The sequence below is a fragment of the Vicia villosa genome, linkage group LG2 (assembly GCF_029867415.1).
Source record: "Vicia villosa cultivar HV-30 ecotype Madison, WI linkage group LG2, Vvil1.0, whole genome shotgun sequence".
Lineage (NCBI taxonomy): Eukaryota > Viridiplantae > Streptophyta > Magnoliopsida > Fabales > Fabaceae > Vicia > Vicia villosa.
This window is the reverse complement of record NC_081181.1, coordinates 108,827,687-108,899,775: the sequence shown is the minus strand read 5'-3', so window position 1 is coordinate 108,899,775 and position 72,089 is coordinate 108,827,687. Positions and strand designations below refer to the sequence as shown.

Here is a 72,089-nt window from a genome sequence, read left to right as displayed (position 1 = left end):
GAAGGTACGGTAGGCATGATTAATTTCTTGTTTGAGAAAGAGAAGTCTATTCTGTTGGTTCTTACTGAGGAGACGGGTGACAAGTTAGAGGTTTCGCAAATTGCTGTTGTTAGAGATTTTCCTGATGTTTTTCCTGAGGATGTCACTTCTCTTCCTCCGGAAAGGGAAGTGGAATTCTCTATTGACCTGATACCGGGAACGGCTCCTATATCCGTTTCTCCGTATCGGATGGCACCACTTGAATTAAGAGAATTGAAGGGGCAATTGGAGGAGCTGATGGCTAAACATTTTGTGCGACCTAGTGTCTCACCGTGGGGAGCTCCAGTGTTGTTAGTAAAGAAGAAGGATGGTGGGATGAGACTATGTATTGATTACCGTCAGTTGAACAAAGCTACTATCAAGAACAAATACCCTTTACCAAGGATAAACGACCTGTTAGATCAATTGAAAGGAGCCTGTGTGTTCTCGAAGATTGATTTGCGGTCGGGTTATCACCAAATCTGTGTGAAGAGCTCAGATGTGCCAAAGACTGCTTATAGAACCCGTTATGGTCATTATGAATTCTTGGTGATGCCTTTCGGTGTGACGAATGCTCCAGCTGTTTTCATGGATTATATGAATCGGATGTTCCAGCCTTACATAGATCAATTTGTGGTAGTCTTTATTGATGACATTCTTATTTATTCTCGTACTCCACAAGAGCACGAAGAATACCTGAGGATTGTTCTGTCGATATTGCTAGAAAATCAATTGTTTGCTAAGTTAAGCAAGTGTGAGTTTTGGATGACGGAGGTAAGATTTCTTGGTCATGTCATATCTCAAGGAGGTGTGGCGGTGGACCCGTCAAAAATTGAAGCGGTAATTAATTGGGAGAGACCGAGTAATGTCTCAGAAGTCCGAAGTTTCTTGGGCTTAGCCGGCTACTACAGAAGATTTATAAAAGGGTTTTCTCAATTGGCTTTACCAATGACTAGACTTACTCGGAAGGAGTGTCCTTATGATTGGGATTCGGGGTGTGAACAAAGTTTCATGGGCTTGAAGGAAAGATTGACGACTGCTCCTGTTTTAATCGTTCCTGATCCAAATAAGTCCTATGAAGTATTTTGCGATGCTTCCAAGAAAGGATTAGGAGGAGTATTGATGCAGGATGGTCAGGTGGTAGCATACACATCTCGACAGTTAAAGGTTCACGAAGAGAATTATCCCACTCATGATTTAGAATTGGCTGCGGTTGTTTTTACCCTAAAAGTGTGGCGTCATTACTTGTATGGAGTTCATTTTGAAATGTTCAGTGACCACAAGAGTTTAAAGTACCTATTCGATCAGAAGGAGTTGAACATGCGTCAGAGGCGGTGGATGGAATACTCAAAGGATTATGATTTTGACTTGAAGTATCATCCAGGCAAGGCAAACAAAGTGGCGGATGCCTTGAGTCGGAAGGTGTTAAAGAGGGCCGAATTGATGATGTTAGAGTATGCATTATTGGAAAAATTTCGAGATCTCAACCTTCAATTCGTTTGGACCCAAAATGGTGTATTGATGGGAAACTTGAATGTTAATTCTATTTTGAGTAATGACATTCAACAAGCACAAGTGTCAGATGCTAAGTTTCAAGAGGTGTTGGTTCAACCAGGGTTTACTCGAGCTACGGATGGAGTGATTATGTTTAATCAGAGGATTTGTGTTCCGGACGATGCGTTATTGAAAAGAAGGATTTTGGATGAAGCTCACAAGGGTGCTTTCACTATACATCCGGGTTCTTAAAAAATGTATCAAGATTTAAAAAGAGATTATTGGTGGTCCGGAATGAAAAGAGATGTCGCGGTGTACGTATCGGAGTGTGCGGTATGCCAACAAGTAAAGATTGAACATCAAAGACCAGGTGGATTGTTACAACCACTAGAGATTCCAATATGGAAGTGGGATAGTATTTCAATGGATTTTGCGGTTAGTTTACCTCGTACTCAAGGTGGATATGATTCTATTTGGGTGATTGTAGATCGGTTGACGAAATCTGCACATTTCTTAGCCGTGAAGACTACTTACAAGGCAAGTCATCTTGCACGGTTATTTGTCGCAGAAATTGTGAAGTTGCACGGTATACCCTCTAGTATTGTGTCGGATAGAGATCCAAAGTTCACTTCGAGGTTTTGGAGAGCTTTTCAACAGGCGATGGGATCTAAATTATGTTTGAGCACGTCGAACCACCCTCAAACAGATGGTCAAACGGAGCGAACGATACAAACCTTGGAAGATATGTTGAGAGCTTGTGTGCTTGAAAGTAGAGGAAATTGGAAGGAGCTTTTACCATTGATTGAAATTGCGTATAATAATAGTTATCATGCAAGTATCGGTATGGCACCTTATGAGGCATTGTATGGGAGGAAATGTAGAACACCGTTGTGTTGGTCAGAAGTTGGTGATGATAGAATTTTGGGACCCGAAATTATTCAAGAGACCACAGATAAGATTAGAATGATTCGTGAGAAGGTTAAGCAAGCACAAGATCGTCAGAAGAGTTATGCGGATAACCGTAGGAGGCCTTTGGAGTTTATGGAAGGTGACCATGTATTCTTGAAGGTTACTCCGAGATTGAGGTTGAAAGGACCGTTTAAGTCGAGGAAGTTAAGTCCGAGATACGTGGGACCGTATGAGATTCTAGAAAGGATTGGTGAAGTAGCTTACCGTTTAGCCTTACCACCTTCTCTATCAGAAATGCATGATGTTTTTCACGTGTCTAAACTACGGAAGTTTATCCCCGATCCTCTTCAGCCGGTATTACCAGATGCAATTGAGGTAGAATCAGATTTGACTTTTGAACCATTACCGAGCCGCATCGTGGGAAGAGAGACTAAAGTGTTACGAAACAAGGAGATTCCTCTTGTCAAGGTTCAGTGGGATGTGACACATCCGGGTGATGCTACATGGGAGCTTGAATCAGAAATGCGGGATGCTTACCCTCACCTTTTCAGGTAATTCTTAAATTTGAGGACGAATTTCTATTTAAGGGGGGAGGATGTAATACCCCGTATTAAATTAAGTGCTCTAATGTTATCAGCTGACACTGAGGTTTTATTAATTGGTACATTAGAGATACTTTTGGACATTTGAGTTAGTAGTGTAACTTAAGATATTTTCTTATATCTTTTCCTTTTGCTTTTCTTCTTCATTTTTAAACAAGAAGAGAAAGATAGAGAGAAGAAGTAGAGAGAAGGAAGAGCAAGAGGAGAAAAGAGGAAAAAGCTTGGATCTTCATCAATTCTCCGTCGAATCGACTCATCTTCGACATCAACGACTCATAATCGAGGTGGGTTCTAGTTAGAAACTTATAGAATTGTTTATGGATGAGAAATCATAAGTTTGAGATTTGGGGGTTTTGGTAGAAATCTTAGGGTTTTAGTTCAAACTATGAAATAGATGCTTGTGGCTAATGATGGATCCTGAATATATATCGTATATGTTGTTCTATGCTTTAGTATGGATCTGGAACAGGTTTGAGTATGGAGATGGTTGGTTTTAGTCCTTGTTGAATCAAAAACCAGAGCTGAGAATTCTGTTCTCGCGCGCTTCGCAGCGCGAACAAGGCTGCGCGGCACGAACTATGCAGGTTTTTAAGAGGTTTTGATTCTTCTATCAGTACGCGGCGCGTACAAGGGTTCGCGACGCGAATACCATGAGATTTTGGTGAGGTTTGCTACTGCCAGGGGTTGGCGGCGCGAACATCTGTTAGCGGCGCGAACACTGTTGAAGATTATGAGAGTTGGCTACTGCCAGACGGTTCGCGGCGCGACCTAGCTATTGCGCGGCGCGAACTGAAGCTTTCTTAACAATTATTTAGTGTAATAACATAAAACTGTTTCGACCATAACTTTTGAACCGTAACTCGGTTTTAATCACCGTTCGAAGTGGTAGGAAGCTAGAAGTGTGTACTTTCTAGTAGTGTAGGTTTTGGGATCAAAGGAGAATTATTTAATCGAGAGTCGATTTGCTTGATTACTTTGGTTATTTATCGTTCGGAACCATGTGGACGGTATGCCTTTGGTATGACGAATATGTACTCTATAATTGTGATAAATTGCCATTTGTTATAGAAATAGTGTTAATCGTTTGGTTGAGTCCTATTGCAGGTGTATTGGTATGCCTTTGTTATATATATATATATATATATATATATATATATATATATATATATATATATATATATATATATATATATATATATATATATATATATATATATATATATATATATATATATATATATATATATATATATATATATATATATATATATATATATATATATATATATATATATATATATATATAATATCAAAGAGGGTTGAATAACTGCATTGTATATGAATAACGGATAAGTGAGGAAAACTAGGATTTGTTAGGTATATGTAACTTAACAAGGAAAACCTAGGATGAGACATTATATGGAACATACGTGTACTTGAATTTTCTGAGGAAAGGCTAATAAGCCTAGTGGTTTGCGTGAGCGATCACCATTGTATGATGTACTAATCGGAACCATTGTTTTTGTTTATTTCTTTTCTTTTGAATGCTAATAGGCATTCCATGTGCAGAGAGGCACTGTGCAGAGAGGCACTAATAATCTTGGCAGGTTTGATTCCCGCTTTTGTGTACGAATGGAACCTAAGGGTAGAGACTTGTGATGGTGTACGGGCCATGTGAAGTGACGATTCATGGGGGAAGGCTCATGAATCTGAATCCATTTCGTATGTCAAGATTTCCCAAAGGATCCATGACTCGTGCCACCTCCTAGACGTAGAAGGGGACGGGAATAGAGGGATACCTTAGTAACGGTTTTCCGATTAGTAATATTGTGTTTGAGTTGTTGAACTCTATGTATGATTCCATATAATGTTAGTGTGTGAACTCAAGGTCTAGTTCCCTTTATGACTTGAGACTTATAGGCTAGAACCTTGTAAAGCCGAGAGGATCCATAGGATAGGGAACTCACTGAGATTTTGAATCTCACCCCATTATATATTGATTTCAGGTACTACAGGTTCCGCGAAGGGTAAGGAGAAAGCAGTTTGATTTCCTTATTCCTTATGCTTCTTTTGGATATGGCGAAGCTTCCGTTGTGGAGTTCTTTTGAGATCATTGTTTGATCTAGTTCTTAGTATTTTCATTTTGAACATCTTGTATGTATTATGCCATTGTGTAGAATATTTGTACTAGGGCATTAATATGTATAATGTGTTGACTAGGAACTTATTGGTATTTCAGTACCAAATACTTGGATTCATATATAATTATATGCTTTGATGTATGTTTTTATATATGGGTGTTACAATATTCAATAAGATGTAATCCCATATTTGTGTTTAGTTTTGTGCCCTGATCGTTTCTGGAGCTTTAATTTAATTTTTATGAAGGTTTGAAGCATATACCATTTTAGGGTTCTTGGAGCTCGAAATGGGATCCTTCAATTTAGGCAAAATTAGAATAAACCAGACGCATATTCAAGTTCAGTGGATCTGGACGAGTCAAATGGACATGCCGCGAAATATTTTTGTATAGGTTTGCCCCTATTCGTTATTTTGCAGGGATGAAGGAGGTGTATTACAGCGCTTTTGGTAAAAAATGCTGTTAAAAACAGAGGCGAGAGGAAGAAGACGACGAGGTGTCATCTCCTGATTGGCTGATTCAAATTGGTTCGCGCGCGTTTTGGTTTTTGTTTGCATATGGATCACGTGTGACATGAAACACGCGTTAGCATGTACCCTCGCACCATCAGTCCTCAGATCTCATTAAAGTTTCATCCAACGTGCTAGAAGCTACAGCGCACCATGGACTCTCAAAGCTTTGCCACACAGAATCATAATTTAATATATTTTCTATTTTATTTAATTCTCTTTGTGAAATTATTTAAAAATATTTTTAAAAATCAGAAAAATACACAAAAAATATTTTTAGGTTAATAAAATATTGTATTAATTTTTGACACAAAAATATTTTATTTTTCTTAATAATTAATATATTTTGTTTAATTAATCAATATATATTCATATATTTCATTTAAATGATTTCTAATTTAATTAAATTAATCATGCATTAATTCTAATTAAAACCAATCATCAAAAATCCAAAAACATTTTCCCTTTATCTTATTGCAATTTAAATTCATAGATAAGTGTATAGGTTGTTAAATTCATGTAAATAGCGTAGTTTACATTTCCCGCACAATCGATGTAATAGCGTAGATTTACTTTCCGCATTTTACATTCCCGCACTTTAATTTCTGTACATATAAAACTGCGTGTATGTCAAGAACAAAAACTGAAGCGCTAGATCACTAATCTCAAAAACAAATATATCTGAAACAAAACACAATCACACTTGCACCTCTTAGGGTAATCCCGTCTGTTGCTCTTTTCAAAATCAATACCACCGTTTCAAATACAAATCCAAACTTTTGTTTACATCCTGTCAAAGGAGAATTTTCTAAAAGAAATGGGAAAAGACCTTATGAACTTAGGGTATACCTCTTAATTGCTTGCTCAATTAAAAGCTATCACATATCATTGTTTTTTCAAAACAAAACTTTCAAAATAGACAATATTTTGTATATATCCAAACAAGGATCATTACGAAGTTAAAGATCTTTTTTCAAAACATCTTTCGAAAGATAAAACACTTTATATACATCCGCGCAAGGATCATTACAAAGTCAATTTACAAAGGTATTTTAAAACCACATACAAGCATTTCAAAGCAAGACAAATGATTCAAACAAGTGAGCTAAGCAATTAAGAGCCCATGGATAACCATGGATACAAAGGGGTGCTAATACCTTCCCTTTGTATAACCTACCCCCGAACCCAAAATCTCTTAAAGGTCTTTTTCCGTTTCTTTTATAAACCTTTCCTTAATTGGATAAAATAAAAGTCGGTGGCGACTCTCTGATTTTCAAAACTCAAAATAAAAGAAGAGTCAGTTCGTATCTCACGAGAAAAAAACCGAGGACGACAAGTATCAATTCAAAGTTAAACTCCCCCGTTTACAACTCTCACTTAATCACTACCCAATGACCCTTCTACCTAGGTCCTCCCTAGATATGGAATATCTCCATTCCACTCCCAATCATAGCAATGATGTCTAGCAGTCAACACCTCAGCCACTGCATCGACGGCCTAATTTCCAACATTCTAAGCACATATACAAAGTTAACTTGAAGTTGCTTACAAGCTTTCTCCAAGAACAAAAATTCACTATTTGCTTCACAGCTTCTGAGTGAGTAAAACAAACCTCTTACCTACAGGCGTCGAGGCACAAATCAGTGACCATCCTACAAACCGAGTGGTTCACTTACACGGCTAATCCTAAAAACTACATTTTGTCAATACTCGGCTAGCTTACAAACTAGGTTACAAATCTTCCTATTTATAACCTATTCCCAACTGGACTTGGGCCTTCAATCACAGCTTTATTTGCTGTTACAAATCAGCAGAATTCTTCTACTAAAAGAAAGGTCTTTAATCATAAGTTTCCTAAGTTGTCTCCATAATTAGAAACTATATGATCTTCAATATTCTGTCTTGATTCTTTTGACCTTTAAATCGTAACAAACTGACATGACAAACTGTTGCAAAAATTGCTCCACAATATAAGCTCCAAGATATTCTCCACAAATATCTCCAAGATATTCTCCACAAATATCTCCATAAAATATGCTCCAAATAATAACAATAAGTTGTTACACTTTTGCAACAGATTCTCCTATAAAATCTTTCAACATTTAGTTTCCTTAATGTTCTCCTTAGATATAGCTCCACATAGGATTCAATGTTTTAGGAATATTCTTTTTCTGTTATAACAGAATCCAAACTGTCAGCTCAACTACGATGTCATGACATCTTCTTCGACATCATGTTGTTCCAGATGTTGAAACATTTCAACACAACATGTTTCTCCATTAAATAGAACTCCCACCTGCTTTCTCTTACAAGTTATAATTCTATTTATTCTATTGCTGCTAAATTAGTTTTACCAAACATAAAGCCAATCTTCAAAAGCACTAACAATCTCCCCCTTTGGCTTGTTTTGGCTAAAACTAATTTACATAACCTTTGTATTACAGAAGCATAAAAAATACAAGGGTTTAAACATTTACAATTCAGTAGCAGCAATTTAGAAGTCTTCAGTAGTCATTGTTTATGATATTTCAAACTTTACAAGTGACAGTCTTCAGTCTTCTTTTATGATGTTGAAACATCATACTAGGACATCTTTCTGGCAGGTCCAACTCCAATGTTCTCTCTTTCTTTTAAGGATCCCACAGATCACACAAAGTTTCTCCCCCTTAAAAGTTTCTCTTCAGAGATAACATAACATAACCACTTCTCCCCCTTTTTAGCCATAATAGGACAAAGTCTTTGTTGAAGGAGAAGTCACTATAGCATAGGAAACATAACATCAAAGATATCATCTTCATAGAGAAGAAGAAAACTGAGGCCATGATGCACATGAGGAAGAAAATACTAAATGTTCCCCCTCAAACTGAGAACTATGCTACGACACAAATTGACACAACATCCTCTTTTAGGGCATAAGAGGGTACTCACAAACGGAAATTTAAACACTTGGATTATCCATAGAGACAACAGACCTCTATAGAATGACTTAGAACACAAGAAACAATTTGTGTTCATAACTCGAAACAAGACTCTTCTCTACAAAACAACTGTAAAGAATTACCTCAGACTTAACAATGTCTGAACACTACCCTTATACCCTATGCTTGTCACAATTTGACAAACATAACCTAGACTCTAGACTTAACTCATATCCAAAATAAGGACATGAGAGACTCAAACAAGACTAAAAAAATATGAAACGGAAAAGACTCTAGAACCCTGAGCAATTTAAACAACATACCCGGAATTTAACAAAAGTCTTGATCAGGAGATGTTATTTGAAGAAGAACTACATCAGGTGGACCTGTGCATAGGTTGGAACATGCACTCAGTCAGAACAAGTGATACACACCATCAATACATGATTTTAGATGATAATACAAAGAATGATCCTTGCTGGTTTTCAAGGATAAAACATGTCTTGAGTTATGTTCTGACATCTTGTATGACATTGTTCTTCTGGCTTAGAGATTAGTCTTTGAGAGACTTTCCATTTGATTAGAAGCAGAATAAAATTGTCCTTGCTGATCTTCATACTCTCTTACTCCCCTGAGTTATACAAATTCAGGACATCTTTGATGTTCGTCCTTGAAGCATCCTTCATTTGAAATTTGCCACATTTTCCAAGTTTAGAATCTTCAGTTTGCTTGCTACACAAGATTCAGATTGCCACACTCTGCAACTTGAAGTAGAAGAAACTATAATTGTATAATCATAAATCAATCTTTAGCAGATAAGTCTGAGCCTTATCTCTCTGGTGTCTTTAATAGTAGTGATGATGTATTTTCATGTAGATCTTTTTCCTTCATCACATACTTCTTCTCTTCATACAGATTTTGTAAATATCCAGCTCCCATCGAGATATTTAACAGAATCAATATGCTTCACCAAATACCATTGCCAAACTTCCTGAATTATGTGAGGATAGCAGTGAACACTAACCTTTAGTTCTCACTAGTCTTTAAATACATAACTGGAAGGACTTCTCATCTAATAGGTACTAAGTCTCCCGTCAAAGTACTTATTAGTTACTCAGTAAGATTTACTACTCACACTAGTTCATCTTGACTGATTTTTGCATCCAGGTTTACACTTAAAGAGTACTAAGTCTCCCGTCAAAGTACTTATCAGTTAGTCAGTTAGAATTTACTACTCACACTAGATCATTCTGACTAATTACCTTTTCACATTCAAATATTTTCCTCTTGGAAAAACAAACAACAAAAGAAACTGAAGATCTTGAGATGATGTTGTAACATCTGATATGACATCATCCTTTATGGTTCTTGGTTAACATCTTTAACATCTAATTTATAGCACTTGGGGTGGAAACAATAGAGTGTAATTATTAGCAACACCCAGACATATCAAGGAATAGAATAGCCAACATCTCAATAGACTTTTCTTCAGACTTTCATTCTGATTTTGAGATGATGGATGCCATAGTCTGTACCTATAGAGGAGATTCCCTCATTTAGGTTTTTGGAACATACTTAGTTATGACATAACACCGAATTTAGTCAGATTCTTCTAAGCCATCTGACTTCCTTGATTCTATAAAACAACACTACCCTTTCTGGATAACTACTAGGGCAGTAAACATTCTTGACCATATTTCACTGTGGTTGAGACACAATATTCAGCTCCACCAACCGCTCTATGGTTATGAATGAAAATCCACATATCTAGTTCCTTTGATCAGAAGAAGATACCAGATATAAGCTCATCTTGATTTAAACATAAAGGATCAGAAAGGAATACCTTCATGAGTCTTCTTTAGCACTGAGCTTTTATTTCTAATATCCCATAAAATAAGATTTGGAGTAGAAGTACATGTTGATCGTGTCCTGATCAACTAATAATCAGATGTCTCCTCTTCCAGACCAGGAGTAGGTTCCAAACCAATATTCTCACACTACATTAGTTTAACACCAAAATATATATTCTTCAGCTGGTAGCTGCATACCAGTACTAATGTCCCAACATCCGGTAGGACATCTGTTCCTCCTTATAGGAACACTCTAGCCTTGAAACTCTTCAAGGTTCACACTTGCAGATAATTATGAATATTATTCGATCAGTTGACATTCATCGCTATAATAAACCATGCCATTATGAGTAGACTTGAGAGATTACTCAAGTATCTTTGACACTTTAATTACAGCTGTAAGGTTCTGCCATACATTATGTTGAATATAAATAACCCTAGAATCTTTCTTTTACAATAGGGGTTGCACCAGAGGCTATGCATCGGAAAATAGCCATACTTCAACAGAATTCACACACTGCTTACTCCATATTTTAATTGTAAGCATGACATCCACGGATTGAAAGTAAATCAACCCTACAATATGCTTGCTTCTTCAACATGCTACATTCTAGACCATACTCCAAACATCAAATCCTGATCATAATCCTTCATTACAGAGATTACCTTATCAGATTCTTCACTCCCGCATGAAGCTTTTGATAATACTCTTCTCTGTGTATAATGATTGAACAAAATAATCCAAAGTCTTCACTCCCGCATGAAGTTTCTGAATTTAATCTTCCTGTCCAAGTATCCTTATCTTCTTTTATCAAGAAGGTACAACGACTCTTGGTCAGGTTGGTATAGTCTTCCACAAATAGGTCCATCCTCCACTTTAAGGGACCATACAATATGAACACTCCTTGTTCAAACAATCTTCTACCTTGTTCACAACCAGAAAGTATCCCCTATGGATCTCATCCAAAAACAGACAGGATGCCTGCTCTGATACCAACTGAAATTCTGGTAAGACAGAACTCAGATGTCATATATGAATGTCATGACATCTGATCTGACATTATAAAAACAGACAAGATATGAATACAAATAACAGTGCAGAAAATAAATAACACACAGAATTGTTCACCCAGTTCGGTTCAAACAACCTACTCTGGGGGCTACGCAGCCAGGGATGAAGTCCACTATTAGCAGTATCAATTCAGAGTTAAACTCCCTCATTTATAACTTCTCACTTAATCACTACCCAATGAACCTTCTACCTAGGTCCTCCCTAGATATGGAATATCTCCATTCCACTCCCAATCATAGCAATGATGTCTAGCAGTCAACACCTCAGGCACTGCATCGACGGCCTAATTTCCAACATTCTAAGCACATATACAAAGTTAACTTGAAGTTGCTTACAAGTTTTCTCCAAGAACAAAACTTCACTCATTGCTTCACAGCTTCTGAGTGAGTAAAACAAACCTCTTACCTACAGGCTTCGAGGCACAAATCAGTGACCATCCCACAAACCGAGTGGTCACTTACACTGCTAACCCTAAAAACTACATCTTGTCAATACTCGGCTAGCTTACAAACTAGGTTACAAATCTTTCTATTTATAACCTATTTCCAACTGGACTTGGGCCTTCAATCTGAGCTTTATTTTCTGTTACAAATCAGCAGAATTCTTCTGCAAAAAGAAAGGTCTTTAATCATAAGATTCCTAAGTTGTCTCCATAATTAGGAACTATATGATCTTCAATATTCTGTCTTGATTCTTTTGACCTTTAAATCGTAACAAACTGACATAACAAACTGTTGCTAAAATTGCTCCACAATATAAGCTCCAAGATATTCTCCACAAATATCTTCAAGATATTCTCCATAAATATCTCCAAGATATTCACCACAAATATCTCCATAAAATATGCTCCAAATAACAACAATAAGTTGTTACACTTTTGCAACAGATTCTCCTATAAAATCTTTCAACATTTAGTTTCCTAAATGTTCTCCTTAGATATAGCTCCACATAGGATTCAATGTTTTAGGAATATTTTGTTTCTGTTATAACAGAATCCAAACTGTCAACTCAACTACGATGTCACGACATCTTCTTCGACATCATGTTGTTCCAGATGTTGAAATATTTCAACACAACATGTTTCTCCATTAAATAGAACTTCCACCTGCTTTCTCTTACAAGTTATAATTCTATTTATTCTATTGCTGCTAAATTAGTTTTACCAAACATAAGCCAATCCTCAAAAGCACTAACATATTGAAAACATGCCACTTTTCCTATTAGTTATATATATATATATATATATATAAAATATATATATATATATATATATATATATATATATATATATATATATATATATATATATATATATATATATTTGTGTGTGTGTGTGTGTGTGTGTGTGTGTGTGTTTGTTTGTTTTCAAATTTTTCATTGAAATACAAATTCTCATTGTTCTTGCGAAAAACATTAAACTGAGTGACTTCCCTATAGAAATAGGGTGAGCCGCAATGTGTTAGATTTTTGTTGTATTTTGAGGGATTTGGGTGCTATGACAGTGATATGTCTTTACCCAATATATAAGTCTTGCTTATCCCTCTGTCAGAAGCTCCTCCTTATATGATTGTTTTTGGATGTTTTAGGAGAATGGCAAAGGACCACCATTGTCGGCGACGTGCTTTTTCTATGTTATTTATGTGTATCACCCCCTTTTCCTTTTTCCTTGCCCTTCATGCCTTTATACAGTGTAGGCCTTAGTCTTTATTGAATAGCCACGATTAATGGACATAATATTTTTTATATAGATAAAAATTAAATCTAAATAAACATATATGGGTAAATACATTATAAACCAAATACTCCTTTCGTTTAAAATTAAATTTTCTAAAAAAAAATTTACACACTTCTAAATAATACATTATTAAACCAAATACTCCTTTCATCTCAAATATACTTTCTTAAAAATATTATTAATGGAACCATGAGTTGGAAATTAAATCAATAACAATAAATTACATATACATATACATATTCTACATATCATACCATATACTTTAGTGCAAAATAAAATAAATAAATATAAATATGTATATAATTATATGTTGTCTACGACATATTAGTATATGAGAGATGAAATTAATACTTGGATCCATAAGATAAAAGTCTTTTGACAATGATAACTATGATCCTAAAACACAAAAGTGTAGAGATAAGTGACCGTCATTTGTTGGCCTGTTGATCTTCCTTAATCGATACTCTTAATGTCTTGAACACTCGTTAGATGAGGAGAAGAGATAAATTGCTTGTGCACTATATATTGAGACTATATCCTATATATAGGTGATGGCCAATTAAGTTTCTATTATTTCGAAATAGATCATCGTGGCATTCACTCATATTTGAAATCATGTCCAATTAATTAATTACTAAATAAAAATTTAATTAATTTTTTAAACTTTTTTGAGCACTTAATCAATTAAGACTCTTAATTTAATAAATAACTAATATAATTTATATAAATATATTTATCCATATAATAATTATTAAAATATAACAATTAAATGTAAAATATTTCAACAATTTGTTCTTAATTAAACAAATAATCATTTAAAAATTATCATAATTTTGTGATACATTTTATCAATAATTATAACAAAAAAATTTCTTATATTCGAACAAAGTGTGTTTTTTCTGCTTATAGTTTAGATTAAATTATGTACTATTTTTAATTTTCATTTTAAATTATTTACTCGTACTAAGAAATATAATATATCATTATTTTTTTAATTATTTGTTCTTTTTATTATAATTTTAATTATTGATTCTTTTATTCTACCTATTTTTATATATACAATAAATAATTCAGAATAACATTAATAAAATAATAACTAGTACTACATTGAAGTTTAGAAATAACAAATGAATAGAAAGACAGTATTTCTACAAAAACAACTGTTAAAAAGGAATTAAACGAATATATCTTTAAGTTTAAGAAGAAATAAAAAGTATTTATACAAGTTGATTAATAAATACTATAAAATGGATAGAGTATTAATTACATTGCATTTATTAAACGATATAGTCAACAGGGCAGATTAAGATTTTTTAATACAAATTGAATCAATAAAATATTTGATTGACTTAACACCAAAAAAAATATATATATATATAGTATATATATTAGATTGACTAATTGCTTAACTAACATTAGGAAAGCATTTAAGGTCAACGGGATAGACCTAAGATAAGTGAACTGTGATTAACTGATTAATGGATTATGTTAGATTGACTAATTGGATGAATACTGCTTCCTTTATTAGTTTAAATGGTAATTAATTTAATTAAGAGATTAATTGGGGCCATGTCCTTTTCGAATGCTAAAATATTGATAAGAATTTTCAGGTTATCAGGCTTTGTTCTTAAACAAAAATCAAAATTATCAAAAGCCAATTGAAAGTTTGACACATAACTTAGCAAATGTATGAAATAAAAATTTAATTTACTAGAGAGATTTAATGTGTTGGATTTGAACTATGAGAAAGTTACTCTGAAAAATGCAACATCTGCATTTTACTAGAGAGATTTATGGTTGATGGGACTATCTTAGTATATGTGAATCATTACATTTAAATGATGGTGATTGAGGATCATTAATCATTGTCATGTAGATAACTAAGGATCAGGCACATAAAAGGATGGTGTAAAGTTCATATTGCCTTCAATGGGCATTGTGTTCAATTCCAAGTTAGGAATGTCTTCAAGTTCTTAAATAGGAGGTTTTAGTGGACCTATACTTTTTATGAGTTTATTAATCAACTTTGCATCTTGAGTTAGAGTAAAGAATTTCTTCAAGTTTTTCTTAAAGGAAATTGTGTTAATCTCATGAATGTTTTTTTTTTGTCCTTCAACATTGTTAGGTCCCATCGATTCATATATTCAGCATTGCGATGCATGTCATTGATCAGGAACTTCACTTGGCATAAGGCTAGAAGTATTTTTACACCTTAAATCACTACAAGAACTGTTTTGATTTGCGACCCTTACATAAAAACCGTCCGACTTCAATATCTGCGACACTTGCCACAACAAGAACAGGAAACTGCCTCATCTATTTAAACAAAGGTAGAGAAGCCCATTTGCTAAATTGGGTCACGACAGTGGCTGAACCTCCTTTACACCCTTTCTCGCAACGTCCTAAATCTTCACCAATATAATTTTGTTCCTCCCAAGAAAAAAATCTCGTGAAGATTTTGTAACCGCCCTCACGCAACTATCACGACGGTTGCTCAAAAGTCACATTCCTCTATAGTAAACTATCGCCTTTCACAAACACAAAAAACCTCACGCCTCCCAAAATGGCAAAATCTGTGACTGCTGTTCATTCCGCCTATTTACCCTATAAATTTTGCTCCACAACAAACACTACCAAAACCACTTTCACTCGTGTGTTTTTCCTCTAACTCCCTCTCAATCTTTACTCATTTTTTCCGTCTTCGTTCTCATTCTTTTCCTAAAAATTTCAAAATCTTCAAATTATAGAAGCCATAAACCCTCATGTATTTTCCATAAACCTGTCATATGATTCCCTTGTGAGTATGAGTGTACAACTTAAGAGGGGGGGGGGGGGGGTGAATTAAGTTTACTAATCTTAATATAGATTTCGTGGAATTTTCTAATTTCTTTTATTTTTTTCAAAATTGACGAGAATATGAATGAATTGTTTGTGTAAGCCCTATAAGCAATAGTTTTATTAGAACTTGGTACTTATATCAAATTATTTATTAATAATTAAAAAGTATTTTTTTTTTATTATGTTTGTTTTTTCAAAATAATAAAGTCCCTAGAATATATAGTCTGTTTAATGAAATGTTAAATGTGACTTAATCATGAAATCCTATTAAACATAAGGACACTATTCTTAAAGTATTTGTAGTCGAGTTTTATTATGAAGTGAGATAATATTAAAACATTAAGACTATTATGTAGTTAGACTCATGATCACATCACATGGATCATGGATAAAGAGTTATCAAGTATTAACATATGTATGAATATTAGGAGTAATATTTATATTGGATTGATCCGCTTTGAGAATACTACATAGAATGTTATGCGAATGTGTCATAAGTTATTCTCAAGTTGATAGTGGTGTATACCACCATTCGAACTAAAACCGCTATGGACCCTATATATGGAGTCGAGTACTTTATTGTTGATAAAACATTGTATGTAACTGAATGATCATAAAGACAGTTGATGGGTACTCCACAAAGTATGTCGAAGGACATGAGTGGCCTAGATGAAATTTCCCATTCTGCATTGCATGATAAATGTCTAAGGGCCCAATTTTTGTTGGTTTTACAAATTTTTGTTGGTTCTAATTCTATATATTAATATTTGTTAGGTAAATAATGGATGACTCTCTTCATGTTTTTATCTACAATGCAGATTCATTTGTAGATGATGAGTTTTCTAATTATGAAGAATCAGTTTTAAAATTGAGATGTGATGTAGATAAATGGAGCTATTTTGTACATAAATTGAGCTATTTTGAGGTGGTAAGGATAATTAAATGCCTGAAATATAAGGAAGTTGTAACAATATTATACAAGAACCCCACATTCAATATGTTTACAATGAGTGACAATAAAGGTAACCAAGATATAGTTGATTTATATAAGGTACATTTTAGTGTTCATATGTATGTACAACATCCACTAAATAATAATGATAATAATAATAAATAAATATGAATTATTGATATACTAAAAATGACAATTGATCAATTTATTAATTCCTCACAACATTTATTTCATATAGAAATAGAAAGAACACATAATTTTTTTTTTGTTTGATTTCCTTGCTGTTCATCATCTTGGATCAAAATAGTTTTTGGATTCATCACTCACATTCTTCAATCATGAAAAATATCTCTATTCTATATATTGATAAATCGTAAATTTTTATTTTATTGATTTCCATTCCGAATTGAACTTGACCTTTTGATTTTAATATTGAACTTGTATTTTTATTAAGGATTGATGTCTATGTTTTGGATTATTTGACTAAAAAAGAAATGTATGAAATTTGATAAACTTTAAGAGAAAATAAGAATTAGGAACAATAATGATGGTTGATATACACAAATACATATACATGTATTATACCTATATATGTTAATTATTATTTTTAGCTTTAATTAATTAAATAGTTGATAATAATAGTATATTGGATTGATAAGCCAATATGTGAAATTGATATGATAATATATCCAAATATAATATGCTTTTCAGAAGAGTCTGTTAGCAAAATTTTATATTTTGGATTTTGACATCATGATATTTACGGGGTTCTAATTTCTATAATAAACAGTATAAAAAACGTACTCGAATCCATAACTACGTTTCTTGATTGCAATTGTTCTCTTCTCTCTTCCTTCTTCCTTATGTGTATCTTTGATGATGAAGATACTTTTGTGTATTTGTAAGAAATGAGAAGGAATGAGAAAAATTGGTGTTTCTTGTCTAAAGGTGTCCTTTTATAGACACTTCATTCCAACAGTCACATTCTATCTCAATAGTTATGTCCCAACAGTCATGAAGAGAGAGAAGAGGGATTTGTATTTTGAATTTTAAAATAAAACCCCTTTGGCATAATTACTAATTAAACCCAAACAATCATCACATTTAGGTATTTTTATTTAAAGCCAAATTTTATTTACATGAGTCATATTTAATGGATTAATAAAATAATCCAACAGTCTCCCACTTGACTCATGTGACAACTTGATGTTTCAATCTTATACCATAATTGTGCACCATTCATTGAAATCACCAAGTCATTATCTTTAATGAACTAAAATAATCGGATCATGGCGGTCTCAACTTATTCATCAACTTGATTCCTTTCATGTATCACGAATCAATCCAGTTCAAATAACTTTAAGGGATACAGTAATGTGTCTTTCATGTCCTTTTAATAAAAACACATTTGTCATCACATATTAACAATAATGTATATAATATGATATTGATAACAGAACTAAACAGAAACATAACTTTAATTGAATTCACATCTGTCATACAATACGAACATTAAGCTTTTCACGTATACCAAGCCCTAAGGTAGAATTCTGCAACCACAATGATTGAATAGTGGCTCAAAACATTCCACAAATTATGCCTCTATAGAAAAAGAAGCAATTATAGAATATTCTCTATTCTTCCATGATATTGATTCTTCAGTCAGAAGGAAACATACTCAAATATGGATTTCCTTGAGTCCACACATTCCAAAGTTTAAATCAGATAGTCAACCATTTCAAGTGATCTGACCTTCTATATGTGAGCATTTAATCTTTGGTGCCTTGTAAGTACCTAAGAACTTTCTTTGCAGCTTTCCATGGGTTATCCGAATGAATATCTATTTTATGTGATTTCTCACTCCCACTGAACTAGCCATTTTCAATAAAATAAGCATAACTAAACTCAATTATGCTCGTACTATTATTAGGACAATAAAATTTTTACCTTTTCATGTGGATTATTATACATCTTTACTTTTGCTTGATATCTGGTTTCCATCGTGTCCACAGTTCATGAGAAGTTTTAGGAACTGTCTTGCTATGAATCATATTAAAGCAAATACGCAGCGGTCCTTAATGTGTACGTCCACAATGATAATAATTACTATAATTTAACATTGACCTGATCATGTCCATGAGAGTACATTCTCCTTTTCAACAACACAATTTTGTTGTGGCGTGTCATACATAGTATATTGCTCATATTTACCACAACTTTTGAGAAACTTTGTAAATGGACCTAAATATTATCTTTTATAACCAATTTCAAAGACAACATATTGGACCTTTCATCTTTTGTAATGTCCTCTGTAATGGTTGCATGTTTTTCATCCATTATTGATGTCATAACTAAGTCCATAACACAATACTAGTAACCGCGAAGATTTAAAACACGCTCATACATTAAGGCTTTGATTAAATTTCATGGATTCAAACTAATCATCTTTAAACATGTATCAAAGTTCACCTTTGGGTAAAACTTAAATACATCATTTCAATAAAAGTTAATTATACTCAAAACGATGTGCATGTTTATCTTTTGATATACAAACATCAAGTATGACAACAAACACGTTAATTTCATTAATTATAAGTCATGATTCATCATTGGTTGATCTTTATGTCTTATAATAAATTTTATTGAACAAAATATGTTATTCGCGTAACATCTGAATCAAGTTCAAATACATAATTTGGAATCATAAACTTTAATTAATTTGACCACTTTGGTGATTAACAAATTTCTAACCCAAATAATTCCAAATTAAACGGTACACTTTTCACTTTCAAATTCAAATAATAAATTGAAGTTCATAATCAATATTCAATTGTAAACTTTTATGAATTTGACCACTTTAGTGATTAACAAATTTCATATCCGTGTTTTCTCTTGTACAATTCAAATAAAAAATTACTTAACATTCAAGACATTGGTACAAAATTTCATATGCATTTCAATATACACAAATATATATATATATATATATATATATATATATATATATATATATATATATATATATATATATATACACATAAAAAATTCTATAAACATTAAATACAATTTTAATATAGAAATGAGTGCATATTACCATGAATTTAAAATATTAAAAAAGAACATAATAATTCCATTTAGATTTTTACTTTATTACTGTTAAAAAATTATGTAAAGGTGTTTTAATATTTTAAAGCACAATATTTTAATATCTAAGGACCAGTATCCGTAATAGAAAAAGAATTTGCAAATGCAATACTTAATTAATCCTTATATAATTATTAACTTTTTTTTAATATTATAGATATGAAATCATTTTCTATGTATATGCCATTTTTCTATACGATATGTTGGACAGTGTCGTTCTAACATACACACATTTTCAAACTTTCTACATTACGACAAGGCAACCACTACAGCATTTTTTGTCTCTGGCAACACTTGAAAAACGTTGTCAGAACTTTGAAAATCGTTGCCTAAAAGAATAGGGGACGTTTTTTAGGCGTCTCCTATGCGAGGGTTGCCTATAATCTAAGAGGACGTTTTTTCGAGATCTTTGGGCACACTTTCTAAAAATGTTGCCTAAACAAAAGGAATAGGGGACGATTATTTGTGGCTTCTGAGGCGACATTTTTTAAGCGTTGCCTTAGATCTGAATCAAGAGGATCATTTTTAAAGTGTAGCCATAGTTACTGGCCTAAAAAAATGTCGATTATAACTTAAACAAGATCAAATTTAACCGTACATCCATAAATTTTGTAATATTGTAATAAAATCGAGACAGTATCCCATAAACAAAATGCCTAATGTAACATTTGAAGTATGACCCTAGTAAAATAGCAAAAAACATAGTTGAAGAAAAGAAAAGAAAAAACATAGTTCAAGTTTAATGCTTTCAACTACAAACCAAAAAAGACATCATCCAACTCATTCATCTTAGTCTTCTTGGAATTCATCATCCAGTTCGTCCTCTTGAAATTCATCACATATGTTGTCTTCCAAAAATTATTCATCTACTTCATCCTCTTGAAATTCACCATCTATATCGTCCTCTTAAAATTCATCATCAAGATCTATGCCGTCCTCTTGAAATTCGTCACCTACGACGTCCTCTTGAAATCCATCAGCTACGTCATCCTCTTGAATTTTATCATTTATATCATTCTTTTCAACATCTTCATTGATACCTTGTTGCATAAGAAAAAAAACAAAATACATCAACCATAAATATTTTTGGTCCAAAAGACAATTAGGACATCAACAAGAATTAAACCTTGCACAAATAAAAACAAAAACAACGAGCAAACCACACTCAATTATGCATTAACAGACCCTTAACAACATGGCCGCGAACGCCGCTGATCAAAAATATAAGTGCTACAACCATGACTATATTTAAACTCTACTGCTAATATTACCCTTATCACACACACACACACACACACACACACACACACACACACACACACACACACTCAATTATGCATTAACAGACCCTTAACAACATGGCCGCGAACGCCGTTGATCAAAAGTATCAGTGCTACAACCATGACTATATTTAAACTCTACGGCTAATACTACCCTTATCTCACACACGCGCACGTGCACGCGCACGCAAACATATTACAAATCTGGAAAAGTAAATATATATAACACAACTGGCGCTACAACATTTTTTTCTCTTTTAGGACACAACAATTTTTTGGTGGAATTATTCCTCCTGAGATTGGAAAATTGAAAAAATGGTTTCTATCTATTTCTAAGAGTAACCTAATTGGTTCAATTCAACAATAAATTGGGGTTTTGACAAACCTTATTTATATTGATTTATCATTCAATTTTATATCTGGTGTATCATCCCTGAAACCATAAGTAACCTGAGTAAAATAAATTTCCTTATACTTTTCCTTATACTTTCTAATAACAAGTTGTCTGCTATCCTTGCAAAATATTTACCAATTCGAAAGTAATAGTAGTAGGGAATCCATTTTCTATCTATTAGTTTGTTAACATTCCATTAGAGTTTTGATTAGGTCAAAAAAGAAGAGAAACTCTAATTTAGGAAAAACCTAAATCATCAAGAAATCAAGTTACTTTGACTGAAATAAAAATAAAAAGAAATAGATCATCCTAACTCATAAACAAGCACAACAGCAACGCATATTACACCTAGAATTTTGAAAGTTGAAACATACTTTACAACATCTATAAGAATATTTATAATAATTAATGTATTATTCTTAAAAATCAAGCTCACCATACAATGTATCCGGTTCAAATGATCTTGCAGATTCAACACGGCAAGCTCTAAGTATTGTTCGAGCGCAATAACACAGCAACACTTGCAGCAATATGACCGGCGACAACACGACCCGCGATGCACAACAACGCGACCGACATCAATAAATTTGTGTATTAGTTTGGTTGTTCGTGATTAGGTTTCTATACAACATTTCTCTCTTTTAAACTATACATGTGTGAACCGCTTATGGGTATTGGGCTGCCCCAGGTGATTTTTTTCATGAGTGTTTTTTTTTTCTTTTTTCTTTTTAATTTTTTATTATATAAAATAATTTATGTAAATTATTTATTCACCGCAAGACCGTTTAAAAAATATATAAATCTTATTTAAAAATTATTGTGTCTTTAAATATAAGCTTACTTTTAAATTTTAGGATGGATTGATTGTTTTATTACAAAAGAGTTCTTTGTTTTTAAATTTATATTACGAAACATGTTTTAAATAATTTAATTTCATAAAATATATATTTTAGTATTAAATTAAATAAATATTATAATAATTGAAGAAATGTTAAATAAAATTTTAAATGTTTGAAGAAATGTTAAATTAAATATATTTTACTATTAAATTAAATAAATGTCTTTTGGCCAAAAAGACATTTCTTACTAGATTCTTCTAAAAGAGATTTTTATACCTACAATATATTTTATTAGTATTTTCTTTTTTTTAAAGAGATTTCTATGCCTACAATATTTTTTATTAGTATTATCTTTTTTTATTTTATTACTAGTAAACACGTACACGTTGAATTTAATAATTGTAGAGAGGAGAAAAATGTGATAATTCTAAACTATATTGCTCTCACATAATCAAGAACTATTAACTATTAATATATTATATTTTTAATTAGTTGTAATCTCCATGCTCATAAATCAATTCATGTGTGCCACTTAAATTTTCAAATCATATTTATATTATTATAATATTTCTTAACAAAAATTATATTATTTTAATAAATGATTGAATTTAAAATTTTATATATATAGTAGTATATTATTATATTATGTGTTAGATGATTTTTTATATTTAAATTTTTTCTAATAATATTTGGAAAGAAATATTTGTTTTTTAGCCTCGAAGAAAGATTGCACCAAAAATTTGATGTTGCTAAAAAATCGTCCCCAAAAGTAATTAAGAGTACAGTTAACAATTGTTGCAAAAAAAATAAAAGCGTTACACTTCAAAAATGTCCCCCAAAGTATTTTAGACAACGATTATCAAGGGTTGCAAATATTTTTTTGGCAACAGCCATAAATCGTTGCCTATATGAATTTTAGGCAACAATTTTTACATGTTACCTATAAAAGTGTTGCTAGAGACAACAAATGTTGTAGTGAACGTTCGACAATTCCTCATTAAAATAAGAACATGTATTATATTATTAACTATGAAAGTATGCAATGTAGAGATTAAAGTCATGCACACCATTGCCAATACATATTATCAAATGCAAACCGACATTAACTTTTACTTATTATTATTATAATTTGTTTATTTGAGACACATGCAATATTTTAAATTATATTCGAAATGCAAACATAATATTTTTATATATGCAATGGTAAAAGCTATCTGTAAATTAATTTAAATCGGAAAAACACAATATCAGTAATCTTGCTCTGATACCAACTATTAGCAAAATTTTATATTTTGGATCTTCATATCATGATTTTACGGTGATCTAATTTCTATAATAAATAGTAAAAAAACGTACTCGGATCCATGTTGGCGTTTCTTGATTGCAATTGTTCTCTTCTCTCTTCCTTCTTCCTTACGTTTATCTTGGATGATGAAGATACTTTTGTGTATTTGTAAGAAATGAGAAGGAATGAGAAAAAAATGGTGTTTCTTGTCTAAAGGTGTCCCCAACAGTCATGAAGAGAGAAGAGGGATTTGTATTTTGAATTTCAAAATAAAACCCTTTTGGCTTAATTACCGATTAAACTCAAACAATCATCACATTTAGATATCTTTATTTAAAGCCAAATTTTATTTACATGAGTCATATTTAATGGATTAATAATATAATCCAACAGAGTCATCTCAAACAATTTCGAAACTTTGATGTAATCTTTAATATGTAGTTTTAAAAAAAAAAAACTTATAAATTTTTAAAAAAACTATATTCTATTTGAATTATAAATAGGGTTAAATATGTTATTGGTCTTTACAAAATTACTAAATTTGACTTTTAATCCTTATAAAAAAAATCATTTTTAGTCCTTAAAAAATTATTTATGCATGTAGTTTTAGTCCATGTAAAAGGACTAAAACGTCTTACAAATAATTTTTTAAAGACTAAAACATCAAATTTAAAATTGTATAGAGATCAAAAACATATTTAAGTCTTATAAATAACATCAACAACATAAAATAGATTTCATATTTATCATCTTTTATTTCACAAAAATATTTGATTTCATACTCTTTAACTTCCTTATCATTCATGATTTTTTTTAAAAAGTAAATAGAACAATATATAAATAAAATGAGGCACTAAAGACCTAAACTACAATATAGAAAGCTGAGAAGTGGCATAAAAAATACAAAAAAAATGCACTTTCATTTATAATAACTAATATTAATAAAACTAAATTTCATAATTATTTTATTTTATCACACAAACCTTTGAATTTCATTATTTTTATATTTCTCAACTACTCTATCATTCACTTACGCGTGATATTAAATATTATTAAAAAATTAAAATTATATGTTAGAAATTTTAGTTTACTATTGATAATTGTTATGTTTTTCTTTACACCAATAATTGAATGTCATTTTTTTCATATTTTTCAACTACTTTACTCCCATACGATATTTAATATTAACGATAAATTTTAATGTTAATATTGAGGGTTACATTTATCATCTTTATAAATAACTGTGAAATATTTAACAAGAATAAAAAAATTATGTTGAACAGAATTTATAAAAGAATAGAAAATTTATGTAAGAGTGAGAAAATTTATTTTAATAAAATAAATTGTTAAACATATATATATATATATATATATATATATATATATATATATATATATATATATATATATATATATATATATATATATATATATACTATTTTTAATATTTGTCCTTCTAGCTTCCTTTAAATAATTCCACAACTTTAATTTTTTAGAAATCTACGACAAATATATATTTGTTGATAAAAATAGATTTGTTGTCCTAAGTTATGCTGACTCCTACAAAACCCTCCAAGAAAAACTATAATTTACTAAACAAAAATTAGATTTTCACAAAATTAACAGACCTCCAGACATACCTTTTGAATGTTTATGAGTATAATTTACATATGAGACACTCCATAAAAGATTAAATTTAGTCGAATCGAAAGAGAAATACTTTGTTTTTTGAAGTAAGCAAAAATTAATATTTTCAGATTTAATAAACTTTACCAACCTGTTTTGCTAAGCCACATTTTCCCACCCTCCAATGTTGTAAGATACTATATTCATTACTTCCTTGTTTGAATGACCTCCCTCTGTGTCTTACCAACTTTACCTCGATAATTTTTACAACATAGAATTCATCAGGTTCACTTCCAACTACCCCAGTTTTTTGCTCCTTCCTAAATTTGGCTAGCCACATTAAATTCTTGATGTTTTCAAAATCTCTTGTTGCAAGCTTCATAGAGAAATCAACAATTGATACCTCATTAAGCAATGAACCTCTAGAAAAGCCCGAGTCTATATGATCATTGTGGATAATAGCTATGAGGATCTAGACGATTTACGAAACCTATGTGAGTTTGTAGGTAACAAACGGGGAGAAAAACGGCAATTGCCTCCACGCACAACTACTATTGCACTCAGGTCCACCAATCGGATAAGACACAAAGTTGATTTCTAAATTGTTATTTGCATCACCCCTGCTATTCATACAAACACTTTAATTTTGGGGATTACTCTATGCACTCTCACTGGTGCTCACGGACCATGGTGAAAAACCAATAACGTTCCTATAAAAAATGCAACCAAATTCAAGCCTCTGACTCAAGTCATTGATAAAACTTTCCGGAGGTTAAGCTTCATATTTTTTTTATTGAAGTTAACTTTCACAATCCTCTCGGTTATCCCACACCAGGAGCAATTGCATGAATATAAAAAACAACATAAATTAACATAAATATTTGTTATGACATACATAAAATATATAACATCGCATAGATTTTCGTTAACGTAAATATTATATTACATTTAATCATCAAGAGATTGTAGATAATGTTTCAATATCTATATAATATTGTTGGTTGATCTTCCAAGATTTGCATCCAACTCAATCAGACCATTTGTTTCCTAATGGTGAAATGTACTCCACATAACCGTTAAATCTTCATCCCTCTTCAGCTCAAATTTGTTGAATTGTGTCTTTTATTCATTGTTGATTGAAGGAAAATGCTAATGGAGCTCCACAACTCTTCGATTATATGTGTATCGCAACAAATTCTCTATCATTGATTTTAGATCGACAATACATGTAATCTTCGTGAACTGAAATTCAAGAGGAGGATTCTCGTCGTTGAAGTAGACAAATGAGAGTTATGAATATTGAGACATTTTGTGGTGTTTTAGTTAACAACATGATTAGCACCCATACTTATAAAAGTTTTAGTTCAATAATGACCTTAAAACTCAATCCTATTTCAGAGGATATTTTAGAACTTTACTTCCTGAATAATCCATTTACATTTAGAAAAACATATCAAAAAGGGTTTGTCGAGAAGTTAAATTCCAGATTTATCCATGTTAGTAACTATTTTGGCAGAGTATTTTATTTCATAAATAGAAACTTTTTCATTAAACAAAACTTTTTACAACTAATATTTATATATTTACTGTTGGATATATATATATATATATATATATATATATATATATATATATATATATATATATATATATATATATATATATATATATATATATATATATATATATATATATATATATATATATATATATATATATAGGGGACGTATCAAATGAGAACTTTGGTTATTATGAGAACTGTTAATAACAACCGTACGATTTAAAATCAATGCTCAGATATGCATTTATTTGATATGTATTTAAGTCAGAATCTATCTATTAATTATTGTCTCTTAAAATTTGAATGAAATCTGAGACATTGATTTTAAATCGTACGATTATTATTAAAAGTTCTCAGTTCTCATAATAACCAAAGTTCTCATTTGATACATCCCCTATATATATATATATATATATATATATATATATATATATATATATATATATATATATATATATATATATATATATATATATATATATATATATATATATATACACATATGTGTGTGTGTAAGGGAATAATTTGGTTCTCCTTAAATGTATATATTTTCATTCCTATAATAGACTAGAAATTAGACGTAGAATATTTGTACTTAATAGTTGTAAATGTTCATATTATTATATATAGAATCAATACAATAAAGAAAGGCATCAAGCCATAATTTCTGACATGGTATCATAAGGTTTGATCAAACCTGTGACATCATTCATCTTGGCTTTATTCAGCGACATCCCACTGGGTCGCTCTTGAAATTCTTTCTGCCGATCTTAGTCCTTGTTCGTTCATGATTTTTTTAAACCTCTTTTGTAAAATCCACAGTTCCTTGTGGTTTCTTGTTTTGGTCGTCGTGATTCTCGATTTTTAGGGGGTTGAGATTGTGATTCTTGGTTGTTATGTTCGTTACTCGATGTTTGTTGCTAATTCTCGAGTCTGTCGTTGTGATTCGTTGGTCTTAATTATTCTAGATTGCAAGTTGATACTCATTCTTTTCTTGGTGTACAGTTAAAAAAAAGGAAAAGAATTTGTTTTGAAAGAAGTCACCAATTTGCTGTTACGCATTGCTTTTTTTTTTTTTTTTTAATTTTTCCACTTTTTTTTTGTGTAATGTTTCTTTCAATATTTTTTCTCATTCATTTCCAACATTGCCTTCATGGCTTCGAAAAAGGAAGGAGAAAATTTGTGTGTCCGTTTTACGGATAAAAACTATTCTGCTTGGGAATTCCATTTTCGGATGTATGTTAAAGGGAAAGGATTATGGATTCACTTAGATGATGTCTCTATGGCACCATTAGAGACAACTGATTTAGATGCATCAGAAATTAAAGATGCTCAAATTATCACTTGGATTCTTGGTACTATTGACCCTCAAATAATTAATAATTTGCAATCTTTTTCCACTGCTCAAGAAATGTGGAACTACTTGAAGTGTATCTATAACCTAGACAATGTAGCCAAACGTTTCCAGTTGGAGCTAGAGATAGCCAATTACAAACAAGGTAATCTGTCTGTTCAAGAATATTATTCAGGTTTTTTGAATTTTTGGACAAAACACTTTGCGATTATACATGTTGATGTTCTCAAGAGTTCTCTTACGGATGTCCAAGAGGTCTATAATAATAGTAGGCGAGATCAATTTCTCATGAAGCTTCGTCTAGAATTTGAGGTTGTCAGAGGTGCTTTGCTGAATAGAAATCATGTTCCTTCTTTAGATACATGTGTCGGTGAACTTCTCAGAGAGAAACAACACCTTGATACTCAAGGAACCATGTCTCATGATGTTGTCATTTACGAGTCAGCTATGGTTGCATATGCTGCTCAGAGTAGAGGTAAAGGTCGTAATATTTGATAGGTCTAATGTTTCTATTACAAATAATTTGGACATTTTTCTCAGAGTTGCAGACAAAAGTTTTGTAATTATTGCAAGCAACGAGGCCATATTATCTCTGATTGTCGTACCCATCCTCCACAATTAACACAACACCTAGTGCAAACACTTCATGCCACTACAAACTCTGCAGTTGTCCCTTCCATCACTAGTCCATATAATTGTGGTGCTCTCCAACCTGAAATGATCCAACAAATGGTACTTTCCGCTCTTTCAGCCTTGGGAATTCAGGGTAAGTCTTCTAATATTTTTTGCCCATGGTTTCTTGATTCTGGTGCTTCCAATCACATGAAAGGCTCTTCTGAATACTTTCACAATTTACATTCTTATCATGGTAATCAGAAAATTCAAATTTTTGATGGTAATGCTCTCTCTATCACTAATGTTGGTGACCTCAACTCTGATTTTTGGGATGTGTTTGTATCACCTGGACTTGCTTCCAATTTATTATTTGTTGGTCACTTAGTGGATAAATACTGCAATGTAAATTTTTCTCATAATGGTTGTCTTGTGCAAGAACAGGTGTCGAGGAAGGTGGTTGCGAAGGGGTCTAAATTGGGAAGATTGATTCCACTCCAATTTATTTCTATTCATTTATCTGTTAGTAATAATGTGTTGAATTCTTATGAGGATTGACATCAAAAATTGGGTCATCCCAACTCTGCTGTTTTGTCTCATTTATTTAAAATGGTTTGTTGGGAAATAAAAATGTTATTCTAATGCCTCTCCTTCATGTTCTGTTTGCAAATTGGCTAAAAGTAAAACACTTCCTTTTTTGTCTGGTTCTTAAAATGCTTCCACTTGTTTTGAAATGATCCATAGAGATGTATGGGGTATGTATCATATAGTTTCTCATGCTCACTATAATTATTTTGTCACATTTATTGATGATTATAGTCATTCTACTTGGATATATTTTCTTCGGTCTAAATCTGAAGTGTTTTCTATATTTAGAAATTTTTGACATATGTTAAAACTCAATTTCATGGAAGCGTTACAAAATTTCGCTTTGATTCTGGTGGTGAGTACATGTCTCGTGAGTTTCAGGAATTTCTTCAACAAAAAGGCATTGTTCCTCAATGATCTTGTCCCAATACCCCCCCCCCAACAAAATGGATGACAAAATGCAAGAATCGTCATTTGCTTGAAGTGATACGCACTTTACTTCTTCAAGCTTTCTTACCACCCCGATTTTGGGTGGAGGCTCTCTTCACAACTGTCTTCTTAATCAATCGTCTTCCTTCTATGGTTATTGATCTTGATTTTCCTTTTTTTCGTCTTTTTAAAAATCAGCCTAATTATAATGATTTACATATTTTTGGTTGTGTGTGTTTTATTCACATGCCTCCATTTGAAATATATAAGCTTGGAGCACAATCTGTTCAATGTGCATTCATGGGATATAATCACTCTCATAAGGGTTTTGTGTGTTATGACTTATCTAAAGTCGCTTCCGCATTTCTCGTAATGTGACATTTATTTAATGAGCAATTTATGTTTCGTTGTGTTTCTCCACTATGCCAGAATCTATAGAACATTATAAACTAGGACATGTATATGTTAGAAAATCCAGACAACAGGTTCCCTCACCTCTTCTCAACATGGATCCGGCACATGGTCTTGTACCGATTGAATCACGGCGTTCTGGTCGAATATCTCGAGCACCAGATTGATATTCACCAGACAGGGTATGATTCTTCACAAACTTCTCTGACTGCCTCACTATCTAGCATATCTATTCCTACTTGTTACTCACGAGATGTTAAAGATGTGTGTTGGATAAAAAAGCAATGAATGAAGAGCTTCAGGCTCTTCAAGAGAATTTTATATGGGATGTTGTTTCTTGTCCTCTTGATGTCAAACCCATAGGTTGCAAATGGGTGTATTCTGTGAAATTGAATTCCGATGGGTCTGTCAACCGTTATAAGGCTTGATTGGTTGGCTTAGGAAACAAGCAGGAATATGGAATTGATTATGATGAGACAATTTCACCAGTTGCCAAAATGACAAATGTTCGTACGGTAATCTCTATAGATGGTCTCTTCATCAAATGGATATGAAGAATGATTTTCTTCACGATGACCTGATAGAAGATATTTATATGACTCCTCCTCAAGGCCTATTCACTTCATCTAAAGGTGTTTGTAAGCTTAAACTTTCTTTATAAGGTTTGAAACAAACATCTAGAGCTTGGTATGAGAAATTTTGTTCCATTCTACTCGGGTATTATTTTACTTCTTTTGTATGTTACTGATATGGTTATTACGGGTTCTGATCATGCTTCTATTCAGCGACTTAAGCAACAGTTACAAGCATCATTTCATATGAAAGATCTTGGTAACATTAATTACTTTCTTAGTCTTGAGGTTCATTCTGCATCTAAAGGTATTTTCCTCCATCAACACAAATATGCTACGAATTTGATTTCTATGGTTGGTCTCTAATCGGCTAATCTGGTGGATACCCCCCTCTTGAGGTTAATGTTAAATATCACCATGATTATGGTGATCTTTTTCCTGAACCCTTATTGTATCGGCAACTTGTGGGTAGCCTGAACTACTTGACTATTATTCTCCCTGATATATCTTTTGTTGTTCAGCAAGTAAGTCAATCCATGCATTCTCCTCGTCATCTTCACCTGACAGCAGTTTGTTGTATTATTAGCTACTTGAAAGGAACCACTCACCGTGGTGTATTTTTTTCAGCTAGAATAATTCCTAAATTGAGTGCTTATAGTGATGCTGATTGGGCAGGGTGTCCAGACACTCGGCGATCTGTCACTAGTTGGTGCATGTTTCTTGGCTCTTCATTGATCTCATGGAAAAGTAAGAAGCAAGCAATAGTTTCTAAATCTTCCGTTGAATCTAAGTATCGTGCTATGTTTGCTTCTTGTTCTAAAATAATTTGGCTTCGTGGTCTTTTAGCTGAACTTGGATTTCCTCAAACAGAGCCTACATCACTTTATGCTGACAACACAAGTTCCATTCAAATTATTGCAAATCCCGTTTTCTATGAACGGACCAAACATATCGAAGTTTATTGTCATTCAATCCGTGATGTCTATGATGATCAACTAATATCACTTCCTCATGTCAGTACTCAATTTTAGGTTGTAGATATTCTTACCAAGGTTGTTCTGCGTCCATGGCGTCAGTTTCTTGTATGAAAATTGATGCTCCTTAACCTGATGAATCAATTTGAGGGGGATGCTAATAAGGGAATAATTTGGTTCTCGTTAATTATATATATTTCCATTCCTAAAATAGACTAGAAATCAGAGATAAATATTTGTAATCAATAGTTATAAATTTTCATATTATTATATATAGAAGCAATATAATAAAGAAAGTCATCAAGCCATAATTCCTGAAATTCTGGTATAGCAGATTTCAGATGTCGTATAGGATATCACGACATCTGATCTGACTTAAAAAATACGGCAAGGTATAAACATTCATACATAATACTGAAAAGTCAACAACGCACAGGATTGTTAATTCAGTTCGGTGTACAACAACACCTACTCTGAGGCTACCAAGCCAGGAAGGAGATCCACTATAAGCAGTATCAGTTCAAAGCATTATGCAAACAACCTCCGGTTCACACGTAAACAACCTTCGATTTATTGACTTCTCACTTAATCTCTACCTAGTGCAACTTCTATCTAAGAACTTCCTAGATAAGAGAAAACCATCTCACTTCTAATCACCACAATGATGTCTCACAATAACAACACACGTTAATGATATTGACGGCCCTTTACCCCACTCTTCAATTACAAGAGACACATGATTAAGACTCTCTTAATCAACAAATACTTGATCTTGCTTAAAATCTTTGATCAAGAACAATAGCTTGAAACACAAGCAACACACACCTAGATAACTGTATCATTGATACCTAAGTGACACACATACATTCAATACTTAACAGCTTATGAATGCATGACAATAATCAACTTTATGCTTCACAACTTAAGAAAGATAAAAAAACCTTACAACTCAAGGAACAAATAGTCCAACTCACAAGTCGAGTGGATCACAAACAACCAACCCTCATAAAGAGTGGTACAAACGACAAAGCCCTAGTATTTCTACATCTTGGACCCGTACTCTTCTAGGTTATAATGATTTTATTTATAACCATTTTCCAACTGGGTTTGGGCTTCAAAATCACAGCATATCAGCTGCTACAAATTTGCAAAAGATTCTGTATAAAAATATATCTTCAATCAAAACTTCCTAAATTATCTCCATAATTAGAAAGTAAATATTCTTCTTGATTCTGACTTGATGTTTCCAGACCTATCAATCCGCACCACATAGGACTGCATAATGTTCCCAGAATATTCTGCATCTGTTAAATCTTTAACCAATCCAACAGCCCCCAAACAGTCACGATGTCGAATGACTCTGCATAGGACATCTTGTCCAACATGTTGCTCCAGATGATGAAACATTTTATCTCAGTATGTTTATTCATAAAATAGGACTTCTTGATCAACATGTTTTTCTTAGTAAGTTAACACATCCTATTTAACATATTGCTGCTATATTTGTTTTACTAAAATTAATGTCAATCAATAAAATAGAGAACTAACAATTCTTGTATATATATATATATAAGTTTCAAAATGTATTCATGTTACATCGTTGACAATAACAATCTAACATTATATACAAAAAAACAATGTTTGTACCAAAATACATTGTGAGATAAAACCTAAATTGCACTAAAACATGTGTCACCGTCTAAATCCATATCTATGGGTGGTTCCGCCTTTAATTTTTTTTCATTTGATTCTCATTCAGCGTCGCTCAACTTGGTGAATTCTTCCATCCTATCCAAAAATTTATTTGGCCAAGCTCCAATTTCCTTTGTAGAATGATTTTCCACTCCAGTGATGTATGTGGTTGATGACACTAAGTCATTGCATAATATTTGCCAGTATTTTTGATAGAATTTGATGAATAAATGAGAAAATTTGTCAAAGGTTGAGAAAAACAACATGATTAGCTACTGGAATTCTCGCGACCGCGATGCTCTCTTTGTGGACACAATGGAAAAGTATCGCGATCCTGATTCTACTTAATGTGGTTGGGATTGTGTGCGTGTAGACATGTTTTGACAGTATTAAATAGAGAGTTTTTCTACTTTTGCAATGGTTCTGAATTTTATGCAAGAAAGTGATGACAGGGGATTTTCAAGCATGAATTTGGAGAGTTTTTGAGTCATTTGAGACATATTTTTTTTATTGATTTTCATGTCCTCTTCTTATTAACTTCTAGTTTTCATTGTTTAACTACAAGTAGCTAAATTTATTTTGATTAGGTCTTTAAAGATTAACTTAATTGTACTCTGTTGGATCATATGATTGTTTGATGTTATTTGAATATTTTGAACATATGACTGTTATTTAGTCGCTTTTATTCTTAATGCTCTTTGTGTGTTGACGAACGCACAAAGTGAATTTAAATGAGCAGGGATTATTGATTGTAAGTCTACCGATAAAACATAAACCAATTGTTCAACTTAGTAATTAACTAGGAATTGGTAATTATAAGTTGTGGCTAGAGAATTAACGCATGTAGATCGCTAGTTTTACTTCGAATTCGCCTAAGGAATTAGGGAGTTGTTGTCTAAATTAGTGAGTTGTACACCAAAGAATTGGGCACAATGGTATTGTTAATTTACCGTAAAATTATGAAGTCAATTCAATTCAAGTAATGCACAATTATTAATAGGGAAAATTAAAGGATTTGAATAAGATCTAATCGCCTTCTTATTATAGTATATTTTACCAGCTTTATTCGCGTAATTATTTTCCGCAAAACCAATTTGAAACCCCCCTATATTTACTTTAAATAACATGATTGATACCTTGTTAAATTTGCAATTCCTGTGGAGACGAATTTATTTTTATTACTTCAACTGTATTAATACACTTGCTAAGAAAGTTATCAAGTTTTTTGGCACCGTTGTCGCTTTGTCTCAAGAAAATACTCAGAAAATTGAACGAGTAAAAAGAAAGAAAGAGAAGTTGACACTTCAGTAATTTGAAAGACACTGAGTTATAAGTGTGAAGAAAGAAAAACACAGTAGAAAATTTTGATGTGTTTTGAAATGAAACAAGTGATTTTCTTATCTAATGAAGTAAGCTAACTAAAATATTTAATCTAAACAATGTAGGATGAAGAAAATTTTTCAACAAACACATGCAAACAGACTTATTTTATTTTTTAACAATGTGGACTTAAAAAACTTTTGTTTTAAATTCATCTCTATATTAAAATATTTACACGTTTCAACGGAGTCAACAATAATAACAATAATATTATTAATATTTTTTTATTCTGAAATAAATCAGTAGTGTATCTATTTAATTAGTTATAAAAAATTAATCTAATAAACTCAAATGATAAGGATTTTTTTAGATAAATCAATACAACTGCAATTACTAATGATTCAAAATAACTTGGCAAATATGAGGTAAGGGAGGGGTATAAGGTTATGGCTAAACTAAAGGAGACTAAAGCATACAGTAATGGTCAAAAGGAGGCTTCAACAGTTCTATGGCAGACGACGGTTTCATCAAAGATTTTGGTATTTGGTTGGAGGTGTTTAAAAAACAGAGTGGCAACAAACGATCATCTACTGTACATGGGCGTTTTACATGGCTGGGAGGAGGGTGGTTGCGTGATATGTTCAAACAAGCTTGAAACTTTGGACCATTTTAATTGTCAGTTCTCAAAGCTCATGGTTTCAATGAAGGATAAGGCAAAAAGGAGTAGGATCTTATTATTCTAGTTGGCGAGATGTTGGGCCTTATGAATTGCTCGTAATGATTATGTCTTTAAGGATAAAGTGTTCGGGGTGGCTATGCTAACTTGGTATTGGCATTCTTTATGTTCTAAATACAAAACATGTAGGAATTTTTATTTTTGGTTTAAAAATCCGTTGGATTTCATGTGATTGTGAATGTTTTTGTAATCGGGTTAATACCTCTTATACTCAGTTAATTTTATTTCATTGCCTATTAAAAAAAAATTTAAAATTTATTGAAAAAATATTTATATATTTCTTAACAAATATTTTTCTATAAATTAGACTGAAATATAATTTTAAATTAAATATTTAAAGAGTCAAACATATACGACTTGTATCAAGCTATATAGTATGTTTTTTAAATGATAGACCACATTATGTTGGTGAGATGATAACATTTTTTATTAGAAATAAGCTGAAAATAATTATTCAACGAAATATATTATTGGACAAATTCATCAAGTTCACACGATTATCATTGTTTCCTTTTTTTTAAAAAAAGAAAATATAATTGTACTCATTATGCTTTTACTATGGTTGTATTATTAGGTCATTTGACTTAGGCACATTAGGTCCTTTTCCTTTTTCCTTAAAAATATAAAATAAAATGGATGTCCCTATCATTACATGGATTTTCCAGCTAAGCATATAACTTTTTTTTAACATATGATCTAATCCATGACGATTATCTTAATTTTACACTTTTCATGTTTCTGATATCAATTTAATTTTATTCCCTTTATTTAACTTTGCAAATAAAAGAAAGATTTTCCATTGCATATTATAGCTAGCCTATTATAACCCTGTATATTCATGACATTCACAATCTCTTTTTTTTATTCTCTCTTTTTTCATTTGATTATCAAACTCTCGTCTAATATGTTGTAGGAGAGATAGATAACAAGCTTTAAAAGGAATTAAATGATAAAAAGTAAAGATATAGAATGTATTTAGATTGAATTATTTATTTTTTTATATAAATTCTATGATATTGTTTATAAGATATTATAGAATAATTTATAATTTTTTAAATTTTAAATTTTAAATTTTAAATTTTAAATTTTTTTATAATTTATAATATATATAAAAATAATTTAAATTTATTTTATCTTTTGTTATAAAATAATTTATTCATACATATTCATTAGTATTTATTTAATAAATATTTCAACTATCAGCTGCAAATAAATTAATTTATTTAAATATAATTATAATCTTTTTTAATTTCTTTTCTCATAACATTAAAGAGTCTACTTTTTATTTTTTGTCATAAAACCTCGAGCCTTGTTATTTTCGCCTTGTTATTTTCTCGTGCTTCTTTTTTCGAGTAGGTTTTTCTCTATTTATTCATTTTTAATACATAAATACATGTCAAGTGTTGAAATTAAGGGATTAAAATTAAATCTTTGTTTTAATAAAACTGAAAAGAAACTTATCTCCCTCTTTCTCCGTCGACGGTTTTACAAGACTCTCCTTTTTCATCGGTTGTTGCTACCCCTGTTTTTTCCTACAGTGTTGTTTAAGGTTGTCAGAATCGAATTTTAACTTTGAAACGTAAATCATAAAGTTTATCTCATGAATATATATATATATATATATATATATATATATATATATATATATATATATATATATATATATATATATATATATATATATATATATATATATATACACACATCAATAGTTTAAATTTTTAACTTAATTATAAAGCAAAAATATACTATATCATCATAATAAATGATAATATTCACAAACGTGTACCAAATTACATAAATTACTCCCAAACTATAAAAAGTAAGATACAAAAGATTATCCAAAAAATAAGAGTTTCATTAATTTCTTAAGTTCGAAAAAACAAGTGTTTTCATCTTCATCTTCAACTTAATCAAAAGTTCAATCATTTTACAACATCATCTTCATTAGTGTATTCATATTCAACTTGATTAAATCCATCTCCGGATGATAAAAGTTCTTCAATATTATAACCAAGATATGAATGTGAATAAAATTGAAAAGCGTGAGAAGTTTCGATGTGGCAAAATATAAAATGTGCCTTTTAAAATTTGAAAAAAAAAAGGTAAAATCGGGTCAAAGCGTAAAATCCAAAGATTTTACACGATTTCATTGATTTTAGAGTGATTTAATTCATTTAAAATCGTCCCAAAGTACAATTTTACATAAAAATATTTTTTACCTGCGATTTAACACGAAATACTGACCTAGAAACGTTAAATTTATAGAGTTTAGGTTGTTAATCGCAATTTTAACAATCTTAGCGTCATTCTTCTTCCATTTTGCTCTACGGACCTTGTCGTCTTGCCAATCCACGAATATATTTTTTGACATCACTTTTCAATTCGTGTTCTTTTTATAGAGAATGATCCAGTTGGGTTTTAAGGGTTTGTCATTCTTTATTTGGTTTACAACATTGTGGTTCTAATTCTTTAATCAATTGTCAAATGACTTCAAAACTACACTGAATTTCTTCTTATTATTTGAAACAACAAGACTTTTTATTTTTTAACCTCTTCAATTCTAAGGCTAATAATCAGACTCTCAATTAAAAAAATTGTTTTGTGGCGAAGAAACTTTTTTAAAACTTTCGAATTAGGGGATAGTTTGTCAATAATAATAACAATTTGAAATTGTTCATCTAAAGACATACCTTCAGTGAGGATCTCTTAAGTAATATTTTGAGGTTTGTAACATCAAGCCTTTACGGACCTTTCATCTATACCATCAAATATTTTAGGTAATGACTAACGACATACTTCTTTGCTCTAACTTCTTTGGTGTCGTACTTCTTTTTCAGAGCCTCTCCAACTTGTTATGCAGTATCGCAACTACTTTAAAAATCATACAGATCATCTGTGAGTTCATTCATAATACGAATTTGTAGAGATAAGCATTCTCTTTCAATAAGGTGATTTCTTTCCTCAAATGTAAATCGTTCATTTTAATTTGTGCAGCAGATTCAGCTTCAACACTATCAAGTGCTCCATCTAAATCCACATATTTCTTACCGTTAGCTTACCCAATTGATTCAAAAGGAAAAATAGGAATGTCATCACTCATAACGTTGGCAACCTTCTTAAGTCTAAGAAAAATCAAAAAATTTGTTGCCAGCATTTGAAGTGACTTCCCTCAAACTTGAACAGTTTGTCAAAGACAACAGTCATAGAAGAACCAATAATTTCTAAGATAGTCATGGAAGTTCAAAACGTCTTAAAATTATTGTTTTATGGTTTTGAAAAATTGCCACGGAATAAATTACCGAGTCAAGTCGCGGACTAGGTTGCTCTCTTTAAGATGTTTTGCAGCACTGCTAAAAAATTGTGCAAAGCAGTCACTCAACCACGACGCCTCCAGGATAAAACAATCATGTTCTATATTGTATGATTACTAATTGCACGGTAAATAATCGGTCTACAAATACACCCTTTAATGGTACAAAAACCTTTCGAATATGGTATAAATATCACTCTTAATATCTGTTATAAATACCAGTCATAATAATTAATTTCTCAAACGAAGAGAAATTCAAATAATTCTTTAAAGAGAATTCAACAATGGTCATTTGACCCCTCAAAATGATTTCTCAAATACGAGAAATACAAATAATTCTCCAAAGAGAACCAAAAATAATACTTCATAATTTCTCAACTCAAATGAGGAAAAATCAAAATAATTCTCAAAAGAGACTTCAAGAAAGTACGCAAAAAAATCAACAAGTAAAAAGAAAGGGGGAAAAGTTAGCACTTTGACAATTTGAAAGACACAGAGTTATGAGAGTGAGGAAGTAAAAACTCAATAAATGTTTTTGTGTGTTTTGAAATGAAACAAGTGATTTCCTTATATAATGAAGTAAACTAGTTAAAATTTCTAATCGAAGCAATATGAGACTAAGGAATTTTTTCAACTAGCTCACAAACTCACTTATTTTTTCTAAAAAGATGAGACTTAAGGAACTTTTTAAAATTTATATCCCTGTTAAAATATTGACATGTTCCAACATTTACACACTTGATCTACACTTGATCTTCATCTTTAACATTTGGAACAAGTATTTTAAATCTTATCTCAACAGAAACTTGATTTAAATATTTCAAAATTCTATTTCACCAGGGACGGTTTCTCCTAATCCTTCAAAAATCTAAGCGATAATGGATTGGCCTCCTCCTAAGTCGATTAAGGATTTGCCCGGATTCTTAGGGTTGTCTAGAGTTTACACTAAATTCGTTCAAGGGTATGCCACATTGGCCATTCCTTTGATAGGATTGTTGAATAAGGATGCGTTCAAATGGTCACAAGAAGAACAAGGTGCCTTGGAAGTATTGAAACAATCCTTGGCAATGACATTGGTTCTTGCCTTGTTAAATTTTGTAACGGAAACCACAACATACGATGTCCCACTAAACTAACCAACTATTAGATTTGGTATATACACATTGTTTAGTAGTTTAGGCATCATCATGAACTTGTCTTTAGACTTTTATTGGTTGATGTAGCTTTTTTTATATGATAAAAAAACTAATAAGTGAGTGATTAGTGTATTCATTCCAACTCCTAATTTGTGGCTACTCTATCACCACGATTTCTTTGCAATATAGTACAACTAAAAGATATTATTAAATCCATAACCATGAGATCAATCACATCCTTCATCATTCAATAATTCAACTAAAATAATCAGAAAAAAATTTAAAAAAAAAACATTGATTAAAAATATCTTTAACCAAAAAATTAAATACTAATACTAGTACAAGTAAATCCACCAAATTCCAACCTCACATGCTTAATTATTAAGTAATAGTACTACTACTAATATAAAGTAGTTGATCAACCAAAAGTTGAAAAACAACAAATGAATGTCTAATAACTAAAACCATTAATTAATTAACAGCCTAGTAATTTTAAATGTGGCCAACTAATAGAAGGCACTGTTTTCTTTTCACCTTTGCTTTTCTTTTCACTTTTCTTCTCTTTATTATTATTCTTTGCCACCATCACTTGTTTCTTATTACTAGAACAAGTACTCTTCGTTTGAGTCTCTTCCACAATCTCTGATTTTTCCTGCATTATTCAATTCAATTTTATTAAAATAACAACATCTTACATAACCCTTTGTGCAAGGTAAAAATCATTTAAAATTTTAAAGGCTACAATGACATAGTAATATATTATATGAAGTTTCTAGCAAAAGAATATTCTTTTTTGTATAAAATACTAGAAGCTTCATTCATCATGATGCACATGATTTTTTTCAGCACAAAATGTGGACTTTTAGCCACCCAATAAATTTTCATGTTAGGTACTACTATGTCTTAGACCAAAACTCAAACTATTATATAGTATTCCAAATATCTTAGTGATATTGTTTTGTTTTATTTTGGTGAAAGAGACATAACTATGTACAATAACTTACTATTTGTAGTAACCATTGTCTTAATAGCACAAAGATCCAATGTTAAATACTCTAAGCATTCTTAATAGCATAAGAATTTAATTTAATAAGAAAAGTGTATAAAATTTAGTGAATGGTGACAGCATAATAATAAAATTTATTTAGCAGTATTAAAATCTGAGATTCTAAGAAGATCATTCTCAGAACCTAAGTCTTCACCGACAAATCAAATTAACGAGATTTGACACTAAGATTAATGAATTTGTTTATTTGAATTACCTTGAATTGAGTTGTGTTATTACGAATCTGAGGGATTATTTCTTTGTTTGCATTATTATTAGGGACATTGTTAAAGGTTGGAAATGAGTAACTTATTTCTCCCTTGGATCCCTGGCTTGATGAAGACTCTCCAGAAGCTTGTGTGGAAGCAGCAGAGAGAGGATTTGAGCTTCCACTTGAATCCATCTCTACACAAAGCTACACATCAACAAACAAGTTAATACATGTTTGTTAGTAATTAAGACATAGTCAGAGACTATTCTCTCGAATCGAGGAGGAACATATTAGACTGCAAAATTCTTTAAAAGAATTTAATATTTGACAAGACTGGATTCGAATCTAAGATCTCTGGTTAAGGTCGTTTGATACAACTTTTATATGAAAAAAATATATAATTATAAATGATTCTATTAAATTATAATTGAGTAAAATAGAATATAGTGTACAAAGTTAAACCTGAAAAAGCCTGTTTTCAAGACAGGCAACACGATCCATCAATGTTCCTTTAAAGTAATCTTCTTTGATGGATGATTCAGAAGATTGTTGTTTATTATTATTGTTGTTATTATTACTATCAGCACCACCACTAACAACAACATTGCTTCCACATCTTTGTTTTCTTTCTAAATATTTCATCTGTCACAAACAAAACCAAAAGTATAAGAAAATGTATGTGACAATTAGAATTGATTTCAATAAGTGAAAAATATAATTGCTCACAATGAATTCCAAATGATCGAGTCTAGCAATGAGAGGGATGGAAGAGGAATCATGAGAGAGGAGTTTTTGATGATCCATGTTTGTGTTAGGACAAAAAATAATGTGTTGTGTTATGTTATGTTACTATATATATGTAGTGATTTATGTCATGATCTTACACAAAAGAAATAATCAACTCATTCCCTTGTTTTTTGAGTACACCTCATTAGTCATACTTTAGTTAGTTTGTTATGTTGTTACTATTTACGTACGTGGCAAAGACAATTTCTTTTGGATATGTTCACCAAGACTCATTATGGGCTTATGGCCCAAAGCTTCTCTTTATTAATTGAGAGTTTTTTCTAAAATGTTTATTGGAAGTAGGCATAGCAAAAACCGATTTAACTAGGCGGGTGCGCTGGGTGCAAGAAAATCCAATTTTTAATAACAGAGACGGAGATGATAATGCTTAAATTTGCCTCTGCCCCCGCCCTCTTACCATGAATAATTGGAAGGATGCTATTGTCTTTTCTATCAAAATTTATAACCGGAAAAAATCCTTATACTAGTGTATTTTAGAAGATTCGGACATATAGAGGATTGACTGAAATTTTCTTTTGCTATGAAATAAAAATGTTCTATATTATATCTAACCGAATGAAGAGTTGAATCTAACCATTACCATCTTGAATTTAATCGAGTTTGAGGTTTTATCTTAAATTAAACCGAGTTTTAGTATAGTTCGAATCTCAATTTTTAAAATTTTCTTATATCTTTGTTGTACTATGTATATGAGCTTTTTAAGCACAAGTTCAAAAATAAAAGGTTGCTTTCATTACCAATGGTAAAAGAATCATTCCATGAAGTAACAATAAACCCAAGCCATTGTGGCAATGTTGCAATATTGCAATGCATGAAATAAAAATGTTGTATGATTTGAAATAAAAATATATGAGCATTCATGGTACTCAATGATAACCCCCCTCTATGAATCTTGCTTATAAAGTAATCATCCCAAAGCTGATCTTGTCATCTCATATGCCAAGAAACATGCTGCATTTGCAGGAACACTTCTGAACATTGCAGGACCAAAACCTTTATAAAGGCCTTTGATTCCCTCGGTAGCTTTTATCCTTCTGAAAGCATCAATTGAACCAGAAAACTTCGGATTTTTGTAATCATCAACTTGCAACACACTCTTAACAACATCAGTTGGATAAACCATACACCAAAAAGCAGCGCCAGCCAAGCCTCCCGAAGCCATCAGAGAGCCTCTACCAAGTCCTGAGGTGTCAGTGCCTCCGGCAATTAATTGCTTTGTTGCTTCGTATACGCCGAACATTGCTGCATTTCCAGGTATTTCACGCGCCATAGTGGGAATCAAGCCTTTGAAAAGACCCTTTACGCCGCCTTCTGATCTGAGAACGTGTCTGGCCACATCCATTGGTCCTGCATATTTCACGGCCAATGTAGCTGTTCCTGAACCAGCTAGTGCACTCTGTGCTTGTAACCTGTATTTAACATTCATCGTGAAACAACAAAATATTTAGTTTGAAGAACTATACAGATTTTGAAAACCCGTCAATCCAAACATTGCCTAAAACACTATAAGCGGCAGCGTCTAACCTGCATTTGAGCAGTTCAGTAGGACAAGCTAGAAAGGAAACAGAAAGTCCAGCTGCAGCTCCACAAACAACCTGCTGACTTATGGTGAGGGTATCACCGGGAGATGATTTCAACAATGTTTCCATTTGCCCTCTAACAGTAAATAGGACAGCATTGAAGGCGGCTACGGTAGCAAGTGGTGCTCCCATGCCTTTGTATAAACCCCCTGGACCTTCAGCTGCTATTGTCTTCTTGACAGCATCAATTGCACCGGAATATTTCGGAACCTGGCCAGGAAGTGGTGTAGGCTGGCTTTGGAGCTTGACCTTTATGGTGTCGAATGGATGACCAACTACTAGTTGTGCTGCTCCGCCAATAGTTCCAGCAGTAAGGTCCTTAGCCACATCTCCCATCTGAAAAAAAGAAAATTTTGTTGAAGTTATGAGATATGCTTATAATAAGAAATATAATTATAGTGAAATATGCTTGATATTGACTTCATTCAAAAGACTAAGGTTTTATTTAGATAAACAATGTAATTAAGTGCTTATGGTATATGTATTTATCATACAAGTTCTTATGTATAAGAATTTATTATATAACAAAAGATAAAATATAGTCAGATTGTTTTCATAAGATATCTTGGAGAGCATACAAAATAAGCTGAAAACAGTTTACGGATATATCGTACACTATTTTCTTAAACTCTCACAACCAGTCTCATAAGGCAGTATGCCACTAAATAAGTTTTAAAAATTCAATCCAAACACGTCCTAACTACTAATTCCTATTTATAGAGGGGATACAAGATTCCTAATCCTAAACAAATAGGGAAATCAGAAAACAAATAATAATATCCAAGTAACATAAAAACTAATTTCACAACAAGACTAACAAACAATTTCAGACTAAAAACACACACAAAGAATACCTCACAATTACATTCAAAAGATACTGCTCAAAAAACTTATAATAAAACAAGTCCAAAGCTTTATTTTGGAATTTTTTTTGTGAGGTAGCAACTGAAAACAGAAACAAGAATACATACCAAGGCTTCAAAAAATTCAAAGGTTATACAGGTATGAAGCTCTATCACAAACCAATGAAATTAACCTTTAGGCCACCGAGATAACTAAACAACCATTATTGTATCTGGAACAAGGTCCCTATGGAGGAAGGTTTATTTATCATAATCCATAGATGATACAGCTTATACAGTTCCAGAAAAAGTACAGGCTATAAATTTGTGCAGTACTCATTTTCATTCCATTACATTTCTAAGGACCAAAAAATGTGTGTGAAATAGGAAACAAAATGAAATGTTGAAACCCGACATGATGTTTCATGTCTTAAAAAGCAATGTCTAATGTTCTGATGCACATAATTAATTACATTGACAGTAATTTAAGTAACATGGAGAAATACATGTTCATAATGAAAAATAGGCATTTGTGATATCTCTTCAATCTTACACATGGAAATCGTATGTACAAAAAAACCACTTCCTGGAGGGGTATTTGCAAGTTTTTCAAGAACTTGATATAAAGTAAAAACGAATTAACATTATGAGACGTCGTTCAAGTTTGATATAAAGTAAAATAAGAGGTGTTTAGTAAGACAAAGCAAGTGAATCTTAGGATCAACATCACAACCCTATTAGAGAATATACAGATACACACATGCACAAACAAGGAGGTACAAAAACACAACAACTAATAAGAATTTCAAAGCTCATTATAGTAAATGCAGGTGAAAGAAAGCGACACTCCATCTTCCACTGTATTTGTGTGGAAACAAACACAGTCACATGTGACTGTACTATTTCACCCATGATGCCCCACCACACAATCCAGTCACATGTGGTTACATTCAATCAAGTTCATTATCTTAAATTATCACCAGTCTTAGGTCAGTATGTTCATACAAATGCTTCATAATTGGCTTCCTCTTGAAAACCAGAAGTTCTCACACACTTGAAATCAACACATACCCATTTATAGGGTGAAATCAACAACAGCAAAAAGTGTGGATAATTGAAGTTTTATTCATCCAGGGATTGAAAATAACAACAAATGGATCAATAAAACTAGTGAACATCTTACTAAATTAGATCCAAACAATCAAACAAACAAACGCTTTTTCTTTCAATCAAACAGTTGAAGTGAAACTAGAATAATATGATAAAGTACAATCAGAAATCTAATCACTGATGACATGTCAATTTATTAATCCTAAAAAAAAAAAAAAAAAACTCAAAAACATAGAGAGATCGTTACCGTGATTTATCGAAGTAATGTGTTATAGCAGAAGGATGAACCAGAGGATTGTTGTTATGGGTACCCAGTGATTCAGAGAGGTTGAAAGAGGAGAAATTTTGGTGAATCTGAAGAAGGGTGATGATTTAGCAACTCAAGACACACACGATTTGTCAGATAGCGAGTATGTTAGCGAATGAGAGTTAACTAATATAGTGGACACTGGACAGTCCCACAGAGGAGGAATCAAACGTCACCAATGTTAATATATATAATTGTGTATTCGACCAACCTTGTTTTGGTTTATGTTAAGTGTCTGTCTCTAAAACGTTGTTTTTAAGGGAAAAGAGAGTTGTGATATACTGTCGTGGCGCCAACTATGTTTACCTAACCTTCTTTTTCTGTGTTTTCTTATAGCCTCAAAGTGGTCTTTTATGAAGGAAAAGATAATTATGGAAAAAAGAAATTCCAAATAATCAGAAAAGTTATTTAATTTTTTACTGTAAATAATCACCAAATTTAATGTTTATTTAGGAAATTGATTTCATATTTCAAGTTTGAGAATTGAGAGCAATTAGTTGCAGATATTTTGTTCACCTTTAAAATGTGATAATCAATGGTTTTAAGTCATTTTCTTCTTTCTTTTTTTTTCCTTTTAATTCTATTTTTCTCTTTTTTTTATTCTCTTTCTACTTTATAAAATAATTTTATAAGAGAAAAACAGAATTCTCAATGAGATTAAAGAAGAGATGAAGATTAAAATTAGAAGAAAATAAAGAGAAAAAGGAAAGAAAATGATTCAAAATGAACAGTTAATAGTTGGTTTTTATTTTTTATTATTTTGATAAATAGATACTATAGTATCTTGAAATGTTATTTTTTACATTAACTTGTAAACAAATTTAAAGGTCTTAAATAATTTAAACCAAAAAGAAATTTACTCAAGTTGATTTTGATTAATTAATACATGATAATGTGAATGTACATAGAACTATTTAAAAGAAATCATCACAATTGTGTAATTTGCTAAATCACAATTTTCTTAGATAGTGATATGGTATGGCTGAATAATAAATTTCGAACGATAATGTAAAATTATTTTACACCGTAAATGCATGTTTATTAAACTCAGAAAAATCGCCATAAATATGCGATTTCCTAGGAAAGCGAGAATGACATCCTAAACAGAAGCTACCATACATCTCATTTATAAAAAAATGTCACCTTACTTCTAACCAGAAACTAACTTCTTTAAAACCATATCAAGATAGCCTGCAAGAATGGCATCATAATGGCTTAAAACCACTTCGAGATAGCTTAGAGGCGCGCGAATGGCATAAACATTTAAAACCACATCAAGATAGCTTAGGGACGCGCGAATAGCATCATAAATGTGGTTCCAAACACCCAAACCACATCAAAATAGACTTAATGTTGAAATTTGTAAGGTGTGAACCTTAATTTTCAAACTCCTAATCACCTATGAAGATATGTGTACACTAAAAAACATAGCATATTCTTTTATTGGTCGCTAGTTTCTTCATAAGCTGTTTTAATACGAATAATTTTGCTCAGCAAAAAGTTCAATAAAAATGAACCATCTCACTATAGTCGTCAGTCGTCACCTGTTTATTCAATAATCCTTCGGATTTTTCAGTTCATTCTCTCTTAAGAGAACTGTGATAGTATATTTTCATAATAGAAAGCATTTTGATTGTTCCTTAAAGCTTGGATAATTGTATAGAAAACAAGAATCTTTGAGCAAGTACACATTCCCAGCAGAAGATATCTGCTGCTAGTTTTTCTTTTTCTTTAAAGTCAGTACTTTAATTACAATAATTACATGGAATAACAAATATCCACTAATAGTTTCTTTTTCATGATAAGATTTGAGAATTGCAATACTTACAAGACTTGAAAATACTTTTGAGGAGCGAAACAACAATTTGATCATGATGAGTGGTTGCAAGACTTGAAAATTTGTTCCAATATCCTCATCACCAACAAGTATCAAAAGCACTGTCCACCATTTTCTGTATGACTGACTATTAGAGTAAAGATGCTGCCAATTTTCACCTCTTGAAGGATAAACCAGGGTAATTTAATTTTTGCAAATGTAAGCATGTCATTAGTAATAAAAGTGTAGGAAACTAGGCTTGACTGGAGCTGCTTGCTTCAAGCAATGGCTTTCTTTCCCCTATTAGAGTTGTTGTCGATTGGTCTTCGTCATCTTCGTTCAACAGATCCTTAGTTTTCAAAAAGATTCCTGTAGAATTTATATGATTCAGAAACATAAATCCATTTATATGTTTAACTTTCAACAGTATAACTTTCTTCAAGTGATTAGTAGCTGGAGTTTTCTTGATTTCACCGTCAAATTGTTGGTGTGCTTAACCAACAATGATTTTGTATTCAAACAAACTTATATGAAAAAACCATCAACTTAGTCCCTAAAGTATACAAGCAATGGCTAATAAATTACTAGTAAAGCTGCATTGGTGCTTGCTTACCTATGAACCATATTACAGCAGCAAGAAAGAAAATAGATGTTAGACAAAGAGATGTTTTCCTCCAGTCGTTGACATAATCCTGTGAAGAAAAACCGACGTGCTTAGAGTTGAGATCATGCTTAAAATTAGACTCTAAATAAAGACAAAAGGATGAATAATGCCAAGAATATTCAAGTCAGAAAAATCTGGGTGATGGCTACATCAAAATGCAAAACAGAAATCAGTGTCGTTTGTGCCATTAATTTTTCCAACATTTTTGCAATAGATCTTTAAAAGGCACACGACTAGTTATCTTCTACTCTAGCATAGTAAGACTTGAAAGTTGAAACTCCTTCACATCAACGGAAATGCAAGTTGAAACTCCTTCACTAGAAAGACACGGCTAAAAAAAACAGTATTATGAAAAATCAAACCAAGGTGTAACACGTATCCTGCTACTGACATGGGATTGATAATACAAACGTCAGTACAAATAGATAAACCCATTATGATAACAGATCATACTTAGACTCCATAGTAGGTAAAATGAAATCCACTAGTGCACTATGAGTTAAAATAATCATCTAATAAACCTCATGTATGCTGGCTGGTAGTTATCTATAATATTCTGTTTTAAGTTCACCAAAACACGGAAAAAAAATCAGGAAATAAGGTGCAACCTGCAGGACCCCAACAAGTGGTGCGGAAGGGACATCACCAAAAATATGGATTGACACCGTAGAGATTGCCATAGCCAGCGGCCTCAAACTTGGTTTTACACAACGGAGAGAAACATAATTTACCGGAGCCTGCAAAAATAGTACTATACCATCAACCAAATATTAACTACAGAGACTATCAATAAAATAGGAATAGAATCCATAAAAAATAACATCAATTGATGAACTCTATTGAACTATTATTATCCTCTTAAAAGAAATCTGGAAGTGTCATATCCAATCAAATGAGGGTGTGTTGTTGGGTTAGTAGACATGCAGTGTTTTTACTATTAAATACAAAAATGTAACATTTTCCCTTTATTTCCTGTTTACGAAATAGACTACAAACACTTGTTTGGACTATAGTTGCAATTTGATTTAGTCTATTCATGCAAGGGGTAAGAGAATTGTCCGTAAACTTGTCCATGACAAGAAGTAAGCCCCAATCTCAACATAAAATCCAACACAAAACCAACAGAATGCAACTTTCAAGCAAATAACAAAACAGGTGAACACTTTAAGAGATCAAAAATGTAATCCAGCAAGTGATTTAGAAAAGTACCATGGTTGCGAATATCAGCAGTTCACCCACAGAGAAGAAGACAATAAAACCAGACAAGCCCTTGAAAAGGAAAGCAATCAAACAAGAGATTGCCCCTAGAAATGTTGCTCCAGAAAGAAGCTGCAATTGTAACAAAAGAAGCCAAAGAAGAAATGAATCAAACAACATAGCATAAAATTACCATGAGCAATTGAAAAAAAACAACCTGGTGCCATTAAGATCTCGCCATGGAGAGATCCAAGGAAGGGTTAACCCTATTGAAGGCTTACTGTAGTGTAGCCTTTCCTTGTATTTAGAAAAGGCCGAATCCACAAATTAAACTCATGACCTCCAGTTACATGGAAACAACTCTATTTGTTGCGCCAAGTATCGGATATAGTAAAATTTCATACAAAGGAACTTGTGTGTTTGTTTAAAGGCATTTAAAGACAATGAGATTAGGAATATAAAGTCTCATGTTTGGTACAAGTTGTAATAAAATTATTCTTATTTCTTATGATTCTAGTTTACCCGTGTTTTTCCTATTTTCTACTTTCACGATAGCGGGTGGAAATCTCATTTTTCCAAGGGAATAGATTATAGAGTTTTAGAATTATAGAAATTACTTTTTAACTCTTGCAATAATAACTGATATGAGAATTGAAACCTTACGCATCTCAAAGGAGACATATTCGGATCTTGTTCAAGTTCCTATTACAAGAGTCTGCTTAAAGAAGTTCAACGAAGCCCTTATGCCATTGGTCCAAGCAAGTTCAACTCAAGCTACAGCATGGAAAGCCGTTGAGGAGAATAAAATACAGGTGACAATCAAATCAACCAGCTTGCAATTTGTGACACGGAAGGAATGATTGGGTTGTTGATTTAATATGATTCAAATTTTGTTTTAGAATTTTTTTTAGTTTGATTTATTACAAATTTGAAATTAGGTTTAATTATAATTTGATTAAGAGTTAGTCTTATATTTAGTGAAGATATTTTGGACCAATAGGAACTGAGGTTTTGATATTTGATTTAACCTAACTCCACCCATAGCACAAAGGGGAGGATTGCCCAAATATATATATGTTAAATCCAAGCAATACACCACCTTCTTTGTAAGTCTAGGTTTTCAATCAACTACCAAACAACAAACAGGGTGACTCATGAGTTATTTGACTTGCTTTACATTGTATTAACTATGTTTACCTTGAAAGCATTTGAGATTGTTGAAGTCATCTTATCAAGAATCAAGCCTCCAGCTAGAGTCCCAAAAATCCCACAAACAATTGTAATACCTCCAAACAACAAGTCAGCATTACTCTGTTAAAAAAGAACTGTCAAGGAAGTGCACTCCCAACAGCAATGCGGGAATTGTCCCAAATTATAAACAAATAATATTGAGAAAAACACAACAACTAAGTCTGGTTCCAAATTTTGGTTTACAAGATGGATAAATCAACTCCATTGGACTCTATAAAAAACAAAATCTTAAGAAAAAAACATTTAGATAAAGGATTTTTGGCAATAACTTCTATCGATATTTTATATGATAAAATTATTGAAGGGAAACATATGAAAATACCATATGGTATATACTATATCCAGCCTTTGGCCCCCAGTAAGAGTAAGCTCCAAGGACAAAATTGAATGATATGTACCCTGGCAATGATTGAATTTTTAAGTAAGGAAAAAATAACAGTTTGGAATTGACTATATACCATCTTGAAATTCTTAAAAATGAAAATTTATTCAAATAGTTGGGCATTATGGTCGATAAAACTATAACAATAATGTTCCCAATATTAATAAACCTCAAGTTCCAGAAACAAATAGAGAAAGGTTATTATTATCTGCAGGTAAGGAAAAGGAACAAGTACCTAGAACATTTATAACATACACACGGTCATACAAAAGCTCTTGCATATCTTTCGAGAATCTGGTGAACTGATTCCTTAAGTTGGATGTTAAGCTGGCAATCATTGGGGAAAATTAATATTTTGATTAATCTCTTGGATCACAAAAGGGAAACAAAATCACCAATCTATTTTGACTATAATAATAAAGGTGGTCCCAAATTTACTCGAACTTTAGAAGGGGAGCCAATGTTTTAAAAACCGGACCGCAAATCGAATCGGTGAGACCTCTGGGTCATGCTGAATGTTGTTCAATCCGTAGAACCACAGTACCAGATGACTAATAAATAAATAAATAAATAAGCTTTTGGAAAAATATCCTTTTTGGTCTCGTATGTTAACCTCGGGATTCATTTTGGTCCCTTAACTTCAAAAAGTTCCATATCGGTCACTTACATCTTGCAAAGGTACCATTTTAGTCCTTTTTGTCATATTAGCAACTGACTTAGCGACCGATTTTTGAGTTTTTCCGTCGCTAATTAGACGAAAAGGACCAACATGATACGTTTTGAAGAGTTAAGTTAAGGAACCAATATGGAACTTTTTGAAGTTAAGGGATCAAAATGAACCCCGAGATTAACATACGGGACCAAAAAGAGTATTTTGCCTAATTTTTTTTGTGTGAAAATTGAACCAGTTGAACCCCGGTTCTGACAAACTGTAAACTGACTGGTTAAATAAACCACAGTGGTTCCTAGTTCAACCAGTATCCCAATGTGTATATATGTTTGTCTCTGACTGTCTGTCTGCATACTATCATTTTTAGTCTTACTTGAGTCCTGGCAAGGTTATCGGCCTGTAATAGGGTCACTACCATGACTGTTTTGTATGAAATGTTTTAATTTTATAAATATAACAACAACTGTATCTCTCTGTTTCAAAAATTAAAAATATTATGTTAATGGCGCTAATCACTCAATGAAAATTTAGGCCACTGACTGTTTACTCACCTAAGATTGAATAAACAATAGCCGAATTCTGCCTCTAATTTTATTTTTGTTTTCCTCTTTTGTTGTGTATCATAAAAAAAAATTCTTTGGGTTTTCCTCTGCTTGGGATTAGAAGCAAGAAACAGATGATATCAGAAAATCAAAGGCAACAGAGCAACTCACCTGGATCCTCTGATAAAGGCTTGATCTACAGAAGGCATGCCATCAGCTATATAGAAGGGAAACCTCTAACTTTGAGTATTGAAATTATTTAGTACCAGAAGAAAAAAGAGACCATACAACACTAAAAATACATGGAATTATTTTAATTTTTGAATGATTGACAACATATATAACATAGCTTCTTCCTTGAAAATGAAAAATAACATTAAAAAACTATGAAAGATATAACTATAAAAGCAATGCATTTTTTAAATTCACTGCAATTGCAGCCTTTGGCTGAAAACCGGACATATTGCAAACAATGATTTCAGCCTACATTCAACAATTGTGTATCAAATAGTAACAGATACATATGGATGCCTGACGGAAAAAAATGTAAGACATTCATTTATTTTTATATGAAGAAAACACGCCCTATCCTCTTCTCTGGGTTAGTATTACTACTGTTTTTCAAAATTATAATTTATCTTAGCGAATTTTATCTGGCTTTGAATTTTTTTCAAGAGCCTGTTTGATTTATATTTCCATTCTCTGTTTTAATTTCGGATTGCAAAAAGTGCACCATATTTTCACTTTGCTTTTTGTATTCAAATATTTGTAAAGGGACTGAAAAAAACCATTATTTCTCAAACAAAACATCAAAAATATATAAAAATAAAAAAAGGGGAAACCTTGGTAGCACTTTTTATTTAAAATCGAAAAAATGTAGCATACAAAATATTTAGACATACCTCCATTTTCTGAAACATTTGCTCCGTTAGATGTTAGTGTCTGCTTGGATTCCACGGGAGCAAATCCTGTTGTTAGAAATCAGACAGTGAGTTATTTTCCAACGATTAAAAAAATTAAGGGAATTCTTAAAAGCATCAAACAGAGTAAAATGGTTACCTTTCAACTGCAATGGCTTTATTAAAAAACCCAATATGGGAAAAGGAAGCATAAAAATTGCCTCACCCCAAAATGCAACACGCCAGTTAAATTGGCTTCCAACCTATACAACATTATTTGAAAATTTGAAGCTGACTCATTATCGCTCTGAACAGTATTCAAGGTAAATTTGAAGCTGACCACATATACAGCCTTCTTATATAAGGATAAAGCAACAGTTTCTTCTGAAAATAGTCTCACAAATAGCCTTTTTTACATAATAAATTAAGAACATGGATCTCAAAAGCTTTTACAGAAGTTATCTGTAATCACCATGGTTACCTTTTCAAAGACAAACATATTCTTACCAAACGGAAACAGATAACATTTTTACCAATATAAAAATTGATCAAAATGTTATGAATGGTCACAAAGCACACCACTTGCTGAAGAAAAATGACCCAGAATTGGAAACAGGGTGTTTTACAAAACAATCTCTTCTAGGGGGGAAGATTATCCTCATTCAAGCTAGTATCCCAAGCATTCAATGCCTCTTCACTACCCGTATATCTTTTGTATCACAGATGGGGGTGACAGACACCAAAATATAATGAGGGACTCTTGTCAAGTGCTGCAGATATGAAACATGACCACATGATAATTGGGAAATATGCTGTTGTCCTAAGAAAGAAGGGGGTTACGGTCTTCATAAGCTGGTTAATAGAGTATTGTGTTGACCAATTTCCTTTCGAATGTCATTCCCTTTCACATCAGACATCTCCTTTTTTTTTTCCTTGAGAATTTGTCTCACGGGTATACTGGTTTTTGCTTTCTTTACAGGTAGATAATGGTTTGCGTGTAAATTTGCAAGAGAACCAACGTGTAGGAGATTGATCTATTAGATTGGCCTTAACACACCTTTTTTTATTTTTCTTTATTATACAGTTAATTTCAGTAGCACTCAAGATCCCACTATGTTTGAATATAGGGACGGGTAAGTAGTTGTGAGAATTAAGTAGTCAGATGGAAGGGGATATTTTGTATAAATAGGAGAAATGAGAATGGAAAGACACATTTTGTATGCATGATATTGTGAGTGAAAGGGGAGTCCTTTGTGAAGGGGAAACCCTTCGGGAAATTCTGTTCCAATCTCTTGTTCAATTTTCAGTAATACACTATTACTCCTTTGACTTGTTTCTATCTTTCAATTAACTTTTTAGTTTCCTAACTAAAAGTTCCAATGAATCTTCAGATGGAACTTACATAGATACATATATGTATATGTATATATAGTTAATAGTTTACAGACACGCACACACACCCACATCAAGAAAATGAGACAATACAATTAACAAATAGTATAGTAAAAAAAATTGACATGAGTTCATGTCAAAGAAAACAATTAGATCACACCACCAAACAAAACAAGCAATAAAAACCATCTGAATACAGTTAGATTGTGCAAGAAATCTTACCACTCCACCATAAACATATCCCAGAGCAGTTCCAGCTGGTATACACATGTAAAATGTAGCAAGCCATGCTGTTTTCTGCCATCAGAACCCAAGCATTCAATATTCATAATGAAACATTTTTAACTAATTCATAATTGGAAAGGAGAAGTAAGCCAAACCTGTGCAGCAGGGGCATTGTCATCAATGAATGGTGCTGCGAGACTTATGAAGGAAGCCTCACCTACACCGACTAGCCTGTGAAACAAAACATCCTCAGTCTTGACTCAGATATATCATGAGAAAATGGTGAAGTCCTTGAAAATTTAAAACCACTAAAATAATCCCTTACATTCGGCATATTGCAATAGACCAAAAATCAAAAGAACTGCCACATCCAGCTATCGCAAATGTCCAAACAGACAATCCAACACCAATAAGCCGGAATGGATTGTGACTGAAAACACAATAAAGCATTAAACCACCATTCAATTAAAGGGAAAACATGAAGATTACAACTATTTAATCCCATTCAAAGCTACTTAAGCTTTCTTTCAGAATACACATGTAACATTCTACACTACAAATTTTAATCCATAAACATTTAAGCAATTAACCTTTTGGCAAGAGAAGCAAATATTGGAGAAGCAATTAAAAGTCCAACCAAAAATGCAGATGAAAGAACTCCATCTTGAAAATTGTTCAAGTTAAAATCTCCCCTGAAAAATGAAAAACCAGGCTACTATAATAAGATAAACAATAATAATAAAAAATTAAAATTTAGGTTGAAGAAAAGGTGAAGTACATACTGAATTCCAGTACCGGAAGTACAAACACCAGAATCAGTACAAGTTGCAAGACTTCCATTAACACCATTGCTAGCTATAGCTCCACGATCCACATAGTTAATCAAGTTTATGAAACAAAATATACCTAGAAGCCTGAAATTGCGATCATGTATAAGATTTTGTGAAATTCTAAAGATGGAGATGAATTGAAATGCAAAAGTAGGGTTGACCTTTTGGGCGTGAACCAAGAAGGATGGGAAGTTTGAGCAGATTTGGGTACCATATTGAAGTTGTGGTTTGGATTTGGAATTGGAAATAAACAAGAGTTGAAGTTAAGTGTTTGGCTTTAAGTTTCGTTTTTTGTATCGTCACGCAATCATCATCGTCTGAGATCAGTCCAAACCGCTACAAATTGTATATTTTGTCCTATTTTATTTGTTTAAATTTAAGTTAATAACCGCATGGACAATGGCGGTTCAGAAAAATCCAATAACCACTATTATAGTGGTAGACCAAACTGAAATTAAAATAATTGAACGTAATATCAAATTAAACTATTATGCATAAATAATTTTAGAATCGAACTGTAATTGAAACCAAACCGAACTGAAATTAAACCTAAAACAAATCAAAAATGAAAATGAAAAATATTTAAAACAAGTTTAAAAAGATTAAAAAATAACTTAACGGTTCGGTTTTTTGATAAACGGTTCGGTTTGGAAAAAATTATTTTCTGACAGTTTGAGTACGGTTCAGAATTTCGAAACGGTATACTAAATCAATAATTTTGATTCAATTTGATTCTTATTAAATTAAAATTGTCTGATTCAAATTCAAGTGAATTTTTACTATAGTTTGGTTCCATTCGGTTTAGTTTTTAACTGTACCATAAACCTATAAACAATATGTGTATATGTTAATATTAATGTTAATAACATTATGTTTAATAATGTCAAGCATTAGGATGAACAAAAAAATTAAACAAATGTCCACACATGATACACTTAAGGATATTTTGGATGTAGCCCTTTTAAAAGATGTAGGTGAGAACGGTTTGGATTGAAAAGTGGAACAAAATGGTGATTATAGTGTCAATACAGGTTACAATTTGTTGATGTATATCCAGACTGAATGGGGATGTCGAAGTATAGAGGGTAACTAGTGTAGTTTGTAAAAGATTAGAGCATGGTCAAAAGCTTAACACATCCTATGGTGGATATGTTGTGACTGCCTCGGAACACGGTTTTGACTTCGTCAACACTATGCTTTGTGTCGTGCTATGTGTCAATTGGGTGAAGGAAGAGTAGAAGATGAGTGACACATATTTTTTTGGATGTGCAACAAGTTGCAGCAGGTTTGAACTCAATCATCGCACCAAGGCTGTAGATTTTCGATGAGGTGAAGACATTAATTCATGACATTTGTAGTAAGGAGAAAAGAACAGTTGCATTGCAGGTAGAGTTGATGTCATGTTATAGTTGCTTTGGAACAATAAAAACAATTGGATATGAAACTCAATTGGACATGCAAGCATTTCATAATTTGAATGACTGGTTTATAGCTCAAAAAGATCAACCCAGTAACGTGAATGAACACCAGAATTAGAAGTAACAAACATGGCAACCACCGGGCGAAGGGTGAGTGAAATGCAATGTCAATACTGGATTTCAATGTCCTTTTTCTAATACTATCCATAAATTTCAACTCAAAACCCCTTGAATCTGAGATCCTCTCACTTTCAATGAAACATTCTCTCAAATGTTTGCAAGAAACAATTATATGGAACATGATTCAAATCACGAATACAAACCAAATATTTTATCCTTCTAAAACAAAAATATAAAGACTCAATAATATACGACACACCAAGACTTAAAAAATTATGGTCTTCAAATAAGGAGAACCATATCCTTAAATAAAAATATAATCCGACCAAAAAATTCGGTAGGATTGAATAAAAAATAAACTGAATTCCAAGAAACAATAATTTAAATCTTCGTTAAAACCAAATCCAAATCTCAATCAAATCTCTTTTAATTAAATCATATCCAACCAGAATCTTCTTTCAAATATATGATTTAAAAAAATATTCTTCAAATTGATTTGATTTAAAATACTTCTTATAAACACAATTTTTGTAGACTTCTGGAAGAATAAAAAACGAACCAAATATTGAAATATAATCTAAAGTGAATTAGGGAGTACACGCCAGAGTTAATCAAAGAGAGAGTGCACACCAGAGATAATCAAAGACACAATGTTTCACAACAAGTCAAGACATCTTGACTAACAACTTACCTACAAAAATTAGTCAATCAACTGTGTTAACAAATACATATACAACCAAAATGAAATTCTATTTCATTTTCAGCTTGAAACAATCTAAGGTTAACAGAGCTGGAAAAAACATGATGTTAAAAAAGATGGAATGAGAAGAAAAAAAGATGGAAAGAAATAATCTAGATGTACAAAGCTCCAGCTCTGATTTATTCATCTTGTAAGAGCAATCTGCTCCTTCATCCTATTACACCGTATATATATATAACATTCCTCATTTCCTTCCTTTGTCACTATTTTATTCTTTACCATACTGCATTGTCTTCTGATTGTTTTGATTTCCATCAGAAATCTTATTTAAAAGATGAAAAGCATACTAAATGATTACATGAGAAGAAATCTTATTCAGCCATGTATCTCAAAATACTAAACAAAATATCTTTACATATATACATACACATGCATGTTTTCTTTAGGCAATACATATACAAGTACATCATACCAACTTCACATATTCTTTATAGCCGAGTAAGCTGCTATATGAACTTCGTAGCATTCACCATCCCATGATAAATCATGGGACATTGCTTCCACTATTCTTCGTTTCCACTTGGATGGGTTACTCCTCTACATCAACATCAAACTCAATAAATAATTATACAAATGTGATTAAATGTATCCATGTGTCGGTGACTCAGTGTCGTATGTTTTAACGCTAACATTTGTCCATGCTACATATGTCAATGAGTTCTCTAAAGCATATATAGAGTAAAACTTAAATAATAAAAAGGCAAGAGAAACCATGTACATACAATTTCATCAATGGCAAGACCAAGTGACATGTTTTCAAAGGTATTGTTGATTATCTTTGAGTACTTAGTTGCCTCTTGGTCATGATTCATGAAGTTCCTATCAAAAGGTATCATCCTACAAAATATGAATGATGCAAGTGTTATGTTATACAAGTATGAAATAAAATACATATAAGTTAAAAATATTTTATATGGACTTCTACCTGTTTTTCTGAGTATCCGGGCCAACTACTATTGGAGCTGCTCCATACCTTAAAGCTTTTAGCTACATATTCAGTAAATAAAAATTGTATGATGCAATTCAGATACCACAAAACAGAAACAACCATATTCCAACAGGTGGAATCGACTACATTGATACAATGACATAGTATCGTAAATCATATCGATAGCCCAAACCATTGACTTACAGGGGTTTCTTCAGTAGCATCAAGTAATGATCGATACAACATAATGTCAGATCCTGCGAATAATAAATGCGATAGAGCTTCATCATATGCACCCACAAATTTAATATTATCATCATCCTGCAAATTTTGATGGAATGACGGTGTTAGTAGCACACAAGCTGAAGCTATCAGTACTCGATATGCCAAATCTATCAATACTCAATGCCAAAATTTTAAGAAATAATGAAAATTAATAGTGTTGCGGACAACCTTGAGTTCCTTCTTAAGTGATTCTAGTGCATGATTCAAGACCGGTCTCTCACTTGTGTTCATTAATATAAACTGCAGAGAATTAATAATCATTCGTAACTGGTCCAAAACAAGAAATCCTCAGGAATAATAATTTGACACAACTACAAGTTAAAAATGAAAAGCATGTTATTTGGTATAGATAAAGATGTCACAAAATGCTTACAACAAAGACAGTTTGGCCGAGTGGTCTAAGGTGCCAGATTTAGGCTCTGGTCCGAAAGGGCGTGGGTTCAAATCCCACAGCTGTCATATTTATATTTTTTTCCAATATTTTAATTTCTTTTCTTTTGTGTTTCCTACAAAGCTGAACTACCATTTTGATTAACCAAGGATTCAATAGTTAGTTGCAACACTGCAAATCAACTAACAAACTGATTATATGTTATGTTGTTGATGTTCTAGTGTTGAATCTACAAATATTAATTTGTTTTTCACTTCTTATATGGCTTATGCAACTATAAGTTCGGAGTAGGGGGAAACCTGGACATCATTCTGCTTGGCATTCAAAACAATATCCTTCATCTTTTTCACATCAATATCTTCTCCTTCTGAGAAATTGCATCCAACCTGATAAAAAATTTCAATAATGAACAGATAAGCTAAGTAAAAACCATGCAAAAAGTTCTCATTATATACGGCAGTGATAAATGTTATATTTTATAAAAGACTGCTCCATAAAAGTAAGATTTCTGACTACATTTTCTATAGGGTCATCTTATCTCTTCCTTATTCTAGCAAGGGTTATGGAAGAAGGTCCGAAACGAAAGTATCAGCAACAACCGGGTTTGTTACGGGACAGCTCATGAATCATGATGTTCATATCAATCTATTATTCGCCTTTGCATTTGGTATTGAGTAGACCTCATACATTAACTGTTTTAACTCTACCATATCTTTTTATTTTCATACAAAAACTTGCATTCTGTATATCCGGAAACCAGCTCAATGGATTCTTGTAGGATAGTTTTTCTAATTAAGTAATTGGCAAGAAATCTAATCCACCATTAATGGCCTGTTTACTTTGAGAAAATATTTTCTACTTTTCACTTTTAGTTATAAAACTATCGCCTTATTTTAACATTTGTCACGCGCACATAAAATTAAGGCTTGACAAAAACAGAAGGTGGGCTGCTTACAATAATACTAGAAGCATGTTCAGATAACCCCAACTGCTGCAGTAATGCAACTTTGCAAACAGCTTTTCCATTCATATTTTCAGCATTGAAATTTTCTGGAAGAAAATAGTCCGTCGAAGGATCCCATGTTGATTTCTCAAATCCATATGGAGCAACGACCAACTTGTCCCTGCAACCAAATGTCAGAGGGAAAAGGCTTTACAGTTGGTTTGGATAAACAGCTTAATGAGAAGTTTTAGCATAAACATTTATCATTTAAGTGCTTAATAATAAAATAAAATAAAATCAAAATTATTTCTATAACAAATAATGAAATCGAAGTGTTTTCATATAAGCTAAAAGCTATTTCATATGCTATTCTGGCGTGCTTACGAAAATAACTCAAAAACAACGTATACACATGTCAGAAGTTTTTTCCATAAGTTCTCTCAAACATAAAACCTTGTTATACAAAGAGTAGAGTGAATTTTCTATTTTAAATAACCAACCAATATATTCATACACAAGAACATTTTCTATGTTAACAACTTAAAGTTAATATTGTTTTGCAGGAAGAAAAACAAAAGATAACCCTTTATCAAACAAATAAGCAAGATATGAGAAATGCTAAAATGTTACGAAAACATACTTACCCATGAACATTTAAAGTAGGTTCCAGTTCACAACTCAAATTACGAACAATTGTGTGTTTTGGATGGATAGATGACATTATTACAACTCTGTTTGAATAGACAACTCCTCCCTGCAAATTTGATGGAAGACTCAAAATTAAAGTCTTAAGTAAATATGACTCTAATCTCAAAAAATAAGACATTGTGGCTATGAAGCACAAACACGGACACGCCTTTTTTCACAGGTACCAGTGCTACAAAGCATTGTGGTGTGGCAAATGGTGTTACTAAACAATTAAAAGCTGTATCATGAGAGGCGATGATGAAGAATACAAGAGTATAAGAACACCTTTAAAATATTGACAAGTTGTGTGTTAGAGTTGTCTTGTAGACGATCATGACGATGAAGACTTGAAGGATCAAGTCCACATAAGGCCAATTTATTTGGTTGCTCGATACCCTATAACATATATAGCGGGTTCAATAATCACAAGATTGGCATGATCGAATGAAATCATCAACTTCATAACAAACTTAATGTAATTTTCCCGCAATTTGAAGCAAATTCCAGGAGGAAGAAGTGCCAAGAGTGAAAAAACTCAATACAAAATGTATATCCAATATTGAAACATGTGCAACTAATAACCTGTGAATCGAAGTCGTGGCATGTCAGTAATATTCTGGTTCCTCCAAGTCCCTGGACAAAACAAATAATTGAGAACATTGCAAGCAACATTTTTCTTTATAAATAACCAGAAACAGAAGATAAGTGGCGGAATAAAGACTTTTTCTATATACTCTTCATCATTTGAATTGTCCCTACTCCCTGCATGTAACATGATGAACTTTGCAGATTTTATTTTTAACAAAAGGCACGAAAAAGATACCTTGTTATAAAATATATCCCAAAAAAGGGGCCCAACAATGGCAGTTTCCCAGTTATGCAGATGCAGTACATCGGGCTGCTTCCCACATTTTACAATATAGTCCATTGAAGCGCGACAGAAGTAAGAGAACCTGATGGCAGAAGATTACGCATCAAAATTATTGAAAATTTTGTACGCATAATAGAGGAACACCGTGTAATACTTGAGTACTCTTACACCGTTCAATAACTTTTTACCAGATACTTCTATCACAAAATTGTTACACAGTTCATTTACCTTTCGAAATCATCTGGGTAATCATATATCATCTCGCGGTTGAAAAATGATGAATAGCGCAACGGCTCGATCAAAGTGATTCCAATGCCATAAACAACACTGTCATACACTAAGGGTAAGTATAAAGGAAAGCAACATCAGTAAATTTTATTCTAAACAAGACACAAAACTTTATCTCTAATAACTTTCGTTAATTTTTTTATCACCACCAATACATATTATTGGCATTCCTTTTATATGCCGAACAACGGTAATTAAATAGGAAAACAAAGCCCAACTAACCCAGTCCAAATTTTATTTCCATGTAATTGACCATTAAAATACGAGTAAGCCTCCACATTAACTTCACGCAGCCCTTGCACTTCATCCAGGTCTAAACACGCATACCTACATCGAAGTTAGAAATTGATCAATTGATGAATTATAAATATCATAACAGGATCTTCTGATGCTTACATTGGCTAGCATTTAATTGAAAGAAATAACAAAAGAAGCAAGAAAACAGATAAAAAGACATTAAATTATCAATTACTTGGGCAATATAACCTCCACCAGGTGACCTTTTCTTTGAAGTGCACGAGATATTCCGGTTACATATGATGCTACAGACCCTCTAGGGACCAATGGTGTCATTTCTGTGCAAATGTGAATAATATGAAAACCCCTCCTGAATGAAGTTGATACAAAGAATAACAATAATCAGATTTTTTAAAATCCATCCATGAAAGCAAAACTGAAGAACGGGAAAAATTAACACGAGCATTTAAATATGAAAATAAAATAAAATGATGAACGGCAGGAAGGTTTACGCTTTGCTTTGATCTGAAAAGTGCTGAAGTTCTCTGAGAAGCTCAGAATCTGTTTTATGTGAGACGCGATTAAAGACATCAGCCACACTCACTTTGTAGTTTAACACCAAACTTCTAAAGTCAGATGCCTCTGCAGGACTAATCACGCTGCCAAGAACCATTGTGTCTATTCGAAGCAGTAATTCGGAACAAGCTGATAGCTTATCTGGTTTCGAAAATACAAACAGAAACAACCGTTCAGTTAATCATCCTAATGATAAACATATCATTGCTAAACTCGAATTAATTTTAAACATGCCATTGCTAAAAGAGAAATAATCGTCATAAATGTGCAGTGCTCGAGCAGAGCGAGATTATTTAAGCAAAAGTTTTTTTCAAGAAACCCTAATAATCATTAATAAAATCAATGCAGATGTAGTAAGGTCAGAGACATATGCACAATTATTCAAACTCCGTGATCAAATTGCGAGTCTAGTTTATCACATTTTTTGTTGTCTGTGTATCTTTAGTTTCCAGAGACGTATGCAATCACTTTTACCTGTACCCTCCTTCTTTTCTGCTTCTAATTTCTTTATCTTATCGAATAGGAACTGTTTTTCTTTCTTTGTTTTGTTAAGTTCCTCAATAGCACCAAGGCGTTGATTGTTTAAGTATAGTATGTCTACATAAAACAAGAAAAATACACCCAAAATTACTAAACATTCTTTCACAAAAAACACAATTATGACTAAGGTGAAAGTAAACACTAACTCCGCTGAGCTTCTCTGAACAATTGCCAAATGTTATCTTGTTTCACATTCTTTTCATCATCAGATAATGACTAAATTAAAAAGAAGATAAAAAAAATCAACAAAGGATTGTTAGCACCTAACAAAATTCGAACTTGAAACCCTGAGAGGGGTACACTCAGAGTCTGATCAAATTCATTTCAATTTTAAAAATCACAATATTTGAAACAAAAGCAAACATACCTTGGAGATTTCCTCATTTTTACTACTCTCTAACCTAAATTACAAAATCATAGATTAATTTCAATTAATCTATGCATGAAATGAACAAGCTAATACACATAATCAAAACAAAAAAGAAAGTTTATACCTTTGTTCATGTAAGCTATTATTAACATCTCCATTATTCCTGAAAACACATTATACAAAAATGAAACAAGAAGAATAAGCAAAAGCAAAGTTAAATTATTCTTGAAAGTAAAGTGCAAGAGTGTGTGTGACCTGAAAGAAGAAGGAGGAGGAAGTGAAACGGGTTTAGGAAGAAAAGATGAAGGAATTCCCAAAATTGGCATGGTTGAGTTGAACCATGCCGCCATAATTTTGATTAACTTTCTGAACTGATTCAAGCTATGCTGTTAATAAATATCATAGTGATGATTGATGATACTTCATTTGGAAACTTTATGTATCTACACAACACGTGTCAAATCAAATTCAAATTTTGCTAAAAGATTGGTTAAGGTGATCTCAACTCAATTCACCCAAAAGAATAAAGTTCAGAGTTGAAGTTACTAGAAATTTTGGTGATTCATATTTTCCACCATTTTATGTGTTGAATATACCTCAATAATAATGCTGATATATTTTATATCTTTTTAATCTTTTTATAAAAATATTATGAATGTTATTTTATATATTTTTTCTCAAATCCTGACGTATGCTATATGTTTAAATTAAGAAGTACAATTCTGAAAATTGTGGTGGCAGAAACCGTCATAACATTTGCTTTTAAACAATTAAATTTATCAATTTTTTTTAGTATTTGTATTAAGACAAATCATGTTTATATATTATATTTTGTATCTATATGTGATAATTTTGAAAGTTCATAGAGTTTTATTTGGTTTAATCGAAAGAAGGGGAGGGGGTCAATTTTTATCAAAGGGAAATGAGGAAAGGGGAAGGGATGGAAAGAATTTGATTTCGATGTCTGGCTTACGAAGAGTGTGGAAGTATTTTAAAATTGAATTACTTTTTTATCTTATAAATATATTTACCATCCGTAATTCGAACACAAATTCTTTAACATAAGCTAATAAAATTTATAATTCATAATTTAAAAACAAATTCATTTGAGAAATATGAGTACTGAAAAAACATCAAAAAAATATTTTATAAAAGATAAAAACATTATATAATTTTAAAAGATAGCGGAATGTAATCTAAATTAAATTATTATAAAAAACATTACAATAATTAAAGTGACACAAATATTTGAAAAATAATAAGAAGAATAAGATAAAATATCCTTTTTAGGCCCTTAACTTTACCATATGATCCAATTTAGTCCCTTAAATTTTAAAAAGACTGACCGGTCCTTTAACTCTTAAAACAGGGATATGTTAATCATTTTTGTTATATTCGTTAGTCAAAGTCAAAAAAAAGGATTCAGTTGACACAAATGTGGCGCTGATGTGAAAATAAAATTATAATAGAAAAAAATTCAAAGGAAATATTCATAAATCACTTAATATGCAAAATCACTTAATCAGTTGGCATAAAGAAAAGGATATTCGAGATTGTGGTTTCTCCTCGCTAACAATAGATCTGAGCAATTGAAATCTTACATTATTCTTTTTTCTCAATTTGTCATTTAGAAGTTTTGTAAGTGTTAACATTATAATTCTCACATATGGCATGATAGGAAGATTTCCCTACCAAGATCTATTGACTAGGGTTTCTAAAATAAAAGGGAAGAACAATAAAATTGACTAAATAAAATAAAGGAAAATAAAAGACTTTTTCATTTGATTCTTGATACCTAATGTCTCAATGAGACTACAATATATAGTACTTCTAATGATACTAAACTTAAAGGCTCAAACACTACTAAAAGCCCAATTCTACCAAACATTCAAAATACAATAATAACTAACATTATATTACTAATTAAAATATCTAATTGCACCTCCTATCATTGCCGCCCGGTTCACATTGAACCTTGTCCTCAAGGTTCTAAAATTACTCCCGAATCCCATTGCTTAAACAAAACAATCATAACAAATAAAATCCAACCACTGATATTGTTGCCATTGCAATCACATTCATCGACAAGCAACCGACTTTGACATGTAACGTTCCTACACTTCAAGCTTAGAAACACTTGAGATAAACATTTACCAAAATAGCTTTCAATTTGAGTAATAGCACCTTGGCCTTTCTTTTGGAGAAAAATTTTGCACTTAAGAAAAGCATAGTATTCTTTGGCTGTATGTATTATGCTTTTTGTGGCATGTGGAATAGATAGCATTGATTTTTCAAAAAGTTCTGCACTGGTTTGATAATCTTTTGACTGAAAATTGACAGCACCACTCACCAAAAACAAGCAAACATGTACAACATGTTTTAGAGTATTTTTGAATGAAAATTGACAGCACCACTCACCATATGTTTTTGCATATGTTCCAAAACTTACTTCTTCAATGTAATGTTCAAAACTCTCTTGATACACCCCTTGAATTGGCCAAAATATAGTAACTACCACCTTATCCTCCACAACAGAACTCGTTAATCTTTCCAACATCTGACAATAATCTCTGTTTACTTTTTGAGAAATAAAGATTGAGAGTCTAATATTCGATAACCGTTTAGTTTCAATGAAATTTGCAGTGCCACCCTCAAATTTAACTTCTCTTCTCCACATTCTAGTTTTCATAATAGATTGTGTCATGCTCGCATAATTAAACGGAATGAAATGAAAGACATTAACAACAACACCAATTAAAGACCATGATGCCTCTTTGTCTCTTCTAAGATTCAATACAAACATTAACATTTTTGCAACCTTCCTCATTTCATGAGTTGCAAGTGAGATGCAAACAGGATTAAGAAGGGAAAGATAATCTTCCAAACTTAATTCATCCACCAAAGCAATTGTTGACTCACCCCATGGGAACAAAAAGATACTTCTAGATTGTGCTTCAAAATTAGATTGGGTGACATAAGAAATGAATCCAGGCATTTCCTCCATTTCCGCCATGGATAGGGCTACCTTAGATTTTGAACCGACAAAGAGAGACTCCAAGCATGATAATTTACAATCAACACTGCTTGTCAGTGGAAATACAAGTTCCCATACACAAACACTACTATTTGAACAAGTAGAAGCAAACATTGGCTCAATTTGAGAAACCATAATTTCATTAACATATGTTACCTCGTTCTTGTGTGATTGTGGTACTTGTGACAGCTGCCTCCACTTCTTATCAGCAAGGAACAATTCCCAGATAATAATTGCATCAACTGCATCTCTAGATAACAAATGATGTTGCTCATATTCATCTCTAGATAACAAATGATGTTGCTCATATTCTTTGGCTTTAAATAGGAATTTACTTGTTGGAATCCAATGAGTGCAATTCACAACTGCTTTGTGACCAGGAGGAGTGGTTAAAATTTTAGCACTCTTAGAGGGGAAAATGGCAACTGTGTTTTAAGCACCAAAAGAGACTAAACTGGAAGCACCCCAAGAAACATCGTTGACTATTCTGTTGCATCCTGCTCCAATGAATAATCTTCTCACATCAACTTTGTTTTCTTTATGCATTATGAATAGACTAAGAGTTTGGAGAGACGGCAGCGAAAGGTTTAGTGAGTAGTTTCTCAGAAACTCGTGACTTTCCAAAACAGATGAAGGCATTTTAACAAACAGGTGGAGGGCGACAATTGAGAACAAATTGTTGATGTACCTTTGGAATTCACTTTCTCCACAATACAAAAACCCAACAACAATTTGATTTGGTGGTTTCGGCGGAATCGCAAAATTAGCATCAGGATGAAACACACCATCGTTGAGTTGAAGCTCGACCATGAGAGGTATTGAAGATTCAAAATCTATGATTTTTGAATATTTTGGAAATGAATCCCAAGAAGGAGAATGAATCTTCTTCTGTTTCGGAATGGGCGATGATGAAGGAATCAAAACTGACACGAGTTTAACAGTGGTATTAGAGGTTGGCGGTCGAGAAATGGTGAATCCACATACTTTCATAAAAGCTTCAGCTGAGTGTGTTTTTTTCATATTTGGAATTGAATCAGGAGGTTTTGGTGGAATTTCGTAAACGGATTCGTGAAAACATCCATTATTGGTACAAGGTACGACCATGGAAGTCGATAAAGATGCAAAAGTTATAGGAGCTGGTTTTATGAATTTTTCTTTAATGGACTCCATGGATTCATAAGATGCGGGAGGTGGGGGTGGAGAGTGTCGTGGCGATGATAGTGACAACAACTTCAGAGGTGGTGATTTTGGGTTGATCGGTGATGTTAAAATGGGATTCATTGAGGTGTCTGGGGGTTCTGGTGGGATAATGAGACGTGCAGCATCTCGAAAATCTCCAGAATGAGTTGTTACTGATACTAATTTTTTTTCAACAAGAGTTGAAGGATTCAAAGCCATATGGTCACCCACAACTGCAGGAGTGGATTCGAGAAACATATCTTCATGGAAGGAGGTTTCTTCTATGGATATTAGTGATTTCAATGATTTCAAATCTTCCTTTTCATCCTCAACAAAATTTGAGAAATCTCCGTCTTTCGCATCACTTTGCTCCGAGAAGTATGACGACTCTTCATTTAGTTCATCTTCCTCATTCTCCTTAACAGAATCATAAAAGCACTCCGTTGATTCATATGATGGTTCCTCTTCTTCATCATCCAGCGGTAAAATGGGTCTCCACTCCGGCTTGAAACGCCATAATAGTGCTGTTGTAAATGTATCCCAACTATATCTGCGATGAACACGAGACCACCATATCCACCATTTGAAAGCTGAGCCTCTCAATGCCCCAACAGCTTTAAAAACTTTCAATGACTTGGGTGTTTCATGTTCCTTGAAAAATTTCTCCAAACAAAGAATCCACCAATAGACATCTTCTTTCCCATCAAACAATAATATTGTCATGAATCTAAGCGGAAGTGAGATCGAAAATGAAAGCACCAATTGATAGGAAGATTTCCCTACCAAGATCTATTGACTAGGGTTTCTAAAATAAAAGGGAAGAACAATAAAATTGACTAAATAAAATAAAGGAAAATAAAAGACTTTTTCATTTGATTCTTGATACCTAATGTCTCAATGAGACTACAATATATAGTACTTCTAATGATACTAAACTTAAAGGCTCAAACACTACTAAAAGCCCAATTCTACCAAACATTCAAAATACAATAATAACTAACATTATATTACTAATTAAAATATCTAATTGCACCTCCTATCATGGCATCAATGATTCTTCCTAAAAAAATTCATTCACGTGGAAGTGGAGTTGATTAGGCTCGGGTGGTTTCTAGGAAGAGTTGATGTGCTCCAAAGTAGCTTAGCGTCTTGAAATGAGGTATGGTACATTGAAGCACATCGACGCTCAAGTAAGATTTTATCGAATGTAAGATGTATTTATATAAAAGGTGAGTTCCTTAATTTGACATTTGTCATTTCTTTTATAAGAGGAGTTTACTATTTCTAAGGGCCTAGAACCTTCCGGTATAAGATGGTTGTTCAAATTGGTAAGTGTTAGAGTAAAATTTATAGTCATTTGATGATCATCCTTCAACAATTATTTGAATTAGGGTATTTTTCTAAGCATCTCCACGCTTATTCTCGAACTCCTATAACTTCTTCAGATCTATAGTTGATGGTAGAGTATCTTTATCTCACATTATTTATCTAACGTCATGGTGATATCTCTCATGTTTCAGTTGGACAAGACCTTAAATCTGTTGATAGATAATGGTCCACATGTATTGTTGGGCCATGAAATATCTTCTCGACCCAAGTGGGAATAGGTACAAATAAATTTTATCACTATATTAATTTTTGAGAATTGCTTTTTCCACTCTAAGCAGTGCTTCTCCACCCTAGTGAAAAATCAAAAATGTCTTTAGAATTCAAATCTACATGCACCCCAAACACACTAAATTCATGCGTAAGTAAGTCTCACCTTCATTTTGTCCCAAAAAATAGTTCAAAAATATTCCTTCAAAAGTATATTTCTGTATTCACCAATCATTCATCTTCTTCTTCCTTATAATCTCTCTCCCACACTTCACTACTTCTGCTTCCAGATCAAAACAATAGCTAAATTGTTTGTTCAAATGATGAGAAGGTTTATTCCTTAAAACAAAATGTTGGATTTGAGTGAACGGATAGGCATTATGAGTGCTTTCTCTTCATTAAATGAATCCACCTAGTTTAATTCAACTTAATTGTGGTTGTATACGATTTCAAGATAGATGTCAAGATAGCGGGTTTCTCATACAAAAAATAACACGAAGTAGTAAAGCTTGTCTGATATATTTATAGGAAAGAATAAATAAGTGGTATGCATGCTTGATCGGAGTTGATGTTGGTGGAATATATAAGTATACTTCTGGAATGAAGCTCTGCTGGAATACAAAAGTATACTTTTAAATTAATCTAAAAATATATTTTCAGTCTATTGTTTTTAACAACATCAAAGTAAAGTGGGTTGATTAAATAGCAACATCTAGATCACCAAGACACTCGCCAAAGACACGGTGCTTGATATCATTCTGAACAAAATCATATTATCACTTAGGGGTGACAAAATGGATGGATTTGATGAATTTGGATTGGATTGTTATTGGATGGATCAAAATATTCTATTAATCCATTAATGATCCACTAAAACTTCTTTTAAAAAATCCAATCCAATCCATTCACTAGGTCATAAAATCCATCCAATTCATCCATAAACATAATTGTAATGGATGGATATTCATCCATCCATAAAATTATCTAAATATTTTAAATTTTTTTTCAATAATTTATATATTATTTGTTAAACATTTTCATAAAATAAGTTTTTAACTTTAAATTATATATATATATATATATATATATATATATATATATATATATATATATATATATATATATATATATATATATATATATATATATAATTTGAGTTGTAAATATCGAAAAATAGTGATTTATACTTAATTGAATATTATGAATTACTAAAAACACAACACTATATTAGAAGAATAAGCACGCTAAGATGTGTATATATGAAACCTCGTTTCAGGTTCTGGAATAAAACTAAACAAACACAACACAAAGTGACAAAAATCAAGTATAAATACTATCACATCATTTGAGTGAAGTCCACATGAACTTAAAATAATAGAGTAATGATTACAATTAATTCATGTGTGAGAGACAAATGTATTTGTAAGGGTACGTTTAGCGTGAATTTTCATAGTTAAAGGCAAGTGTTTTGGTATAGGTGCGTTTGGCGTCAAAGAAACAAGTGCATTGGTAAGGATGTGTTTGGAGTCGCAAACGTATTTTTTTTAAAAGTTGAAAGTAGAGTTTTGCAATGAAGTTGTAAACGTGATTTTTTTCGAAAAACTGAAATTAGATTTTTGCAATGAAGTTGCAAAAGTGGTTTTTTTAAAAGCTGAAAGTAGAGTTTTACAATGAAATCGTATAGGTGATTTTTTCAAAAAGCTGAAAATAAAGTTTTGCAATGGAGTCACAAACGTGGTTTCTTCGAAAAGCTTAAAGTAGATTTTTTTGTATTTTAAAAAAATTTTATTTTT

At 32.1% G+C, this 72,089-nt stretch overlaps 4 protein-coding genes and 1 non-coding gene across 5 annotated transcripts; 1 reads left to right on the top strand and 4 right to left on the bottom strand.

Moving 5' to 3' along the window:
- Positions 1–40,662: 40,662 nt before the first annotated feature.
- LOC131651773 (uncharacterized) lies at positions 40,663–41,754 on the bottom strand. The gene is made up of 2 exons (XM_058921465.1): positions 41,566–41,754; positions 40,663–40,955 (listed from the first exon to the last, which is right to left on the bottom strand). The coding sequence occupies exons 1-2, from the start codon at positions 41,749–41,751 to the stop codon at positions 40,779–40,781; spliced, it is 363 nt and encodes a 120-aa protein (XP_058777448.1). The 5' UTR covers positions 41,752–41,754; the 3' UTR covers positions 40,663–40,778.
- Positions 41,755–43,075: 1,321 nt separating this feature from the next.
- LOC131651772 (mitochondrial carnitine/acylcarnitine carrier-like protein) lies at positions 43,076–46,504 on the bottom strand. The gene is made up of 3 exons (XM_058921464.1): positions 46,146–46,504; positions 43,891–44,282; positions 43,076–43,775 (listed from the first exon to the last, which is right to left on the bottom strand). The coding sequence occupies exons 2-3, from the start codon at positions 44,280–44,282 to the stop codon at positions 43,274–43,276; spliced, it is 894 nt and encodes a 297-aa protein (XP_058777447.1). The 5' UTR covers positions 46,146–46,504; the 3' UTR covers positions 43,076–43,273.
- A 1,376-nt stretch (positions 46,505–47,880) lies between these two features.
- LOC131651771 (probable sphingolipid transporter spinster homolog 2) lies at positions 47,881–56,423 on the bottom strand. The gene is made up of 16 exons (XM_058921462.1): positions 56,235–56,423; positions 56,026–56,157; positions 55,834–55,935; positions 55,569–55,673; positions 55,399–55,474; positions 55,241–55,315; positions 53,787–53,889; positions 53,630–53,695; positions 52,899–52,944; positions 51,751–51,842; positions 51,456–51,532; positions 51,080–51,193; positions 49,895–50,014; positions 49,294–49,422; positions 48,635–48,713; positions 47,881–48,390 (listed from the first exon to the last, which is right to left on the bottom strand). The coding sequence occupies exons 1-16, from the start codon at positions 56,285–56,287 to the stop codon at positions 48,275–48,277; spliced, it is 1,485 nt and encodes a 494-aa protein (XP_058777445.1). The 5' UTR covers positions 56,288–56,423; the 3' UTR covers positions 47,881–48,274.
- A 2,242-nt stretch (positions 56,424–58,665) lies between these two features.
- Positions 58,666–64,987, bottom strand: LOC131651770 (probable starch synthase 4, chloroplastic/amyloplastic). The gene is made up of 20 exons (XM_058921461.1): positions 64,743–64,987; positions 64,612–64,650; positions 64,485–64,518; positions 64,264–64,333; positions 64,052–64,174; positions 63,514–63,718; positions 63,237–63,371; positions 62,987–63,091; positions 62,705–62,803; positions 62,429–62,558; positions 62,188–62,238; positions 61,891–62,001; positions 61,563–61,672; positions 60,931–61,099; positions 60,275–60,361; positions 59,753–59,824; positions 59,504–59,620; positions 59,297–59,358; positions 59,094–59,208; positions 58,666–58,908 (listed from the first exon to the last, which is right to left on the bottom strand). The coding sequence occupies exons 1-20, from the start codon at positions 64,835–64,837 to the stop codon at positions 58,789–58,791; spliced, it is 2,049 nt and encodes a 682-aa protein (XP_058777444.1). The 5' UTR covers positions 64,838–64,987; the 3' UTR covers positions 58,666–58,788.
- TRNAL-UAG (transfer RNA leucine (anticodon UAG)) lies at positions 59,964–60,043 on the top strand. The gene has a single exon. It is a non-coding gene; the product is annotated as a tRNA-Leu (tRNA).
- Positions 64,988–72,089: the final 7,102 nt, after the last annotated feature.

Excerpts from the sequence above, each read along its gene's own strand:
- LOC131651773 (XM_058921465.1), bottom strand. The coding sequence starts at position 41,751 with ATGGATTCAAGTGGAAGCTCAAATCCTCTCTCTGCTGCTTCCACACAA. Across the intron at positions 40,956-41,565 it reads ATAACACAACTCAATTCAAG|GAAAAATCAGAGATTGTGGA; the intron begins GTAATTCAAATA and ends TGAATAATGCAG.
- LOC131651772 (XM_058921464.1), bottom strand. The coding sequence starts at position 44,282 with ATGGGAGATGTGGCTAAGGACCTTACTGCTGGAACTATTGGCGGAGCA. Across the intron at positions 43,776-43,890 it reads ACTGAACTGCTCAAATGCAG|GTTACAAGCACAGAGTGCAC; the intron begins GTTAGACGCTGC and ends TGTTAAATACAG.
- LOC131651771 (XM_058921462.1), bottom strand. The coding sequence starts at position 56,287 with ATGGTACCCAAATCTGCTCAAACTTCCCATCCTTCTTGGTTCACGCCC. Across the intron at positions 53,696-53,786 it reads AAAGCCATTGCAGTTGAAAG|GATTTGCTCCCGTGGAATCC; the intron begins GTAACCATTTTA and ends TTCTAACAACAG. Across the intron at positions 52,945-53,629 it reads AAATGTTTCAGAAAATGGAG|CTGATGGCATGCCTTCTGTA; the intron begins GTATGTCTAAAT and ends CCTTCTATATAG.
- LOC131651770 (XM_058921461.1), bottom strand. The coding sequence starts at position 64,837 with ATGGCGGCATGGTTCAACTCAACCATGCCAATTTTGGGAATTCCTTCA. Across the intron at positions 62,239-62,428 it reads GGGATATATTTTATAACAAG|GGACTTGGAGGAACCAGAAT; the intron begins GTATCTTTTTCG and ends TGTTTTGTCCAG. Across the intron at positions 61,100-61,562 it reads CCTACTTTAAATGTTCATGG|GGACAAGTTGGTCGTTGCTC; the intron begins GTAAGTATGTTT and ends ATTTGGTTGCAG.